This window comes from Ictalurus furcatus, chromosome 21 (assembly GCF_023375685.1).
Source record: "Ictalurus furcatus strain D&B chromosome 21, Billie_1.0, whole genome shotgun sequence".
Lineage (NCBI taxonomy): Eukaryota > Metazoa > Chordata > Actinopteri > Siluriformes > Ictaluridae > Ictalurus > Ictalurus furcatus.
In genome coordinates, this window is record NC_071275.1 from 19,271,195 (window position 1) to 19,343,283 (window position 72,089).

The 72,089-nt window shown below is 42.5% G+C and overlaps 3 protein-coding genes across 4 annotated transcripts in view; 1 reads left to right on the forward strand and 2 right to left on the reverse strand.

The window, feature by feature from the left end:
• The first annotated feature begins 894 nt into the window (after positions 1-894).
• On the forward strand, positions 895-9,757 carry rrp9 (ribosomal RNA processing 9, U3 small nucleolar RNA binding protein). Of its 2 annotated transcripts, none has more exons than XM_053652438.1 (15): positions 895-2,379; positions 2,626-2,711; positions 2,834-2,952; positions 3,376-3,443; positions 3,529-3,570; positions 4,057-4,183; positions 4,829-4,953; positions 5,464-5,556; positions 5,891-5,991; positions 6,186-6,320; positions 6,471-6,533; positions 6,757-6,911; positions 8,030-8,109; positions 8,800-8,873; positions 9,518-9,757. In XM_053652438.1, exons 1-15 carry the CDS (start codon positions 2,302-2,304, stop codon positions 9,612-9,614), a joined length of 1,443 nt encoding a protein of 480 aa, XP_053508413.1. In that variant the 5' UTR covers positions 895-2,301; the 3' UTR covers positions 9,615-9,757. The 2 variants fall into 2 exon arrangements, with proteins under 2 accessions (XP_053508413.1, XP_053508414.1); XM_053652439.1 differs by having other exon boundaries at positions 896-2,379; positions 6,757-6,902.
• A 4,462-nt stretch (positions 9,758-14,219) lies between these two features.
• grm2b (glutamate receptor, metabotropic 2b) lies at positions 14,220-34,069 on the reverse strand. The gene is made up of 5 exons (XM_053652432.1): positions 33,537-34,069; positions 21,469-22,306; positions 19,470-20,533; positions 14,870-15,050; positions 14,220-14,390 (listed from the first exon to the last, which is right to left on the reverse strand). The coding sequence occupies exons 1-5, from the start codon at positions 34,050-34,052 to the stop codon at positions 14,317-14,319; spliced, it is 2,673 nt and encodes an 890-aa protein (XP_053508407.1). The 5' UTR covers positions 34,053-34,069; the 3' UTR covers positions 14,220-14,316.
• Positions 34,070-52,479: 18,410 nt separating this feature from the next.
• The window catches only part of LOC128624752 (testis-expressed protein 264 homolog), a 37,381-nt gene continuing 17,771 nt past the window's right edge, over positions 52,480-72,089 (reverse strand). The window contains exons 3-4 of the mRNA XM_053652465.1: positions 57,068-57,239; positions 52,480-53,906 (exon numbers count right to left, since the gene is read on the reverse strand). Of these exons, the coding sequence (XP_053508440.1) occupies positions 53,623-53,906; positions 57,068-57,239 (456 nt within the window). The 3' untranslated portion in view covers positions 52,480-53,622. The remainder of the gene's footprint in view (positions 53,907-57,067; positions 57,240-72,089) is intronic.

Here is a 72,089-nt window from a genome sequence, read left to right on the forward strand (position 1 = left end):
ATCCTGTGAATGTCAACACGGATTAAATTATTGTATCGTTTTTCTTGGTAAAGTAGTGAATGCATGCTGAAATCATGACCAGATCATGAATAAATCTCAGAGTAAAAAAAGTTAATAACTCTCACCTGGTTGTCACTGATGGTCCTATGAAATCCCTTTCAAAACCGATCTTACGGCCAGATGTGCTCATGTATCCAGATGTTACAAAAAAGCACAGAAGATCTATCAGAAGCAGAGCTGCTATTTAGAGGATGAGGCATTTGAGAGAAACAGGAGGGATGTGCGCGTTGGTAGAGTAACTCCACTCTCTCTCTCTCTCTCTCTCTCTCTCTCACACACACGCACACACACACATGCAGCGTTTACTGCCTAGCAGTAAACACCAAGTGGGTTCGAGGCAGCAGGTGAACGATGGCACTGATGCTCCGTGACAGAGAGGGACAAACACACACAAACAAACACACAAACACACACACACACACACACACACACACACACACACACACTCAGAGAGACAGAACAGCTGGCCAGGGTGTGAGAGTGTATGTGGGGGTGTGAGTAGTAACCAGTAGCAACAGTTAATCACATATTCATGTGAAAGTGAGAACAAGAAAAGAGAAGGTGGCCTCTGGACCCCCTCCACTCTCACTATCTCCCACACACACACTCACGCACATACAGACAGTGTATGGCAGTGACAGGCACACATTGTCTGTTTGGGGTTCTCTCCTCAGTCCAGCTCTTGTTTAACCTCCTTTTAAGCACAAAGTTATTATTATTATTGTGTGCGTGTGTGTGTGTGTGTGTGTGTGTGTGTGTGTGTGTGTGTGTAATGGCATGTGGTGTGTCAAAATGTCAAAAGTGGTATGTAAAGTACTTATGTTTCAATTTGTGAATGAATTGTTGTTTAACAATTTTATACCTTTTTATTTGAATTGTCATTGTGTGCGTTCTCGCCGTCTCCCTGTGGGTTCCTGTGTCTCCAGTTTCCTCCCAAAAACATGACAGTAGGTGGGTTGGTGACTCTAAATTGCTGCTAAATGTTAATTTGTGTGAATGAGTGTGTGTGCATGTGTTTGTGCATTTGTGTGTGTGTGTGTGTGTGTGTGTGTGCATGATGTCCCATCCAGGGTGTACTCCCGCCTCACACCCAGAGTTCCTGGGATTGGCTCTGGATCCTCAACCCTGACCAGGATGAAGTGACTGAGTGAGTGAGTGAGTGAGTGAGTAGATTGGATTGTATGTAAATTAGTAATGTGTCAGTTTGGGAATGAATAGTTTCCTTTAAACAACTCCTTAATATGAGTTGGATGAATTGTTTGGAGTTTTAGCAAAAGAGGTCTATTTTATTTGAATTCTTTCAGTTTTTGGTTTAAATTCGGCCATATTTAAATCCAGATTGAAAACACTGCTCTTGTTGCATGCCTTTGACACTTTCTACCTGCACTTTGTACTGTTTACATCTAATTTATGACTTTTATTTCCTCTTTTTTTTTTTTTTTTTTGCTTTTAGTTTTGTAAAGTACTATAAATTATTTTTGCGTATGAAATGAATTTTCATGTAAATAAACTTGTCTTGCCTGTCTGTTATTATGAGCTAAACTGGAATGAATTATAAACGTAGCCTTAGCTAAGCTTCTGTAAGATCACTGGTTGTGAAATAAAAAATTTTATATTTATTCATCTCTCTGTGAAGCGAAGCAAATGAATCGAGAAGCGAATCTATTCCGTTTAGAGGACTCGGTTCATTACAGTGAGTGGCGGTACAGAGTGAATCGACTCTGTGTAAAGGAATTATAATTAAAGTGAGTCACTTAGAAAGTGAATCGGTTCACTTTAATTGACTCGTTTTAGTAGCATGAATCGCGGTGGAGAGTGAATCGATTCTGTAGAACGGATTTGTTTCATTACAGCGAGTCGCGGTCGAGCGGTGAATCGATTCTGTATAAAGGATTTGTTTCGTTACAGCGAGTCGCGGTCGAGCAGTGAATCGACTTTGTATAAAGGATTCATTTCGTTACAGTGAATCGCGGTCGAGCAGTGAATCGATTCCGTTTAAAACTCCCAATTCGGTAAAGTGATTCGCGAGTATTCCCGTGCCTCTCCGATCCGCTGGGGGGCGATAATGAGCAAACACCCGCTTACACACTCCTCAACCGAAGAAAACAAAAAAGATAGTAACATGTGGAAATGTTCCATGTGGGGCTTTAATGCATGAGCTAACTGAATATTTTTGATGAATTAAATCACTGTACTTTGTCATAGTGGAAAATCAATAGGATAGTTCAATATTTATTAATCATGTCTTTCTTTATAAAGAAGAAATCCGCCTCAATGGCTGCCGGGAAAGGCGAAAAGTCTGCTGCTGGCAAGCGGAAGGTAAGATTTTAGCTAGCTTGTGGCTAAACTATACAGTACTCTTCATGCCTGTAAACATAGAAAATATTTCAACATTGTTATTTCTGTCTCCAAGTCTAAGCACAGTTAAAGTAAAAACAATTGCAGATTAATATGCATCTAATTCCTTATTAAAGTTGTAGTGCTTTCAGTAATTTGTGTGTTATTTACAGTACTGGGTGCATACTCTACATTGACACTGTTGTTTTTTGTTTTTTTTGTCTTTAGGCTGATAATCAGGGTGGAAAAGGGCGTCCACAAAAGCTCAATAAACGCCAGAGTGAGGAAATCTCCAGCGAATCAGAAAATGAAAAGTCAGACTCCTAACTGAAGCTTTATCTTTTTAATACTGCGAACCTTTCAGATTGTACGTGTTCTAGACGATACAAGTTTTCCAACCGCCACCGAGTTTGTAATCCGTCTCTCTTTCGTACAGCGATGACGCGCAGGTTCGAAAGCAGAAGGAGGTGGAGGGGGACGAGGAGATCGAGGAGACGCCGCAGGAGAAGAAGCTGCGTCTGGCTAAGCTTTACCTGGAGCAGCTGAGAGAAGAAGGTCAGTGAAGGCGTACAGGCGTTTGTTCTGATCCGACGCCGTTAACGCTGATCCTGGATTAGAGTTTATTACACCTGATCTCGTTCGGTGAGATTTACTGACCGTGTATGATCAGGAGAGAAATAAAAAAAATCATCACAACGAATAAACCTTCTGCTGCATCTGACTGTGTTTCATTTCTCACACCGATCAGATACTGTTACCCGTTATTGCTTGAATTAGCAGCTAGAATCGAAACGGGCCACGTTCAGATACGGTTCTGATTATCTGGTCAGTAGACTCGTGTTTAGGCGCTTACATCCGATATTCTGATTAACGTCAACTCTGAAACGCAAAAATATCAGACTTTTGTGCCAAGGCTCGTGAAGTGAAGGCAGTCTTTGTAGATTGTATGTGTGTGTGTGTGTGTGTTTTGGCGTACAGAGGAGAAGAAGGCGGAAGACGAGGAGTTTGAATCAGACCTGATAGCCGGACGCCTGCAGGAGGACGTGGTACGCTCCCATTTTCGTTGGTTTAAATGTGAAACCGTTTATCGCGATTCCATGTTTGATTCTAACGTCTTTCGCCTCCCTACAGCTGGAGCAGAAAGGCAAACTGCAGAGACTCATCGCTGAAGAGGTGAGTCGAGTTCCTGTTTCCTGTTTACGGCCGTACCGAGCTCGGTGCTTCGCTGCGCCTCGATAGATCGTGAGATTTAAAACGCACGGCGTTGTCACGGTCACGCCCGGAAGTAGGCCGTAGAGACGACGACGATCAGGCTGTTATGATTTTTCTTTCTGTCTTGGCTTTTGTCCTCGTATTTTATAGCCATATAAAGTCATACGCGGTGTACTTTCAGCTCTGTTTGGAAAGACGATGAAGAGTAAATAAAAAAAAAAAAATGACAAACAAGAACGCTCCTTCAGAGCAGTGACGTTTTTTGTAACCATGGCGACGTAGATAATTATTGCAAATCTGTTTGATCTATAGAAGGGCTTCGTTGCTTCAGTGGGGAAATAGAACATGATCCGGTCTTAGATTCATCCGATTGAAGTTGAAGGTTAACCGATGCTTCACGGCATTCTGACGCATCGACGTGTCTCTGTTTGTCGTCCTCGTGTCCAGCTCATAGCGCCGGATCCTGCCGAAATCCGCTTGCTGAGAGGACACAAGCTCTCCGTCACGTGTCTGGTCATCACCCCGGACGAGAAACACATCTTCTCCGCGTCTAAAGACTGTTCCATCATCAAGTGTAACTATGACTTAAAACTTTATTTAAAAAAAAAAAGATCCCTGGTGTTTCAGGCGCTCACGCTGCTGATGTCCCGGGCTGCTTCGCTAGTTCCGGGTTTGGCCGAGCCACCTTTTTATTTATTTATTTTTTTTAAGGTTGATTTAAAAACTACTAGTTTCCAAAATCTTCAGCGTTATAACATTTACCATGAGTATATACACTGTATTATATGTTTAATTACATGTACTTAAGCAATTCTGTCGCAGTGACGCGTACGCAGTGGTTCTATTTTACACGATTGATTACTTTTGTCCGAATTGTAGCCTCACACCGCCGAAGGAAATAACTTGTTGATTTTGGTCGCGGGACGACCGCCGAGAGAACGTTCTGTACGTCTGTGGTGTTGTTCAGTGAAATATATCGTCCCTAAAAGCTCAATATCGTTTCCTGTCAGTCCTCCTGTGTTACTAACAGCGTCAGGACTTCAGGTTTCACACTTAATGCCGTTGTGTGTGTGTGTGTGTGTGTGTGTGTGTGTGTGTGTGTGTGTGTGTGTGGGAAGTGAGGAAACATTTCTTTCTCAGCCTCTGAAAGGCTTGTACACTCGAGGAATAAAGTAGTTGTTTGTGTGTGTGTGGTGGAAATGATGGTCTGTGTGTGTAGGGGAGGTGGAGAGCGGGAGGAAGGTGCAGAAGATCGCAGGAGGGAGGAAGGGGACGGAGGAACGGCACGTGGGTCACACGGGACACGTCCTCTGCATGGCTATTTCCTCTGATGGCAAATACCTGGTGAGGGAAAACACTAAAAGTGTGATGATTACCTCTGTGTGTGTGTGAGAGAGAGTTCAGCTCATGTATCAGGGGGTGTTTTTGTGTTATATAAATATGCAAAAATGATGATGATGATATTTATCATAAGAGTCAAAAAGCACAGGAAATAGAAAGCTTTGTTTAGAAGTGGAGAAGGGTTATAAAATCTCCTCCTTATATTGAAGACAAAAGAAAAATTTATATATATATATAAAATATAGTTTTTAGAAGAGGTAACTCTAGGATTAAGTTAACACGAGTAAGTCGTGTGTGGCACGAGCCAGCGACCCGAGTTCGACCGAGCGCTCGAAGGTATTTTATCAAATCATGTTTGAGTTACGAAAACAAACAGTGCTATTGTCGCTTAATTCATTCATGTGGAACTGATGTTTATTTTCTTTGCCCCTAGTGTACAGAACCACACAGAGCAGAAGAACTGTCGTTTATCACCAGAGCTTCGTGATTATTAAAGCCATTCTTCTTTCCCAGGCCACAGGAGACACGAACAAGCTGATCATGATCTGGGAAGCTGCTACGTGTAAGCACCTGTACAGGTTCACGGGACACAGAGACGCCGTATCGGTGAGGACGCGGCTCATCGTCGTTCCTGATGCGTAACCGACCGGTTCTTCTTTTCACGCGCATGCAGAGAAATCGTGTTGTTTTTTTGTTTGTTTTTGTTTTTGTTTTTGTTTTTGTTTTTTGGCGAATTTAAATAAAAGTAATGATCGGAAACGTTTCTGAACTCTTCAGAAAAATGTCAAATATATAGAAATAAACGCTACTTTAAAATAAAACTGTTTCTTATAAAGGTGTAAATGTGAGTTTAGTGCTTGTCTTATGTGCGATTTATTTATTTATTTATTTATTTGTTTGTTTATTTATAATTTAAATTATGATTTCATTAATTTATCAGGGGTTGGCGTTCAGGAGAGGAACACATGACCTGTACAGCGCCTCTCACGATCGCTCAGTCAAAGTGTGGAACGTGGATGAGAACGCTTATGTAGAAACTCTGTAAGTGCACACACACACACACACACACACACACACACACACACTGCAGGCTTTATTCCAGCTGTTGTAGAGACATTCTCCTGTCCAAAACATGAACTAGATGGAGTGGGGTTTTTTTTTTTTTTATATATATATATACACACACACACATACATACATACATTTTTTTTTTTTTAAACTGTTCTGCTCCTCAGATTTGGGCATCAGGACGCGATCACGGGCTTGGACTGCCTCGGACGGGAGAGGTGTGTGACCGCAGGGGGCCGCGATCGAACGCTCCGAGTGTGGAAGATCGCCGAGGAGACGCAGCTGGTCTTCAACGGGCACGAGTGAGCTTCACCACAAACACACAACCCTTCTCAAATCTCGTGTTTAATGCAGAAATGCAGCATCTGACTCAGATTTTTATGCCCCCCATCCCCCCCCCAACACTTTACATCCATAACGTTCTCTCTCTTTCTCTCTCTCTCTCTCTGAAGGAGCTCCATCGACTGCATCCAGCTCATAAACGAAGAGCACATGGTTTCAGGCGGCGATGACGGGTATGAATTTATAATTGCTTAATCATTTTAAGCAGTAAATTATTTTCAAAATAAAGTATTTGATGAATTTCTGGTAATGTTGTTTGGTTTGTTTGAAATTAGTTTAGTCAGCCCTGACATCTGATTTCTTTTCAAATGGAAATCTGATGCAGCAGTTCTTCTGTAAACCCTTTGACGGTTTTTAACAAAAAAAGTGCTGGTCCGTCTGTGTGTCCGTGTCCAGCTGCGTGTCCGTCTGGTCCGTGAACAGAAAGAAGCCGCTGACTACTGTGAAGCGGGCACACGGTCTCCATGGCGACGCCGGGCTGGAAGGGCCGTATTGGGTGTCCTCCGTTGCAGCGTTGCACAACTCCGACACCGTAGCCTCAGGTGCCTCAGGTGCACACACACACACACACACACACACGCATATTAATATATGTATCAGCACAAGTTCACACACCTAAAGCCCCTGTGAATTATTTTTGTGATTAGCTTCTTTCTGTTAGCTGTAGTTTGTTTTTGTTACCTGAGTGTAGCTTAGAAAAGAACGATTTCTGAAAATAAAAGACTTTTTATTATGACACGTTCTTTTTATTAACATTTTATACCAAGCTGAAAAACGATGCCGTACTCACAAGCTCTTTTGTATTGCCTCACTCAAACATTTTCTACACACACACACACACACACACACACACACACACACACACACATTCACTCAGAGACTCTCAAGCACACAAGAAAGTACACACCCACACACTCGTGTCTATTCTTCATGTCTTTCTCTGTTTTTCTCTCTCACACACCCACACACACACTCTTTCTCAAACTCAATATCGCCATCACACTGTAAACAGCTCCGCTTTTCAACTCGTGGTGATCTCCTGTCATGGAGAGAGACAGACAGACGGAGAGAGAGAGAGAGTGAGTGATGGATGGAGAGAGAGACAGAAGGACAGAGTGAGACAGACAGATGTAAAGAGAGAGGGAACGTGAGAGAGACAGAGGGAGAAATGGTCGGAGAGAGCGAAAAGGACAGAGGGAGAGAGCGAGAAAGGCAGCTAGAGAAATGATCGAACAGGAAAAGAGAGAGAGGGATGGACAGAGAGACACGGAAGGACAGAGGTAGAGAGGCGGGGGAGCAAGAGGGAGACGGAGAGGCAGAGAGACAGAATCACAGCAGGAGAGAGACAGACTGAAGGAAAGATGGGGAGAGAGAGATGGAGAGAGACAGAAGGACAAAGCGGGAGAAAGACCGGGAAAGCGAGACGGAGAGAGATAGAAAGACAGAGGGAGAAAGAGAGAGAGACAGCCAGATAAATGATAGAACAGGAAAAGAGATGGAAAGACAGACAGAGAGAGAGAAAAGGACAGGGATAGAGATGATGGAGCAAGAAGAGAGAAAGTGAGATGAACAGAGAGACAGAAGGATAGAGACAGACAGAGAGTGTGAAAGGTGCTCGCTCTTTGAACGTCTCATTCACACACCATCGTGCTCTTGTGCTGTTCCTCAGGCTCCCATAATGGCTCTGTGCAGCTGTGGAAGTGCGGGCCGGGATTCCGAGGCCTGGAGCCGCTCTTCAGCATCCCACTGGTGAGAAACGATACGGAGCGTTTCATATCTGAACCTTTATCCTGAGCACAGCGAGAGCACAGCGAGAGCACAGGCGTCACATTAGGCGCTGGACACCGTGATGTAATGTTGGTGTTCGGTACAGCACTCACAAGAAGAATGCTTTTTTTTTTCTTTTCTTTTCTTTTTTTTGGGCGTTATTGGACAAATTGAATTGATTTGATGAAAACGTGTGGTGATGTTATGTGCGACTCGAGGGCATAAGAGCGCTAGGTTCTGCATTCAGGAAGATAAATTTCAGCCATTTAAAGCAATCCGAACGCCTGCCTGCCAGAAAGGTTTAAGAAAAATGCATCAGATGCTGTGGTAGGAACAATATTTCAAAATCTCTACAAGCTGATCATTACCCCCCCTTTCTCTGGCTTGTTGGCAAAAGCTAGATGACCACAATTATGTATTTTGACCGATTGTCAATCAAATAAGCCACACCCATCTTTCATGAGGTGATGGGATAAAACAGGAACCTTGCTTTTGTTCAAATTCAGATGGAATTGAAATAATTGATCATTTCAGTTTCAGATCATATATTTGCTTCAGTTTTTAATCATTTCACTGGTGTTGCTTTGGTCACATTGCCATAATCATGAATCGTGTGTACAGTATCCTGGCAGTTAATCAAGAGGGACTTTCCTCTGTTTTTCTTTCTTTCAGAATGGTTTTGTGAATAGTTTGAAATTCTCCAACACGGGCAAGTTCCTGGTGGCCGGCGTTGGACAGGAGCACAGGTACACACCGGTCATCGACAACATTATTTAAAACTGTAAATACGCTGTAGTCCTGTTGATCAGCAGAGAGCACTTAGTGTAACAGCATTGTGCAGGCACATGGTGGCGCTGTTGCTCTGTGCAGATAAAGTGGGGGGGGGGGGGGGGGTGCTCTCTCCCTCGCAGCCTGAGTGCCCTATGATTTTGATCAAAAATGTGCAAAGAGGGTGTAATTTATTTAACAAGTGGGAACTGGAAAGTTTTTGATTTCAGAGTAGAAAAATAAATTCATTTGAATAGACCTCCAACTCGTAATTCCCACTTGGAAAGTCTGACCACCTCAAGTTCTCGGACTTCTCGGAGTGATGTTTTAAGCCTTTTAATCAGGCTTTTTTTTTTAGTTTTCACTAAATACAGGAGGATAGCACCATGATTTACTACTACATAGACTGATATGATGGACTACATCTACTGAAAAAAAACAAAGAACTTACCAATGTTTTTTTTTTTTTTTTTTTTTTTTTTTGGTGGCTTTTTTTTATATTGATATTGATTTGGTAATATAAACGTCCATTATTACCAAACTTAACCAGTTTAAGGTGGAGGAAAAAGTAAGTTTTTAGTTGTGACGCAGCGTCATACGTGTGTGTGTGTGTGTGTTTTAGACTTGGCCGATGGTGGAGGATGAAGGAGGCTAAGAACGGACTTTACATCATTCCTCTCAGAAGACAGAACAAAGAGACTATGACGACTGAGCAATAACACAATAATACACACTCTGAGGACTGGAGTTTTGTCTAGTTTTATTATGGATATTTTTTGTTGCCATCTGTATTAGTATTCCGTTATGTTCAATATGTAATATTGTGCAGAAATCTAAAAATAAATTTACATTTAAGTTCCCAGATTTGACTCATTATTACATACCTTTATACCTGTTGAATTCTGGATTCTGATTGGTCAGGTTTATATTAATGCACTTACTCTAATACCATTATTGTTTCTAAAGTAACAGCTCACTGGCAGGGATTTTTATTTATTTATTTATTTATTTATTTTTAATGACTGGTTAACGCTGGCTTAGTGGTTAGCACGATCGCCTCACACCTCCAGGGTTGGGGGGTTTGATTCCTGCCGTGGCCTTGTGTGTGCACGGAGTTTGCATGTTCTCCCTGGATTCCTCCAGGTACTCTGGTTTCCTCCCCCAGTCCAACGACATGCATGGTAGGCTGTAGTGTATGAATGGGTATGTGTATGTGAGTGTGCCCTGTGATGGATCGGCTCCCTGTCCAGGGTGTACCCCGCCTTGTGCCCCATGCACCTTGGTATAGGCTCCAGGTTTCCCGTGACCCTGAACGATAAGCGGTATAGAAAATGGATGGATGATGGATACACCACCCTGTCGATGATTGATTATATTCCTATTTTAACAGCTAAGGATTTTACCATTTAACCTGTCCCAGCCTACTATAACTACACTTTAGCTTCAAATACAATCATTAAAAAACTTTTATTTATTATTATTATTATTTTGCATGAATAATGTATGAATCCATTGCACATCTCAATCTAATGAAAAATGTACATTGTAGTTGATTTTCTCTCAGCCCTACTACCTGAACACCTTCACCCCTGTGAAAGATCTGGAATATTCCACAAGTCACGTGTTCAACAAGTCGCCGAATAGTCCGAATTTCCTGAAGATTATTAATAAGAAGAAAAGTAAGTTCTCTCATCCTTTATTCGTTATTTTCAGTGATTAGAGGCTGACTTTGAAATTATAACACCGTTACTCAAATTAGTGATCGAAAGTCAATTATATATATACAAAAAAACAATCATTTTAAGCAAATCACCAGAATGTCTTTAATGTCCTCCTGCCATTAGCATGGATGCTAGTCTGTTCTTAAAAAAAAAAAAAAAAAAAAAAGACTATACAAAATAAACTCAACCTTTGTTACTTACTTAAGAGCAAAATGCTGCCTATACTCAGCAAATAAATCTTAAAAAAAGAGAGAGATATTGTTCCCTGAGATGGGTTAACATGGTTAAATAAATGGTTGATTGCGCTTTTATTTATCAGCCTTTTTACTAAAAGTTTTTTCCGGAATGATTTATTTATAGTTTCAGAAACGCTGATTTTTCCGTTGGTTGTCCGCGCGTGCTGATGGAACGCCAATCACGCGTCAGTTAACAGGCGCGTGCCGGCCACAGCTGATTTGCATTCGGTGACGCCCACAAATCTACATAAAAGGCAAAGCTCACGGCGCTGAAATGGCGGAATAAACGGCAAAAAGAGACAAGACACTTCCTCAGAGGTAGAAGTCTTATTTTGTCTCGAGTCTGTGCCAATTAAAATGTATATTATTCAGCAGCGTAACAACCCCTGTGAAAATACCAGAAATCTGGAGTTGATACATCTCTCTCTCTCTCTCTCTCTCTCTCTCTATATATATTCATTCAGTAGGCTATATTGTACTGTCCTGATGGGAAAAAACCCCCAATAGAAACCGTCATATAGAATTTGTAATGGTTATAATGGGAATTGTACTGGTTTTAATGGAAACTTTGATGGTCCCTGTGGGTCTCTACTGGTAATTTGTTGCCTTCAATTGATGGCATATTCAGTCTAGTGGATACCATTTAGGACTGGTAATGGATTTAATGATTAGCTGATGGTTTGTAGTGGAAAACTTTAGAATTTCTGTGCTGGTTTCTATTGTTTTTGTTGCTGCCCCCTCCCCCCAGCTGTGTAGATTCACTGTATGTCAGGGGTGTTTTTTTTGTTTGTTTGTTTGTTTGTTTTTTCCTTCTTTTCATTTTTAATATTTCTTTACTTAAATCTGTTTATATAAAACAACCGGGTTTCACAGGCATTTCATTAAATTTGTTTGTAACTGAAATGCATAAGCTTTTTAAGCTTTAGTCTATTAATAAAAGTGCAGTAACCTAATCAGTCAAGGTTTACGTTAGTTAGCCTTGCGCGTAAACGTACACATACGAAAGTTTTTCAGAACTTACGATATTTTTACGAATGCTAAATTTCTTGTGTAAACGCTCCTATTCGATATGGAATTATTCCCATTCTCGGGAAAACGGTTCAAGAAATCTGGACTGAGTGGCATCCCAGTCATGACATCATCCAACGCTAACCGAACGCATGGATTACTCTGGTGTCTTCATTTCTTAAAGCTGCAAAGAAACCGACAAGTTTGTCGTTGAAAAAAGTTTATTTACATATATTACAAGAATAGCACTGACGGGTTCACCAAAGTTCACATTTAAACACATTCCTATAACGTGTATTGTTATAGCTACTCTCAAATACTTTATTCAAATCTGACACACTAAAGGTTTAGTCTTCAAGTTCAAAAGGAAATACCGACTATAGGGGTTTGTTCTTGCATCGCCACTAAACTAGTGCACGGAAATAAAAACGTGGGACATTTCATTAACGGCACGTAAAGAACAACGCAAATCTGCTAATGAGCTACGGAAGTAAAACATGGCGGAGCTCTGGCGCACGTCCTCCCAGAGCTCTGCTTCAAGTCAGGTTCACAAACGCGACCATTTTCTGAAAAACAGATCTAACAGCTACCACTGTTTCATATTTAAATCATAAACGGTGGTGTGAAAAAGTAAATACACCCCCTGAAAAGTTGTTTATTTACTTCATTATCATTGCACATTCAATATTTGAACCTCAGTGCTATTAATGAAAATAACACACTGAACTAATCTAACAGCAAACTATATATATATATATATATATATAATAGGTCTAAATAATTTCGCAATCATTTAAATACTAAATACTGTAGATCTAAAAACATTATACATTTTAAGAACAACTTTTCAGGGTTGTACCTACAGCAAAATGCTGGAAAGTGTGTGTCTTGGTGCCATCACTGACGAAGAATATTGTTACCTGATAAGCTTCATTCAGTGAAGTTCAGATTTTATAAATATGTAAAGTCAAATATCTACGGTTAATGTTCCTTAAACTCCAAAGTGCACTGTAAAGCATTCACTTCTATGACACACTTCATACAAATGAATTTTAAATACAGTTTCCTTTTCTTTTCTTTTTTAACACGCCCTTGTTGACTTTTTCCCCTCACCAATTCCCCTTGTTCCTCTTGAGGGCTGTTCAAATGCTTCATTATCTGAAGGAAAACCTTTTTAGATGACCCTTTTGGAGGACTGAGATTTCATATGTATTTACTCAGAAGTTACTGTGATCTGATATTTCCCTGTTTACAAAATCTTCATATAAATCTATGACCATTAGCCAGTTACTCCATATATACATGGACTGATGACGTGACGCGTTTGTTTTGGTCTCGTCACGGCTGGCCAGTTAAGCGCACCAGCAGGTTACAACTCTAGATCAGGAGTATTCAAGTAAAGTTTCTGGAGGTCCGGTTACATAAACGTTCTTGCTTACAAAGATCTGCATAAGAGACTAACGTGATCGATTGATTGGTGACTATGGTTATTTTTAAATTCTTAACGATTAAAGACTAGTTCATTTCAGTTTCGTTTTGTGGTGGTGCTTTATGTTTGATCAACACATCTGATCAACGCCACCGAATGATGCAGGGAGAATAAAGACAAACTTCTTTGTCCAGCCATCTTTAAAGGTTATGTTTTCATCGCCAACTTTTCTTTAAACGGGCGTCATCAGCGCACTGATCAGACCACAGAGCAGGTAAATATAGTGAAAAATCTGTGAACATTACAGCTTGATTCTGGTCCAGTGAGCTGCCTTCAGCTAAGTCATTTACATAAATGCATGTGATTTGACTAAACCACAATAATTTTTTGAAGAAATTGGTTCCCTCTGCTGAAACCCTTTGCTGGGTCCACATCCGATCCTTGTTCTAGATAGATATCTAACATAACTGTAATATATATATGTATGTATGTATATATGTATGTATATTTACAGAACTCAACTCATAACTTTTTGTCAAAAGTTAAATAGTAAGAATATCCAGGAAATTCGCCCAACTGCTTATTGGTGAGGGCGTGTCGTCAAAGTCGTGTTAAAGACCCTTCCGAACTGGAGTTCTAGCATTTTACACTTCACTTCCATACTACAGCAAGTCCCAACTTTCCAACATTCAAACGTTAGTTGCCAGCGAAGCTTTGTAACTTAAAAACATAAATTCATGTGGCAACAAACCTACTTACTAGTTCATACTGGCACGTTGTTTCCACATAGTCACATTTACAGGATTTTTATTTATTTATTTATTTATTTATTTATTTATTTATTTATTTATTTATTTAAAATGATTGAACTCTTGGATAGCCAAGTATTTTGTTTAATAGAATTTCCACGTAAGTGCCTGAAATGGATGACAGAAGCACCCTTGGTGGAAAGAGGCATTGATAAAAGATTTATCCATGACATCACTGGAGATGGTGTAGTCGTGTGCAGTCGTGCTCGGTTCCTCCCTCACAACGATGAAGTCGTAGAGTCCACTACCTCTCGTCCATTACACACGGTAGGAACTACGGTCGCGGCTGAAGCTGCGGATGGAATATCAAACGTTTCCTTGTCAGTTCGAGTGAAAGAACATTTCAAGTATTAAACTTTTTTTTGCGCACAGAAACATGATGCAATCTCAGTGTAACCGTGCTGATCACTCAAGCATGTAAAGGACTTTGACATACGTCTGTATGACGAAGGATATTTTTTTTTTCTAACCTTAAAGGAATACGCCAGCAATTTCAAACCTCATCTATAACGAGATACTATCAATAGAGTATATGTTTTTAACCACAGACACTTTTTTCCCCCCCTGTACTGTGAAAAATAACGGTTCAGTAAATCAACTAACTGGTTCAGAATGGAAGTTTATAAATGTTTAAAATACGCAAGAAATAAAAGACTCGGGAGAGTAATGTAATAGAAAAGTAATCAACAACGGTTAGTTATTAGACAGTAGGTTGAAATACGCCATAGAATTCCTTTACCCCTGATAAGGATGAAGCAGGTATTTGACTACCGTGTGAGTAGGTGGAGCTGGGGGCCGTAGTGGCCGAGGAGAACCGGTTGTCCTTGGCCCTCAGCGTCGTCACGTTCTTCTGCGGCTGGAACAGTATGATGTGGATCTTGGGGGCGAAGAGGCAGCCGAGAACCACCGAGCCGCTCAGACTCACCGAGATGCACATGGTGGTTGTCTGAACCTGTGGAGTACACCGAGAGACACGGGTGTTAAGACATTTCTAAGCAGATAGCGATACAGTACAGATGACTACCTTATAGCACCATGTTATAATTCAAAAGAATTTACTAATTTATTTATTCATTTACATTTCACCTAAACGCCTCTCGTCACATTTTGATATTTGGATCATTTTTACTCTGCTTCGATCAGCAATTATGTGCTGCACAAGAAGCCCATGTATCTGTACCGACCTCTACGTTTTTTTTTTTTTTGTGGCGTGCATCATTAAGCTCCCAGATCACTTCTGGAACGCTCACCTCTTTTCTCCTGTTGCCTAAAACTCTTTATTGTAAATGATATTATTAGCATATTAAAAAGCAGACTCGATATTTAAAAACCCAATTAATGATAGAAAATGCAAAGAATTGTACATTTGAACGTCATTTTTATTCATCAGTGCCTCATTAATAGAGTAAAGTGTCATATTTATTTATTTATTTTTTAAATGACATCATTACTATTTGTGATTAATCGGTTCTCTGCACGTACTTCCCGACTCGGTTATCGCTATCGCTATGTAAAATCCAATATCGGTCGACCTCTAAGCGAGTCCGCATCAATCCTCTAGACACCAGGAGCACGACGACCTCACCACCGGGCCTTTGTTGTTTTCTTTCAATGATGCCATCAATGACGAGTGTCTCGTTTTAAGGGAGCAGACCTCCATTCGTGCACACGCTGCAGGGCTCCTGAATTCAGAGAACCTTCTTAGCTCTGCAGATTGCGCCTAATATTCTTCAATTTTAGCAAGCAGAAGCTTCTGAAACCTTGGAGGATGCTTTCATGCTGTCAGGGACAGGTTAGCATTTCATTCAGCAGACCTGCGGCGTGACTACAAAAAAATCTTCTGCTTTTTTTTTTTTTTTTTCCTCGAACATCATCAATCTGCACAATGCAGAAAACACGGACGTTCTTCAAAGTGAGCTTGAGGTTACTTGAGGACATTTTTTCCTGTTCATTAGGATCATTATCGCCGCCACAGTGTTTGTAGCTGTTCTTTTCAGTTTCATGTCATCCTACGGCATTCTCCCATTGCTGGCTTTTACACGAAATGCCATAACTTTTTTTTTTTTTGTGGCTGTCTTCAGTCGCAGTGGCACTAAATCATCTGCTGGTGAACGCATGCTAAATGATGCACTTTAAGACCGCCAGTCTCGACTCACGAGAAAAGAATTCTTTTTACGGTGTGCAGTTTTTGTCTACGAAAATCGTACAACGTAAACGCGGATGTACCATCCCAGCAGAGGTCTGGGGGAAAAACTTCGAGTCGTCTCCCGCAGTAACGTCTGCGTTTACATTTCTGTTTAAATTCTCACTGATTTAAGACGTGTCTCAGAGCGCAGGCAAAGAATTACATTTGTGTTCCATCACTTTTTTTTTTTTTTGTCTCCGTTTGAAAACTTCTGTTCCATCCACGTTGTTACTGCAAACTCGACAGACACCAGCGTGTGACGAGCAGAGCTCATTTGGGATCGCCCCCTGCACTACTCTGCGGCACGCCGTAAAATGCTGGACGAAATACCAAAGCGAGGCTTGACAGGAGCCAAACCGCTGTGGGAAAGAAAAAGGAGAGTGAGGAAAATACGAATCTCTTTGTTGCGCTGACAATCGCTGCACTTTGCTCCCGTCTGCGAGGCCGAGGGTGGCGTGCTGAATCCCATCGCCGCAAGCCTCCCTTTTATGCCAGAATACATTAAAATGTATTATTTTCCAAACTGTTTCCATACTCAGACGGAGCTCCTCATTAGTTATGATTCTACATTTTAAACATGGCCAAAGGCTCCATGAATACATTTTTAGACCGTTGTAAACGTCTGCTATATCTTGATACCGCGGATCGCTAGGTCTAGGTCTAAAATCTGACGCAGAAATGACGAAACTTTTGGGGGGAAAACAGGTTTTTAGACCTATTAAACAAAGGCCATGTTCACCACAAAAGCTTTAAGTAACGTTTCCTACTAATACGCACGTCTCCGCAACAAACAGAGAGCAGCTGGTACGATAAGGCTGCCTGCGTAATGCCGACCGAACCCTAGAAAACGTTACTGACTATGAGCATCGTTCGCACATTTATCGGAAAGTAGCCCTTGTACAAGGAGACTCTGCACACAACCTGTAACACTGGATGCTCATGTGAACTCCTCGTTAGGGGGAAAAAAAAATGGTTGACGCCATCACAAGTCGACAGGACATTTTTGCAGAATCAACTTTTCATAAGTGTTGAAAGTTTGATTGCATACGTCTTGGTATTGCGCAACACTACCGTCTCGAATCATTTTTTCGGATCGTAGCCGAGCTACCTTAAAAATAACGTAGGTTTTTCCTGGAATAATCTGCTTTCTAAAACTATCCAGCTGGACCCAGAGTATTGGAGCGAGCCCTCTTTTGTATCTGTTGTTTTTTTTTTAACGATTTGATGTCTTACAATTCTAATTACTGAAGTATTATTAACTGCTCTGTTTTGGCGTGCTCTGTACAAAGCATGCCAATTTTTTTTTTTTGTTTGTTTGTTTTTAAATATTTGTGCATTTAATTAGCTTCACAATAAAATGAAAACGTCACAGTTGATTTTCCTCAGTTTGACAAAGTCGCTTCGGTGTAGTTCGCTGCTTTTTCTTAAGTAGCTCACCGTGTAGCTTTAACAGAAGGTTTGGTTGCAGCGGAGCTACTTTAAACCAAGAGTTTCTGTAGCGTGACCAGTTGCAAATGCAAAGTAACTCCCCCAGCGCTGTTTTCAGAATATACATGCAGTGTATTTTTGATCTACGAAGTTAGGTAGCAGCTTCCCATCATGCTGATGAAACTTTGTTCAATTAGCTATTGTTTTTCAGAAAATATAACCTCAATCATGAATCGAGCTACTTTTGTCATAACGCTTTTAGGAAAGTTATGAAACTACGTTTTTCGTTGCGTAACGCTGCCTGTTACGTTCCGTTTCCGTGCATTCTCCGAACGTATACCTAACGCGTCGACTTTCGACGTGTTCACAGCCTTTTCTTTTAAAGACGCGCCTCTTGCCGTCTTTCTCGCTACGTGACACGTTATTCTGTTCTCCTGTTGTCATCGGATCAACCGGATCTAGGGATACATTGCAATTCTTTCCTCAATCCGGTCTCCACTTTGCACTGATGAGGAAACGCTGGCTTTCTTCCCGGCACTGTGATCTTTTCTGACAGCCTGGCGTTGCCGCTCACACAGCCTTGGGCCGTTCTTGATGACTGTGTTTACCGTGGAGCTAACTCGGTTCTGACATCTCGCACCACACGGCAAAACGAGTCCGCTGATAAAGTGCGACAGGCCGCCCACGGTCTGCCGGAGGGACTCGTAACGCACTCGAGTGTTACGTGCTCACGCCTCGGCGAGTTGTGTGTTTGCGTTGGTTGATTATTTATTTATTTATTTATTTATTTATTTATTTTTGCTGAATTTATCTGGTTAAAAAGCCCTGTCCGTTGTGGCATGTCCGAACTGCATGTATAATAAATTGCCGTTTTTATGGGTAGTGTTTTAAAAAATCAAAGAAGCCTCAGCATATCAAAGCAGCATTTACCCATCCTTTAGAAGATGTGCATTTTGTTACTTGAACATACAATTGTTGTTTTGCGGTTTTATGGGAAAATGTAGTGGGGTGTCGTTAATGGTGGAGTAAATGATTTGTGCCTGACAGCTCCAGGGTCCCTGGTTTGATTATGAGCTCGGGTTACTGTCTGCACGTTCTCCCTGGGAGTTTCCTCCAGGTTCTCTGGTTTCCTCACACATCCCAAAAATATGCCAGTTGGTGGGTTGTCTATGATAATTTGCTCCTAGGTGTGAGTGAGTGTGTGTACTCCCGCCTCAAGCCTACTGTTCCCGGGATAGGCTCCGGATCCGCTGTGACGCTGACTACGATGAAATTACCGAAGATGAACGAATATGAGGTTCAGAAGCTTCAGTCCATTACCGAAACCTGTTTTCATTTCTTCGGCGCTAAAAATCAAGTGCGTTTCTCAAGGACTCGCTCAGCAACGAAAGATGGTCGAGCCTTCCGCTTCACTCCCAACTGACCCTTCTTCCACTTTTAAAGCTGGTTAAAAAATGGTTTTGTTGCAGAATATTACCAAGAGCTCTGAAGCTCATTGAAATGACCTGATTGTTTTAGTTTTAGAAACCTCTAAGGGATGACGATAAATAGTCTGTCTTAGAGCGAAAGTATGCAATCTCCTGTGTAAACATGAGTTTTTCACATCAGTTTAAAATACAGTAAATTGGGTTAATAATAATAATAATAATAATAATAATGTATTACATTTTGAAATGGTTGCATATGATAAATGTTTAAATAAGGACTGTTCATGGTAGTGCACTCATGGTACATGGTAGAGGTATGATCTTAACTCACCCTGTAGTCACTTGCGGTGACGTAGAAGATGGGCTGAAAGGCCAGCCAGATGATGCAGGTGGTGTACATGGTGAACCCGATGAACTTGGCCTCGTTGAAGTTCTCGGGGCACTTCCTGGTCTTGAAGGCGTAGAACGTGCACAGGACGATGAGGATGCAGTTGTAGGTGAGTGACACCAGCATGCTGGAATCCAGACTGTTGCACTTCAGAGTCACCACGTCACGCCTCTCGGGACTCATTTCCTTCCTGACACCTGGTGCCTCCACCAGGAGCCATACCAATGCCACCAACAGCTGGGCAGAGATCAGCACACCACAGATGGCCACTTGTGATGCGGGGCTGATGAAACGAGGCCGCTGGGCACCGTCTCGTACTCCACCGAAGATCCGCGCAATACGATTGGTCTTGGTGAGCAGGGCGGAGTAGCACACAGCGAACGAGGTGCCGAGGCCGAGACGTCGCAGGACACAGACAACTGCCGACGGCTTAGCAATGTAGATGAAGGTCATGGCGTAGCACAAGAGAACCCCCAACAGGAGGATGTAGGACAGCTCACGGCCACTAGCCTTCACCACTGGAGTGTCGTTGTGCCGTAGAAAAACTCCAGCCACGGCCAGGGTACACATCATACCCAGACAGGCGATGGTCACAGGTCCTACAGCCCAGGCATCTGACCAGTGGATGTATTCTTCTGGAAGCTCGTAACAGCCAGTCAGGTTGGCCAAAGGCCATTCTCCAAAGCCGCAGTCCTCACAGGTGAACTCGTCTAGAAGGTACTGATGGGCTTGGCAGGGGATGCAGATCCAGCAGCAAACGTCCCCGGGTTGCATGCTCTTGGCCTCGTTGGGATGGCAAGGGTCGCTGCACTGGGAGGTCGGCGCTGGTCCTCCGGCCCAATGTAAAGTGCTGGTATTAAGAACCAGACTTTGGGCCCAGTAACCTACCTTCCTGTAGGCATACCTTCCGTTCTCTTGCTGATAATGGAAGATGTTGTAGCGGCCCAAGCAGTCACCCGAAGAGGTGAAGCGCACCACGTTCTCTGTATCAGCAGGTCTAAATGGAGCTATTTAGTAATGGTAGAAAGGGGGGGGGGGGAAGGGCAGTGAAATTTAGTAAAAAGATAATAATGAATAAAAATGGTTTCATTTAGAGAACACATCCTTCATTAGCACATTTACTAGCCGGAAAATGATCTCATCCTGCCTTCAGCAAAGCTTTTGAAAAATGTTAAGGCTTTGAGCTATGGTTGCTAATTATCACCACCTGCTGGCCAAAACACTTTAATGTGCATTTATTTAATGCTGTGAAAAATAGCTCTTTATTATGGGTCATCAAAAGGCCATGATTAACACCCAGATCAATAATAAATAAAAAAAACAGCTGGAGACTGGAACGAGCATAGCGTCTCCACTGATCTTCGAGAGATGAAACACCGTCGGTGGGCTTATTTGCTGAAATCCCATGGGCTTTACTGTTGAAACTGTCTACACCACCTCTGATGTATTGCATGTATAAAGTGCGGCTTTTAATGATTACAAAAATGACGTATTTAACCGCTAATTGTGGCTGAATCGACATTTTCTTCTTTCAGGCTCTACCAGATTTAAAATCCTCTCTCTGCTCATCTTTTCTTCTCATAGTTTCTCTCTGTGCAGCTACGCTGACTGGAGCTGTGTGGTAACCTAATAATTACAGTTTTCAAATCTGAAATTCAGCAACACATCCTTTTAATCAGCAGTAAAAACAACGTGCATCACAGGCCATTCATCTGAAGTATGCCTGAACATTCGTAGAAATAGCTCTCCTCTCTTTATACAGGGAATACTTGATGGATAAACATTGTTGATAATGAATGAAAGACGGTAGGTGGCAATTAGCATTATGCAAAGCAAATTGTGCTAATTGGTCCCACTAGCTTTCAGCAATTGCTATTCATTTTGAAGCATCCTTTTTATGAAGCTGTGGTAAACATTTGTAATCGTCAGTCACGCCACTCACCATCAAACTTGGTCTTGAGGATGAACTCTCGGTAGAACCTTTTGCCGTTGCCAGGCTTCATGGCGTCGCACACTCGTGTGGTGTTGGGGCACACGGCCTGCCGCATGTTATGCAGAGCGTGCGCCATCGCGTAGACGGCGTTCACGACGAACATGATCTTTGACTCCTGCTTGAACGAGCCATCCCTCAGACTGTGTCTGGCGCAGCCCGGCTCGTGCAGCCGACACCCGAACTTGTGCTCCCAGAATTCTCTGAACCAGGGGTTGCGTGTGTTGAGCTCTGGAGTGAGTTTGGTGAAGTAGTCCTCGAACTCTCGGATGGAGTAGGAGGCGAGCTCGATGGTGAAGGCCCCGTTGGCCGCTTTCTCACTGCCGTGCACCACACTCTCCTGCGCCCCCCAGCCATCGCTCGCCACCCAGATAAAGGTGACATTCATGCGTGCTGCTGCGACCAGAAGCTCCCTGGCGTCCTCGCTGCGTGTGAACAGGATCACCACTTTGGCGTTGGTCTTCTGCTGCAGTGAGCGGATCACGGTCTCGTAATTGCCCCGATTCATGGACCGGCTGACTTTAACCGAAGTGGCGATACAGATCTGGCGCACACGTGCTTCCTGCTGGAAAGCGTCGATACCCGTCTCACCATAGTCACCCTCTGAGGCCACTGTTGAGACGTAGGTCCAGTTAAAGTAGCGCAGGATGTCAGCAATAGCTTTTGCCTGGTAGAAGTCTGGCGGCACGGTTCGCGCAAAGTAGTCATAGCGTGATTTGTCGCTCAGCTTGGCACTGGTGGAGGCATAGCTGATCTGAGGGATCTGGAAGAGCCGCAGCAGGTTGGCCACCTGGAGACATTTGGGAGGGGGGGGTGGAGAGAAGACAGTCCTGATGTCCTATACCAAACCCTATCAAAACATTTTTTGTGTCTGGTGCTATGAGGCTGGTGCAGATAACCAATAAGGGAAGCTTATAGCTACATTATGAGCAAAGGGAAGAGCTTTTCTTTAATATCCCAATGATATATAATATGTGGAAAATGATCCTAGGCCTTAAGGCTACTCCAAGAATCTATCCATTGCATATACCGTGCACAGGTGTAATCCAGTGCAGTTAAACGGCTCGTACTCTTCAATTTGCAATTACTGTTTTTATGCCTTGAGATGACAATTGTCAGGAAGCAAGAGAGAATGTGGCCATCAGGAGGTACCTGGGCAATTCAGTAGGTTTACAGACCTAGTGATAGACTCCTCCCAACATAAAAATTCATATAGATTGCCAGGGATTCTCTGCAAAGCTTGCTGACAAGCAATCAGCCAGACACTCCAACCTCCAAGCCTGCCGATGTCACCACTCTATGAAAATATTGCCTCTGGCTATGTATCTGCTCAGCATGGAGAGGGATTTGGATCCTACAAAGCCTCTATCTTCATTCGTTATCTAGCTCATCTGGGAAAGTCGTTTCTGCTTGTTTAACCATGGGACTTGGGCAGGTTTCATTCTGATGGATCGAGATAACAGCTGCAACCAAAAACAACAGATAAGGAATATTGTTATATTTATCCCAGGGCACAATCAGGTTAAATCTAGGTGTCGACATCTTGCTTTTATGGTTCACTATAATGGTTGCCAGTGGGCACAGAGGGAGGGGAAAGTATTGAGTTTGTCCAAACGTTTTTGCTTACTCTCAACATGAAACATTCATATGGATATTTTAAAGGGCATGGAGACCAAATGATTCATTTAGATCCAGCTGTGGCATTTCTTCCTTAACTGTGTTATACATGCAGTTCGCGAATTGAACTTTCAGGCAGACATTCAGGTGGATATTACATCTACATACTTATTTCCCAAAGCTTTCAGAGCAATCATTGGAGGAACTCGGGGAAGCCATTCACTCTGCAAATTGGAGTGACAATTAGGCCCGCCGGGAGAGCCAGCTAATGACGGAAAGTCAGTGTCCACGCGGATTCACATATAGCACGAGGCTGCTCCACATTAAAATACCATTAGTCTGATGCTTCTCAGGACAATTGTTCTGCTTTAGGATCAATTTTTGCCTTTTTGTATTTTAATGACTTAAATTACACGGACATCATGATCTGACCTTAGGTCAGACTTCCCTCTGAGACACTCCATACGTTCAGTTCATGAGCTCGAGATGTGGCAATGCTCAGTAGACTAAATCCGATAACAATACTCCTAAGGGGTTGCATGCAATTTTCTCCCTCCCAACTTTAAATTCCAATTTCGAGTACTACCTAAGGCAAATCCATTTAAATTCAGCCCCCAGACACGCACTGTATGGCTGTTGTTATTGTATCCGTCTCTGCATGCATGTGGCTACGGGATTCTTCTTCAAGCTGAAAATAATCGTATCCTCTGAATATATGCAACAGTTTGCACTATAATGCTACTAGCTTAGGAAAAATAAAAGTTCCTCAAGGGATCTTCGAATAGTCAGAGCTTCTTAACTTTTCTAGAAGTTGTACATGGAACTTTCTTATTGTATAGGTATAGGCTTATTGTAAATGGTAAATGGACTGCACTTAGATTTTTTTTTAAACTTAGCAGTTCTACAAAGCGCTTTACACTGTGTCATTCACCCGTTCACATACACACTCACACACCAATGGTAGTAGAGCTGCCATGCAAGGTGCTAACTTGCCATCGGAAGCAACTTGGGGTTCAGTGTCTCGCCCAAGGACACTTCGGCACGTGGAGGCACGTGGGCCGGGAATCGAACCGCCGACCCTACGATTAGTGGACAACCCACTCTACCGCCTGAACCACACCATACATTTGAAATGTATGTTTATTCCATTCCAAAATGGTTAAAGACCATTAATTTGTTTAAACATTTGTTTCTTTCCCTTAAAAAATATTTAAGAAACCAACATTTTTACTCATTTATTTTATACAGAAGAGTGTAGATGGATTGTGACATTCGGTGGCTGTAAATCTTGTGGAAACCATTAAAGTGTCTATGTAGAACTATACAGCAGAGGGTTTCCCTGTGAGAAAAGGATCCATGGAGGTACAGCTTCGATCCTGAGCTCGGCTTACTGTCGGTGTGGAGTTTCACATGTTCTCAACGCTGTGCAAAAACATGCCAGTCGGTGGATTGCCGCTAGGTGCGAATGAGTGTGTGACCCGCGACGGACTGGTGTACCATCCAGGGTGTATTCCTGCCTCGTTCTCAGTGTTCATGGGAGAAACTCCAGATCCACTGTGACCCTGCCCAGGATAAAGCACTTGCTAGAGATGAATAAATGAATGAATACCACCGGCTCGCTCAATAAATAAATTCACACACTTAAAATCTGCATCTTGTGTTTTTATATGTTTCTGTAAAGCTGCTTTGAGACAATCTCCGTTGTTAAAAGCGCTGTACAAATAAAATCGAATTGAATGAAAAAGCTCAAATCCTCAACACCCTGCGAGTAACACCTTACTCTTATGGTATAGCTGTATTTTTAATTCTGTAGCCCTGGAAGAACACCACATCATGTGAAATGCTACCAGCACGGCCCCGTCCACCTGCTGACGGACATTAGATGTGATGTGTTGCGGGGTTCACATGCTTAACACTGCATGACAGCCATGTTTTAGGAGCCCGGTAAGTTCAAGGGCCACCGGAGACCAGATGAATCACTGACCTAAGGAGGAGAAACTGAGGGAATGTAATTCGTTTAGACAAGCGCGAATCTGGTCGGGACCAAGACACCCGTTCGCTATCAGTACTCCCTACCGAGGGAGACTCGTCCTGTTCGTACCGTCTAAGATGCAAACCTAGCCCTTTTTGCGCATTAAGATTTCATTTACGTGTCACTGCATTTGTTTCTTTCCCTTTCCCTTTGGCATCTCAAGTGGAGTGTATCAGAGTGCATCAGAACGGCACTGAAGCGTTTGACAGAGAGCAGCTCAGCTGTTGTTAGCAGTCAATCACCCTGCACACATTCGAGACACACACCAGCAAGGGAGAGACGTCACTAATCTCACTCTGTTTCTCCTTTTCTCTTTTTTTTTTTTCTTTTCTTTTCTCGCAGCCTGCCTTGGATATTCAGTCCCCACACACCTAAATGAATATTTATCATCTCGCCATCCTGTACGTATGCATGCAGGTGTTCTATTGGAGCGTTCAATGACATCTGTCGGAGTTCAGTAAGGCAAATAAAGTACAACTGTCCCTCTACCAGAGAGAGAGAGAGAGAGAGAGAGAGAGCATTTCGGGGAATTTGTTCAAATCCAATTCGAAAGGAAGCAACTCACTGAGCTCCTTATTTTGAAGAATTTAAGGGTCACATTTCAGGTGTCCTGTTCAGTTTAGGCAATCCGATTTTTAGGCAGTTCTGCTCACCTTGCTGTCGAATTTAGATCCACATGGATGACCATTCTGTTGCTCTGACTATGGAGTGTGAGCAAGTGGAAATAAAGCTTTTATTCCAGCTAACAGTTGTACATGGCTAACCTGCTAATTCGCTAGCGGCGCTATTCAGCGAATAGTATTCTAGCTGTCTGGTTAAAATTAAAAAACGCTAACACAGCACAGCCTTACAGCTTATATAGCTAGATAACCCTGCTAACGTTCTGTTTCCAAGCTAATCTTGCAGTTTATGGCAATATTAATATGCAGCTAACTTTGTTTCGTTTCTGACTTTTTATAGTTAGCCAGCTACACTACTCAGAAAATGGAAGTAAAGCTGTATATTTAAGTTATTTTATTTCATGAGCATAGCTAACTTAGACCGCTACCTTGCTAGTCACCAAGGCTTGCTAGTTTTGGGCTAGCTAGCTAGCTATGTTATTCATATTCATCGAAGAGTAGTTCTTCAACAAAAACGGAGCTACTGCTAGTTCTGGATCGAGCCTCACGTTTTGTAAGCTGAAAAACTAGCAAACGGTGTAAATGTGCACGCTAAAAGTTGCAACGTTTTGATGAGGCCGAAGCGTTTCTCAAATGTCTTGAGCAGATCGTTGAAGTCCTGAATGAGCGAGGGACCTTCGACAGATGCAACTACTGAATGGAAAACAGCTTCAGGCAGGGACAGAGAGATGAGAGAGTAAAAGACAGGAAGTGGTTGAGAGATGAGGAAGATAAAAATAGTAATCATGTGAGCCAGAGCGAGAGAAAGTGGGGATAAAACGAGCAGAAAAGCACGAGCGCTACGGACCGAGCCGGAGACCGAAAGGCTTCTTATGGGTGAAGCGGTGTGGCGCTTTGACCCCACATGCGAGTGGATCGAAAGCGGAGTGTCTCGTGACGCAGTTCGGCCGCTTTTTACCGTCCCGCTTTCAACATGAAAGCCCCATCTGTTTCATCAGCTCCTGCGCCAGGCGTGTGGGCATCCCACACACAGCTACAGCACTACAGCTTCAGCCAGAGAAGTTAAAAAGAGCCTCCCTTCACAAGCAGTCGCTTAGATGAAAGAAATAAATCACGGAAAATTAAATTTCATCCTTCAGATTCGGAGGACTCGAGCCGAATGGAAATTTGCTGCCATTTAATTTCCTGAATATCGTCTGTAAACTCCCATAATGGGATTTATATACTGTAGATGATGTGCAGGTTCTCGGTGAGAGTTCCCATGCAGCATATTATTAGCATTATTAGCATTCTCTAAAACACGAAGAACAGGTGAGGTCTCTGTGTGAGTGACCTTGTGCAACTCGGAGAGGCTAGATGACTCTTATTAATACTCCTCATCCTGTGAGCCTCTGTCTCGTCCTGTTTGGTTTGGAGCTGCTCTAACTCCATGGCTCTCAAAGTGAGGGCCAGAGCCTAACCTTCTTTCTTTCTTTTTTTTTTCTTTTCTTTTTTCGCTGATCTAATGAGCGTGGAGGTCACCGTTATACCACAGCGCTGTTGAATTCTCGATTCCGGTTGGTCAGAGGTTCGGCTCCGACGGCGTTCATTCTAACACGTTAACGTTTCTACGTACACCGTGACTTCTAATGCGCACGCGCTATGTAAATGGATTAAAAAAAAAAAAAACGTGTGCAGTCGTTGATACGGATATGTTTTTCTCTGGGCAGAAATGTATTTAATGTTTTTGGAAGGAGTCTCCAGTGTCAGTGCTCTTGTAACGTTTTCCTGCCACGGGGACGCATCGGTTTACGTTTTGCGGTCTCTCCGTAACGTGGCAAGCTGCGTTTTATGTTGTCTTTTATTTTAAGAGATAATAAGGTAAATATGAATCTACCCCCAGCGTTATTGGTTTTGGTTCTGTGGACGGAAAGCTCAGTAATAAAAAGCCTCTTCTAAATAACCATTTCAAAATATATTTACATAACGGACTGGACGGGTAAATAGTTGGATTATATCAGAAGTCCAGTCGTTTTCACAGGAAAAAAAAAAAAGGTCCTTGTATTCAAAACCTTTTGCGAAGCCTTCAAGGACAACTTCGCTGTGCGTGTTACTGCATGGCAATTATTATTCCCAATACTCTGCATGCACAAGGTCGGTTTTGTGCAAAATCTGTATTGTAATTTATTCTTTCACCTGCTGGAGGAAGCGATGAGAGCAGGAAGGATGAAAGAAGCCACATGACTAGCAATTGGTTTGCGTTATGAGAGCCGGTGTGAACTATGACGCGCCTGGAGAACCTGCCACACAGACACGCAGTATCCCAGGCAATATTCTGCTACTTTAATTAGAGCGCAGGAAGACTTTCAGTGAAAGAGTGACAGATCCAGCCTGAAATTTCGCAGCCAGAGTGAAAACTCCGGAGTGCCTCAGGCTTTGTGCATGAAATGAATTAATTGTAATGCGCGATTACTGAAGAATTGACGTTGTGTAATATTAAGATTCTGTATTCATATTTAATTCACTGTTTATTGCAACAGTGTTTACAAAAAAAAAAAAAACAACAAAAAAAATCTTATTGTTTGTTTCTCTAGGGAGGGGAGACGTTTAGTTCTCAAGACAACCGCACAACCAGTCTGCCATTCTCACCCACACACAAACTCAAATATAGATCTTTATATTACACACACACACACACACATGCACACCCCAAAGATAGCACAGTCTTCCGGTATCAGTCACACACCCACGCACCCAAACTTAACCTCAAAACAGTTGAAGCTGAAGCCGGTATTCATAACTCCCAGAAATACAATCATTCAGCTTGTAGGGACACGTTAGGTTACGTTCAATTTACCTGACCTGAGACAGTTTTATATCTGGAATTTATATTATACGTCATTACGGCCATCGTCGTCATCCAGTAGCACAGCAAAACAACCAATGAGGACAGCGACAGCAGTGACGTTATTTAGTGGAGGGATAGGGAAATTTGGGATTCACTTTATATTTTACATTTACACTTACACTTACGGCACTTGGCAGACGGCCTTATCCAGAGTGAGTGCATTTATACAACCGAGCAGTTGAGGAGTTAAGGGCCTTGCTGAAGGGCCCAGCAGTGGTAGCTTGGTGGTGCTGGGATTTGAACTCATGACCTTCCGGTCAGTGAGCTACCACTGCCCCAGTTGATATTTTAGGCATCAATTTAAGCAAAACTGGAAGCGATATCAAAAGTTACTGAGTAGCATCCAAAACTATTGCACAAGAAATGGGTGTGTGCATGCGGGATGTTTCACAGCACAGACTACGTCCACCTTAATCCGGATAGATCTGAAACCTGCCTTTTTCGTTTTTAAATCGCTCTCCATCCACGCTGGCGTTTTCAAACGTTTTCCACAAATCGCTTGCATCCCTTACATCCCTATACCGCACGTGCATGTGTAAAAACATAAGCAGCTTTGGTCTGCGCCATTTCCGTAAGGCGTTTATTTAAGAATGCAATCTGAAGGTTGTACAAAGTGACACTAATCTTTAAAGAGTAAACAAACTGGGTAGCAGGCACAACAACTACAGTACAACATCGTCCACCATCTTGTTTGTTTTATGTTGAATGGGTCACGTGACTAAAAATACGCCATCTCATTTATGAATGTCTCCGCTTTCTCAGTCCACACAGTGTGAAAACGCTGTCTTCGAGTTCTCCACTTGGGGAAGCGCTTTCGCCGGACTAAAACGCCGTCTCGGTGTGGACAGAAGGAACCAGGGACTTCAATTCCCAGCAGCCACTGCACCTCTGCGTCACGGTCACATGACCACCCGCACCTGAGTCTCATCCCGGTACAGCGCTCTATGTCTGGCTTCGTTGCGTCTCAGGTTGTCACGTTATGCTCTGCCGTGTCCTAAAGTGTTGGTTTAGGTGTGTTTTCCTTGTTTACGTTTGCTTAGTGTCTTTTTTTTTGTGTGTGTTTTGCTTGAACACTTATTAAACTTTGAATCTGCACGTACATCCGCCTCCATCTCCGCATTCGTGACAGGAAGGCCAAACCGTAGAGGGAAATGATGCGTTTTCAGATTAATCCGGATTAATATGGACGTAGCCTTTAGTCAATAAAGTGAGAGAAGGTCACTTTACGAATGTGAACCCTCAAGATAGACAGATCTGATCTGAGACCAAAATTGGAATTGTGCAATGAAGCTTGTTATATAAACATACACTCATTATGTTAGACTTCTTCACATCATTTAGTGACTCCTAATACTTCCTTCTCCAATCTACCTCACAATCCAGATGGCTTGCAGCAAGAAAAAAAAAAATACTTGTGTGGGGAGGGGAAAAAAACAAACAAAAAGAAAAACGCTCCCGGCTCCTAAAATGGCCGGGACGTCTGTTGCCATGTGCTGTCTGTTTTATATGCGTGTTCATCCACATCATGTTTGCTCAAGGCGCGTGCCAAGCGCCGTCTCCCTCATGCCAGCAGGCTGATTGAGCTCCAGACAGCCTGAAGGCTCCTCTTAGCTCATTCTACTCAGAGGAGGACAGGTGGCTCGGGTTCTGCCAAAGGAGCGTCTCCGGGGCTGTGATAGTCCTGCCACAGACGGAGGAAACTGCTCGAGAAGCCGCTCTAATTCCACCTGCTGTGATCTACGATGTGATCTAGAGTGAGGAGACTTTGGTGCTGTTTTGGATTATGACATGTGCGTGACTTGTATGTTCGGTATATTTATATAACGATAAAAGCGCGGTAAAAATTTCACTATTCATCCATTGTAGTCCGTTAAAAACAAACAACTGATAGTACCTTGGTCGAGTTCCTGCGTACGTTTCCTATTGCATGACGGTTCCTGTAAAAGTAAACGCTGTTCTGTTGACAGAAAACACTAACAAGAACAACAATGGAGGAGCTTAAAGATCTGCTTTACCAGATACTTGCCATTAGGTAGTGCTGGCCAAACATTCAGTGGTCTCCATGATTTCTGGTGCCACCCATATGTCCCTGTTTGGTACACCCGTTACCCTAAGAAGGCAGGGAACTACATTCGACCCGAGTACAGGTCGCGTAGCAATGGAAACAATGCCAAAATGTCTGGTAGAAAGGCTAGCCTCTCGCTAGCTAGCTCTCTCCTATCGCACGTCACGGCTACACCACAGTGCGACCGAACGCTTCAAGATAAGCTCTTCTTTTTTTCCTGTTGTGCCATTCGCCAGCCGTTCCATCCCCATCATATACCACTCTTTGTACCTTCCTGACCTGTTCGTCCCTTTTGACCTTCCACTTTCCTTATATGGTTTATGCTTCCTGTTCCTGTTGTTTTGGTGTTTAATTAATCATGCTTATTCCTTGTTTGTCCTGAACTAATTTGCCTGTTTAAACGCTGTGTTTGCGACTTATTTTTGAGTCCTGGTGTGCTAGAGTCTAGTTCTTGGGTTTTGACCCTGCTTCGCCCCCCCCCCCCCCCCCTTTTGTATTTTAACCTCAGCGTTCGACGATCCATGACAGTGGTGATAGAATTCCTCTGAGTAAACATACTGAAAAACGACTGCTGCCAAATTGCCAAAAGTCACACCTTACACGTATCAATAAACGTCCACTTCTGAAGTTGTGAAGGTCACAAAAATGTGCCGTTCACATGGAATATTCTCATATAAACATGGTGAACACATGACCACATTTAAGTCATACCTCACCTGATTTAACTGATTTATTCGGGCCCACACCCGCGCTCGTTCTGTGAATGCGACAAGGAAATTAGATTGAGGGTGTGCACCACAAATAGCAAAATGTGACTGAGCTCCAATCACAGTCTGGCGCTTTGCTTCATTTATTTTTGAGGCCATTACAAATATGTAAATAAGTAAATAAGACCACTCCAAGAATAGGACTTAGAAACACCAATTAGCTATCTTCGGGGCAGTGATTACATCTTTAGTAATGAAGGTTGGCATGTGGTTTGTTTTTTTTTTTGTTGTTGTTCTTTTTCTGGATATTTCGAGATAAAAATCGAACCACTGGACAGTTCACTAGCTGTTTTCTCATCTCTTACCCCACCAAAGCTTCTTGCATAAAAGGAAACGCTACAAATCCCTCAGGTGGTCGAGTTTGTGCAGACAAAACTCCAGAACCAAACCTAATTATACAACGGGAACATAATTAGAGCTCGGCCCTCTCTCTGGCAGTGACAGCCGAAAGGAAGGAGCCGGTAATTAACCACGCTTACACTCGCAGCTCACGGCTTTTCTGCAGCGAAGCGAAGACACTTCAGTGCCGACAGACCTGTCGGGGGTTCAGGAAAGCTGAAAGCCCCTGATCAGGAAACTCCCAAAGTGGCAAGAGAATTTATATCGCCACGACATTGGCTTCCGGCCAACAAGAAAGCTGTGACGTTGTCCGTGGACATGTCAGCTATTAATACGTGGGGCTGACATCTCAGAGGTGTTGGCACAGTCTTGGTCATTTCATGTTATCTGATTACACAGTGCTTTCCCGTGCTTTAAAATACGGTAATTAGCGGTAATTACCAAGATCATGATCATACTATTATAGTGCCTGCAAAACAGCAGTGACATTTTAAAAAGCTGTGAAAACTAGAAGTAATGTCCAAAACAACCATTTTGGTATTGGTCAGTGGAGCTAGCAGTAGCTAGCAGTAGCTCTATTTTGTTGATGAACTACTCTTTAATGAATATGAATAACATAGCTAGCTAACTAGCCCAAAACTAGCAAGCCTTGGCGACTAGCAAGGTAGCTGTCTAAGCTAGTTACGCCATCAGTATAATAATATAAGAGTCAATCGTTGTTGTTAGAGTACGGATGATGACACTTGTGGTACTCTAAAGTTTAACATGATGCATTTTATCGGAAAATCATTTTCATATCTTCATATTACCCAGTGCTGACCTTCAGAAGGCACTGGAATTCATACTTTTAATATCTAAGACGAAAGCTTTTCTCGCTTAATCTAAGACTACCGTCTTATCTCTAAACTGATGAAACTGGATCCAAATAACCTTGAGGGAAGGTTATATTTATATTGTGGTGTTTTCTTTTTTAAATTTATTTATTCATTTTTTAATTGTACAAGGTTACACTTTGATTAGACTCCATCCATGTGAAGACGTCACCATATAAACCTCAAATATGTTATATAAGTCCCAGGGCACAGGACTGAAAATACAGCTGGTTTTGCTGCTCAAGAGCAATCTGAGATCAGACTCCGTGGCCTAACGGTTCCTGATATGCAGGCCTCGATGTACATGAGTCTCCCAGACTACCCCTCGAGCAGTATTGACCCCTATGGCGAAAGGGTGAAAATCAGTATTGTTTAAAACATACCCCAACCCATTACACAACTGGGTTAACCGGAGACTACATTTGCAGTTTTATTTCACGTGCTAGTTTGCTTTTGCTCACTAGGTCCCTCTGATGGCTCTAAGTATTGGCTTTTACACCCTTCATACTGCACTGTACACTATATGGCTAAACATTTGTGGACAGTGATATTGTATCATTTATACGAGGAGCCATTTTGTATTAACCAAAAAAAAGTTTAAAAAGCAAATGAACGTTTGGATAAGATTTGTGTGAGATTGGACATTGTAAACAAAAACAAGACTAGCTAATTTACACTGAAAAGAAAAGATACACTGAAACTTTGGCAGTTAGTCATACTTTCTTTTTTTTTTATTGCATGTTACAACCACTAGAACTAATGTTTAATCATGAACCCTAGGAAGCTTGATTCCTTGTTAGACTTATTCAAGCCATATCTACCTGTATGGAGACGTCGCTATACGATCCCCCGATCACTCCAGATATAGCCAGCGGCGCCTCGTCCGGCACGGGGTTGGACCCGTCGGGGCAGATGAACCCGGGTTGGTGCACTTTGGTGAGCGACGTGCGGACAAACTCGAGCGACTGCTCCAGCGCGTACGTGTCCTTGGAGCACGTGTCTAGGATGTGGGCACCCAGCTTAAGGCCTGGTAGGATGCGGTTGTCCTGGTTGATCTCATCGAGCGCCAAGAGCATGGCCTCCAGACGCTGGATTCCACGCTGCTCGTTGATCTTACCACAGTCCTGCGTGCCCTCGCCTTTCTCGTGTACGGGGAACAAGCCACCGATCACCAGGTCGCCGTCCATGATGATCTCACGTTTGGCGCCGGGTAGTGCAGGGACGTACCTCGGGCTGGCCTGGACAGGGATGGGAGGGACAAGCAGGAGGACGGCCATCATGGTTAGAACTAGAGGAGCCATGATGGGGGAGTCGATCTTTACTAGAAGCACAGCCATGTTTAGTCGTATGGAAGGTGCTCTTGGTTTAGATGTTTAGATGTTGGATTTTATAGACTGTCAATGCTTCCGGTGAATGTTCTTGCATTTTTCCTGGCTCGTTGAGGAACCTGCAAGAGGAACAAAGAAAGAAATAATAAGGGTTTCAAGAAGATCTGCATCTCTCAAGTGTGATCGTTTAATCTGGCCATTTAACACTGCCTAATGTTTGCCTACCAGTTGAACATCTCTGATTAAAACCAGACATTGTGCTAATCATTAGACATCACATTAGGCAGAGAAAAAATACAGAGCCGTCTAGCCGTTTAATTGGATTGACCTCCGTGTCGTGGAGGCTGGGCTGCTTTTATTGACTCGTTAATTTTATTTAATTATTTTATTTGAAACATCAGAGCCTGTCCAATTCTGGCAAAGAGCCAAAAGCCGTGACGACAGCTCATGGCTTAGGGAAGGGAGATTTCAACTCTTTTACGGCGGGGGGGGGAGGGGGGGGGAGATTTCTATCTATTTTCACACAAATAAATCATCATCAAATTTTAGTTCTGTAAATTCCGGGGCTGACGTTCATCACTAGCAATCCTCATTTAACTTCAATTAAGGACTGCTGTTAAAACGCAAGTTTAGACTAACTTTAAACCCTGGAGGTTGGCTAAATGTTACATAGATATTATTTGTAGTCTGAGACTAAATCCACAGGCACCAAAACTTTTTTTTTTAAACAGAGGTCATCCTCGCTTTATTGTTATGCAGATTTAGTATTTCTGTTCCACGGATCCATCTTTCTCCGCACCAAACTCTTGCCGTTCGTCTAATGAAGCAACATCCTCATATTTATTAAAGTGTTCTTCCTCGACCTCCGTTACCATGGAAACTGGAGACCGTGGGTATGTTAAGGGGGGGGGAACAAGGTGCCATGATAAAGGTAAGCAGCATATAGCAATTAATTTGAGATCTTTCATCGTGCAAGAACAAACAAGGCATGCTTAGGAAAAAGACGTTTTGTTTTTTTGAATCAACTGAATACATTAAGGTGCTTTTTTTTTTCTTTTCTTTTTTTTTTTTTAAAGAAATGTGAAGGAAGGGGGGAAAAAATTGTTTAACTGACTTGGTTAAAGTGACCTTATGAAAGAAATAAAAGACAAGCGCACAGCAAATAATGGCTCGAACTAAAACTGAAAAAAGAGAAAAGAATGAAATATTAATGAAATACTCTGAAACTGTGAAATATTAATGATGCTGTTCCACTGGAGTTTTCTGAGCGAACACAGATGCCAATTACAAATCTGTATAGTTTAATTTCTTCAGGGCATGAAGGTAATCATGAGATATTAACATCCAAAATCAAACACACAACACGCTGACCTGAAGCCGATGATTAACGTGAAATCTTTTTAATCTAACAAATATTATATGGATAATATTAAATCCCTCCACAAACATCTGGAAAACATCTGGAAAACAGTTTAAGTGCAGATTCTTCATTTAGTATTATTTCCTAATTCAGTTGTTCCATACAAGTCCGTATTAGTATTTTATGACCGTTTCAGGAGAACACGATGAAGCACGGCGCGCAGATCTGTCTGGGTTCTCCGGTGTCGTCCTATCTTTCCCGTGAAAAAGTGAATCGGTGCATGATGCCCTGAGATGGACTAGTGTCCCAATCCGGGTGTAGTTCCGCCACGCACCCAGTGTCCCCGGGATACAGTGTTCTCCGATTCCACCGTGACCAGGTTAAAGCGCTAACCGAATATAAATAATCGAACGCTGCTAAATGTCGATGACATCTGTAACATGTGCATGAACACCAGTGAGTACTGGTCCGAGTTCTACCTGAACGATCACTCGACAGGAAACGCAAACTTGTGCACGTGATAAGACGCTTTGCAAATTGATACCAAGGTCAAATGTGAACTCGATTGCACCAGAATTGCCTGATACAGTTTCTTCAGATGTTTCCATATCTCCGAAAGTAAACCTCTAAAGTTTCTTCGATTTAAGCTTGCGCACAGCTTCATCCGGATAAGTCGGAGATATTTTCTGAGCTCTGACGTTCTCGTGGCAGCTATCCCTGACATCTGTCTCGCCCTCGTGACTGCTAACGCTTCGGCTCACGACCGTGCAGACGACGCCCAGCAGGGTCCGGCGACTGCGGCCACGCAAAATATTTAATTGGCATTAAAATCAAATCTTTCCTTGGCTTTTCGTGCAGCAGATGGGAGCAGCTGGGAGCTCTGTGCCATCACCAAGGTTGAGGCCTGGAGTTAATGGGACACTCCATGCCAAGGTAATGTAGCGTGATCAGGCCAGAGAGGAGATGATTAGGAGCGAGGAAAAAACTCTCTTTCCTCGTGCCGATCCGAAAATAATGAGTAATACACTATATGCGTGTTTCAGGGCTCGGTGTTCTGATAATGAAAAGCAAACTCATGGAAAGTGATATTAAATCGTTTTTATCCTCGTAACAGTCTGTGGTGTTTCTGAGTGTTAGGTCACGTCGCTTGTGCAACATGATGCAAAGAGAAGAGCATCGCCGGAAAGCACACCGTGTCCAAAACAACGGGGAATAATTGACAGAAGGATGTTAGCAGTCTGTACATCTCGTCGGGTACTTGTCCTGGCTCGGTTTCCTGAAGTTTTCACTTGTTCGTGCTCTTTCTGTTACTGAGTATCAAAGCATGATCTTGTATTAACATTTGCCATGGGAGTCTAATTCCACCACCAGTAATAGAAAGTTCTAATATACTGTCACTTCTAGAGTAACCACTTACACAGGGATTTGTATGGCGGATGCTCCAAAACTTTTTAACAACGCATACTGAACATCTGCATATTATAGCGTATACACTCTTTTGGGTGGATGAGATTTCCTTCTAGTACTTATAAAGAAAACACGAAACGTGTTTTTTTTCCCACAGCATGATATATTTTCAAGCGAAACGACCTATTTGGGTGGGCGAGGCTTTAGTTCTATCCTTCGAGTTTTGATTGGCTTGTGAAAAGTAGGTGTTCCAAAACAAACATGAAGATGCTCAAACATGAAGAAGGCACTTGTGGAGGACTACTTGTCCTCCTACGACACCAGCGGCACTCAAGGAAGCGGAGGCAGACAAATTCCTGCTAGTGTTGGTGGAAAAAGACTTTTTTTTCGTCCCTAGTGTGAGCCCATATTAATTTGAACCAGGGTTAATACTGTATAAAAGAGAACCTTACAACAAATGTCCGTTTTTAATTTCGGCTTGTCTTCAGGTTTCCCTGTCAGAGAGTGTTGCATGGAGACGAACTCTACCATCCATAGACGCTTTAAAGAAATGACCCGAACTTAAAAGTATATGGTTCCACGATGCTTCTTCGAGGAGTGCACCAAACTCCGTGGCATGTTCCGACCCGATTGAGCCGTCATATTGATGGTGGTGATGGTGATGCTCCAAATGATTTAGTCTTGCATTACTATAGAATCTTGTCTAGGAAATACGCTTTGCCAAAGTAGTATTATCTTATCTTTCCACAAGTGATGAATTAGAAACTTCTTGGTAGTGAAGTCAGACTTTTGGAGCCTACTGTAGGTTTCAGTGTTTGATTAACAGGATACTCCTGAATCTCCCGAAGCGAAATTAAACACACAAGCATTTATGTTAATGCACTGCTTAAATGATTAGCATCCCCACCATAAGATTGATAGCACGCCTCCAAATCAAGCATTTCGACCCTCTCATTTTTGTCAGGTTTCCAACCGATAATTAGGATTAATGGCTTTGTTTGTGGAGCATTTCTTTCGTTCTGGCGTAATTTGATTGTCGGAAGGATCCACGCTGGCTTCATCTACATGTTAGACCTCCAGCAGCGCCGGACAGAGAATTCAACACTCAAACGTGGGATGTTTCTAGGTAACCACGGGGAAGCTGGATAATGGCATACATGATGGAGTCGTGGGAAAAAAAACAAACGGCTTGATCTCAGCAGGATCTTTTTCTTGGCTATGAGCGGCGGAGCTCCTCCACCAGAAGCGTGTAAACATTCTCCCTGTTTGGGGGGTGGGGGGGGGGGAAGGGGGTTTTTCAATTTTCAAGTGTTTTATGAATTCGTTGGATGATCGGGGATCTAAGGGGTCTACTTTTAAAACCTTTCTGATAGGGAATCACAAAGTAGGGGACCTTTTGTAAAGGTTCCCCTAGGGATACAACTGAAGTGGGAAAACTGGGCGAGAGGTGCGAATACACCGTGAAAGGACACCAGTCCATCACAACACACGTTCACACCAATGGGCAATGTATCCTAGCCAAGCTACCTATACGCACGTGTCTTTTGGAGGTGGGGGGAAAGTGCGAAAACTCCGAAACTCACACGCAGACAGTAACCCGAGCTCGGGTTCGAACTGGGGACGCCGGAGCTGTTCCTCAGGATCCAGTTAGACAAACAGATCTTGATACTGCATCCTGTTTAAACGTGCCAAACGGTTACGTCTCATCGACGGTGGAATGGTACCGAAGATTGTGATTTGTATCATGTACGTGTCAAAATGTCTTCAGTACTATAAATATAGTCTATTTATAGTTTTTATAATCGTTTTCACTTTTTAAAAAAAAAAAAAAAATGCAGAATTGCTTCTTGCTCCTGACTGCCCACAATTATTTGGACTAGGGCCAAACCGAATTTTGCAACGTCGGATGAATCGATGCATTTATACACACCAAAATTAAACCATATGGTGTTGCCCTTAGCATGCCTCTTCTTCATTCCTCTGCAAGTAACCATGGCTTCCTAAGAATGGCGTCACTACAGAATCAAGGCTTCTCATGACCTCCTATAGGACTGCTGAAGTGGGCTTGATTTTGTAGAGGTGTCTAAAGAAAACCCTGCTCTTTGCTTCACTTGTGTGGGAAGAGGTCTGCTCGGGATGAATAGTGTTATTCAAAGCACCATGTCATTGACGCTTTATTATCCAGAACTTTAAAAAAAAAAAGAAGAAGATTCAGTCCTTGCCAGACTGTCATGTTAAGCGTGTTTATGTAATGAATAGCTATATATAATATAATACGATATGAATGGAGCACAGCCCTTGTCACCACAACACACTGCATCTCTTTAGCAAGAACACTAAAGACGCGTTAAGCCTCCTCTATTAGAACAGTGACAGCCGTGAAAAGCAAACCGAGCAGCTTGAATAGCATCACAGAGACTCGTAGGTAGGAGGGCAGATATACATGCGTACAGGCTACTGTTACAGAAATTGAGCGACAGCCAGTGTGTCTTGGCCAAGCTATGTCTTTCTGCCGCTTGGCTTCTTACGGAAGTAGTGGTGCTTCCTGTTCGAAACTGTTAGCTGATTTAAAGTCGATGTATTTTTTTAAAAAAAACAAACAAACAAAAAAAAGATAAATAGTACAATGTCATATATGAGAGATGATTCATTCACTGGTCATTTAAGCAATTCACAGCAAAGTCCCCAGTGCTTAATTACCACCAACAGCACCGGTTCAACACCCACAGTGACGTTATATAATGGAGTTAATTCGATATTCTAAGAGTTAACCTGATCTCATGAGACATTTATATCAAACAAAGGCATTATGGTGGTTAAAATTGTTTGTACAATTTTTTTTTTATTTTATTTCGATGAGTAGGGTCAAGGCACAAGACTGAACCCGATATCCGAGCTTAACTATTGGGTCTTTTCATGCAGGTTAAGTAAATTTTGATTAGTATTCAAGACATTCTCAGACATAAATGTCGCCTACTTTTTCCTTTGTGCTGGCGTGGTACCATCAAGGGTACTTGTTTTGTAACTTGGTGCATGTGGTGTACCTTTTTTTTTTTTAATTTTGAGTTTTTAGTACAGTATGAGTAAATAAAAGTGGTCCTTAAAATCCAATTATGTGCCTTTTAATGTTTTCAAAGCTACACTATATTCAGTTTCCAGGTGCAAAACTGTAGAAGGAAAAGTACAGGGTGGTATATTTGTTTTATTTTTTTGTTCTGAGAGTGATATTAAGCTGTCTGAGTAGCCTAAAGAAGGTGGTTTAGGTTTAACATATTAGAGAAGTTTTCAGGGAAAATTCCTGGAGAAAATACCCCTTATCCACAGACTCTATCAGTTTGGAAGAAGAAACAATTCCGAAGTAATCACTTCCTTTGATGTACAGGAGGCTTTTAATAAAGCTGGAGCTTCCTGTGATGTGTGAATGAACCTGAATCTGTGTGCTGATGTTATCTGTACATCTAGAAGATCTGGAAACCTTACATGCACGGAATTAACGCACGGATTTAACGCACGGAATTAACGCAAGGATCGGATTGTCTGTTCTGATCACTGACCGCGCGCACGCGTTTTTCTTTTCCCAGATAGATAAAAAAAAAATTTTTATTTTATTTTATAGCCTATCGAATGCTTCGTGCAGTGCGACGCATGGGGATCAGTGTGTGTGAATGAGGTTATAAATAAAGGTGCTGTTGAATGCGCGCCCCGCTAATCAGCATGCACGGGAAAGCTTTCTTACCTGTGAAGAAGGAAAGTTTTGTTGTTGTTGTTGTTGTTGTTGTTGTTGTTTTTCTATCTTCAGGTCATGAGAAGGTTTCTCTTCTTCAAGTCGGTTTAAAGCTGAAACTCCAACAAAGGACCGAGTTGAGAGTGTAAAAGTCTAAATATGCGTTTTGCCTGAACGCACCACTTCTCCGTTGCGCATCATGATTCCACCGCGCGCCGCGGTCAGGTCCGGTTCGGTTCGGCTCGGCTGTGGTCCTCTCACACACACACACACACACACACACACTCCCACACTCCCTCTCTCTCTCACACACACACACTCACTCACTCACTCACACACACACGCGCGCGCGCGCGTAAAGTCACTCATCCAGTCACTGCTGAGCTGGTGCCGAAAGGAAAGTTTGGTGGAAAAATGAAATATTCATATTATAATAGAGCTGGAAACACATCGCTGTAGTGTGTGTGTGTGTGTGTGTGTGTGTGTGTATGACTTGATGTGATGGTAGGAGTGTGACCCTGAGTCTGATCATTCTGCTCATCATCGGCGAAAGGTGGAGCCTGAACAACACGCGCGCAAACACACACACACACACACACACACACACACACTCCAGCTCCAGCCACTCACTCCACACACTAAGGAATTGCAGAAATATGAGCAACAGCCTGCTCCATCTGATAGAACTGCTAAATGAACACCTAGAGTTGTAAAGATAGCATTTAATAGTGTGATATTTAATTTGTACACAGGTTTATCATCCCGTAGGCTGCAGTGAAGGAACACCTACAGTGCTGAATTAATCTGCAAGCTGTCAAGGTAACATTGTGGTGTGTTTTCAGTTACAGAAGGAATTAACATCTGCATCAGTGGGGTGGTGTGATGAAGCGGAGGAGCTGTTAGTACCCTGAGGTTGATGATTTCCCCAAATCCAAAATATCTATTTTGCTGTTACTTTATTGACTGTTAGAGCGCGCTGACACTGGAGACTCCTTCCGTAAATGTTCATTTTATTTCCGTCTCCGTAGAGAAAAAAAACGTCACTATATGATCAATAAGCTTAAAAAATAATAACCATGGAAACGTTCAGATATTAGAACGAGCCGTGATTGAAAGACATCCAGGACTACTGTCGGAGCTGCTGTTTTAGAAAATTCATCAACACCTTCTGATCAGTCAAAATCAAGAATTCAAGTGTGACTTGATACAGTTGTTCGGTGCTAAATGAGCTCTTGCTTCACTGAATGTACACCTGGAGAGTTGGGTTAAAGGTCCGCTGTAGTCAGTGATTTTGGTGGAAGTTAGTTAAATCTAGTTGTCATTAAAGCCATGGCCCTAAAAACACGTACGCGCCTGCTGCCACGGCTAGAAGACCTGAACGAGTAGTTCTGCTTATCGCGTTTATCACCGTAGATCACAATATATCACCGTATTCGGCCATAAACCGAAACAAGCAACATGCAAATGGCAAATGATGTTCCTCCGTATACCAAAAACTGTTTTAAGGAGACACATCCCTGAGCCTCAGAACACTGTCAGAGGTTGTGAGTAACTGGTGTAGTAGAATCTGTGGGTGGGAATTGGCTACGAGTAAATTGGAAGGAAAAGGCAATTACGGTGGTGTGAATATTTAATATCGACACATGCCTGGTCAAGTGTGCGCAGAGCAGGGAAATATAAACGGGTAGCGAGCGAGACGGGCAAACCAGCGTAACAAAACAGCGTAACAAACCCCGCAAACCGCCAGGAGCTAGTTCAGCCAACCGAGATGAACTCCAACTCGCAGCCAGAGAGGCCTGCGGTGATCCAGGTATGTCCAGCGCCCAGCACAGTTTACTGATTTTTCTGCTCGAACACACCGACTATGAACTGATGAAGTGAATCAGGTGCGCCAGAGCAGGAAAATCACACAAATCGAAAGACTAAAGATACAGGAACACAGTTTGGGAACAATGTGCCGTAATTACAGCGTGTCCACGTTTAAAAGTACATTTTAGCCCCAAAAAAGACAAACAACATCATTTTTTTTTTCTTCAAATATATTCAGTCATCTATGACAACGTTTGCTTCTTTAGTTTGTGGGTTCTGACAATACGCCACATTGTTTATCTAGAAAAATAGACCAACACTGAACAGCTGAAAGACGAAATGCTAAAAATAGACCAGCGCTTTAGCTGATATTGTGTTTTCATAATTGATCCCATTCCCAATTGAGATCGATGTGACGATCAACCTGGACAAGATTCAGCACAGCTCGTGGGAAATGATCTTTAATACAGTTGCACTGTAATAACACTTCCAGCGCTAACTGAACTCCTATAGATTCTGCTGTTTTATATTTGTTATGTAACGCCGACACCGCGTGAGAACTTGCGAACTCATGAATATCACAAGATACAAGGCGAAAGAGTTTGAAGACTGACTTGACTGTTGGAAATGTTTGGACTGTTTTATTCTTTTCATATATATATATATTTTTTTCCCCATTGAATTTAATCAGAAATATTCACGGTTACATTATATTTCATTTTATGTTTGTCCAAGTTGTTCCTTTATATTGATGATGTAGGCTCTGCTGTCAGATATAAAGCATTTTATTCCGGATCAGGATCAGCTTTCATGTGTAACGCAGTCGTGTGAGGATTAAAAGCACTCAATACGAGTTACGCGTCTCACTGCGTTTAAAATAATTTGACCTTCGACCTCTGGAGAGCAGACACCTGTAATCTCGCAGACACCTCGGAGCCGAGCCCGTGTCCAGCGACTGTCGAAGCATCCTGACCTCTGGTGCACTTGTCCAATCGGAACATTGTTCTTCAGAGTCTGTGAGTGGAGTGCGATAATGGGAGGAAATCAGGCGTGGGAAGGTGTGTGAGAGACAGAGAGAGAGAGAGAGAGAGAGATGGCCACAGAAAGAAAACCAGGGACATGAGCCTGGGCACAATGCTCAGTCTGTTTGTCACACAAACAGACCCCCCCCATCCCCCATCCCCCTTCTCCCTTCTCCCTTCTCCAAACAGCTCTCTCGCATATTTCAGGAGACGAAGCCAGAACCTCACGGGTAATTAGAGCGACTCAGAATCAGCCTCAGAAACAGTCCGTACAGGATTTTGCAGAGTTTTTTTTTGTTGTTGTGATTGTTGTGGGCAAAAACGCTTGATTTTGCCGCGGCTTTTTCCCAAAAATTGCGATGCAGTTTGCGGAACGAAAATTTTTTTTTGTTTGTTTTTTTTTTCCGCGTAAAAACTACTGAAATGGTGAAATTTGCAATGGCACGAAATTGTTCTGCACGCTGTTTCACAGTGGTGTTTGTCGGTAAACGAGAGCTTTTAGCTGTACTCATGTTCGACGCACGTGAATGGAAGAGCGCTTGGGCTGAATGCGCGTTGTGATGACGTCACGTCACGTCACGTCACGCGACGCGTCTCGGCCCAGACCTGCGGAAGATCTGTGATCGTTTTGAAAAATCGCAAGCTCCTCCGAATATCGCGGAGTTTCCCCTGATTTTGCGCTCATTCCTGCGATCGCAAAATCCTGGAGGGACTGGTTTAAGGTAGCCTTATATTCGCTGAATAATTCGGGTTGAACAAAATGAGCTTTATAAGAAGATAAGCAGGTTGTTTTAGTTTTTACATCTATAATAACATCTATCTATTTATCTATCCATCCATCCATCCAAAAAGTGGTGCAACAATACTAAAACTGTTCCATTATTCCATCCAGCTTGGTTTCGTTTATCTAATGATCATAAAACACCATCTTTAGAATAATTGTTTATCTTACACATGTAAACAGTAAAAAAAAAAAAAAAAAAAAAGGTTTTCATTCCAACCAATCAGGAGCCACACCTGATTCCACCTGTTTAATCAGTTGATCTTGGGTTTCAATAGACTCAGGTGTGGCTTCTGATTGGTTGGAATGAAACCCTGCACCCACACCGGCCCTTTCCGGATAAGATCGGACACCCCTGATCTAGCATCTATACTCTTTCTTTGTTTTGTCCCTCTGGGAGAACCCATAAAGTAGAATCCTAAAACAGACCTACCTAACAAACCTATCAAACTCAGGCGGAGGCGTGGCCTAAAAGTTGATTGAATTGATTGATTTTTCTTTTCTTATTTTTGTTCATCTATTTTATATCAAATAAAGTCATGTGTAACTTTTTAACCACCTTAAGAACCCTTAAGGAACCCTATTTTCTAAGCGTGTATTGATAATAACTTTTATGATCAGAGCGTTTTGACACGAGCGCATCAAATAAACGGTCCAGCTGTATTATAATTAGATTTCAGGAGGCCATCTTCACCGCACGGTCTCTCCTTCCCTGCTGTGCGTGCCTTGCTTCCCCCTCCGCTAGCCATTCAACCCAAATACAATATTAGCTCCATTTTTTATTTACACTCCTGCGCACACACAAGCTGAGAGCTCTTTGGGTTTCGTTTCCATCTGTGGATTTTCAAATAGATTTTACAGTTGTATTAACTATAAATCTAAAGAGAAGGAAACAGAACTCAAGAGTCTAGAGTGTGCCATTATGCTACCAGGCAACGTAGGAAGTCTACATCTGAAGGATTAATAAAACAGTTGGTGGGTGTGTTTATGGCTGATGAGATGCAGAACACACGGACGAATACATCGTTCACGTCTGAGTTAAGTGCTCGTCTGGTATCTCTGTGTTTCAGTGAAGGCACCATTAACAGCACCGGCACATTCACACCTAATATCATTAGGTTCGAAGCCTGGGGCTTTGCCTTCTTGGATATTGGCATCAGGATTAGAATAGTTAGGATCACTTTCTTTGCTAAATTGTGCAAAGTGCAAGGACATACAGTGAGGGAAAAAAGTATTTGATCCCCTGCTGATTTTGTATGTTTACCCACTGACAAAGAAATGATCAGTCTATAACTTTAATGGTAGATTTATTTGAACAGTGAGAGACAGAATAACAACAAAAAAATCCAGAAAAACGCACATCAAAAATGTTATAAATTGATTTGCATTTTAATGAGGGAAATAAGTATTTGACCCCTCTGCAAAACATGACTTAGTACTTGGTTTAAAAACCCTTGTTGGCAATCACAGAGGTCAGATGTTTCTTGTAGTTGGCCACCAGGTTTGCACACATCTCAGGAGGGATTTTGTCCCACTCCTCTTTGCAGATCTTCTCCAAATCATTAAGGTTTCGAGGCTGACGTTTGGCAACTCGAACCTTCAGCTCTCTCCACAGATTTTCTATGGGATTAAGGTCTGGAGACTGGCTAGGTCACTCCAGGACCTTAATGTGCTTCTTCTTGAGCCACTCCTTTGTTGCCTTGGCCATGTGTTTTGGGTCATTGTCATGCTGGAATATCCATCCACGACCCATTTTCAATGCCCTGTCTGAGGGAAGGAGGTTTTCACCCAAGATTTGACGGTACATGGCCCCGTCCATCGTCCCTTTGATGCGGTGAAGTTGTCCTGTCCCCTTAGCAGAAAAAAAACCCCAAAGCATAATGTTTCCACCTCCATGTTTGACGGTGGGGATGGTGTTCCAGGGGTCATAGGCAGCATTCCTCCTCCTCCAAACACGGCGAGTGGAGTTGATGCCAAAGAGCTCAATTTTGGTCTCATCTGACCTCAACGCTTTCACCCAGTTGTCCTCAGAATCATTCAGATGTTCATTGGCAAACTTCAGACGGGCATGTGTATGTGTTTTCTTGAGCAGCGGACCTTGCGCGCGCTGCAGGATTTCAGTCCTTCACGGTGTAGTGTGTTACCAATTGTTTTCTTGGTGACTATGGTCCCAGCTGCCTTGAGATCATTGACAAGATCCTCCTGTGTAGTTCTGGGCTGATTCCTCACTGTTCTCATGATCAATGCAACTCCACGAGGTGAGATCTTGCATGGAGCCCCAGGCCGAGGGAGATTGACAGTTCTTTTGTGCTTCTTCCATTTGCGAATAATCGCACCAACTGTTGTCCCCTTCTCACCAAGCTGCTTGGCAATGGTCTTGTAGCCCATTCCAGACTTGTGTAGGTCTACAGTCTTGTCCCTGACATCCTTGGAGAGCTCTTTGGTCTTGGCCATGGTGGAGAGTTTGGAATATGACTGATTGATTGCTTCTGTGGACAGGTGTCTTTTATACAGGTAACAAACTGATATTAGGAGCACTCCCTTTAAGAGTGTGCTCCTAATCTCAGCTCGTTACCTGTATAAAAGACACCTGGGAGCCAGAAATCTTTCTGATTGAGAGGGGGTCAAATACTTTTTTCCCTCATTAAAATGCAAATTAATTTATAAAATTTTTGACATGCGTTTTTCTGGATTTTTTTGTTGTTATTCTGTCTCTCACTGTTCAAATACAACTACCATTAAAATTATAGACTGATCATTTCTTTGTCAGTGGGCAAACGTACAAAATCAGCAGGGGATCAAATACTTTTTTCCCTCACTGTATAATGTGTAAACATAAACATACTGATGTACAGATCTACAAAATGACAGACTTTAAATACAATACAGTAAAGAAATATACAGTCCATACAGGATCTTGTGGATTTATTTATTTATTTCTTGCGATTGTTGTGGAAAACTGCTTGAATTGGTGAAATTGCAATTCGCAGTGATGTTCGTTGGTGAACGAGACCTTTTAGCTGTACTCATGTTCGACACACGTGAATCGAAAAGGGCTTTGGCTGAATGCACGTTGTGATGACGTCACATGATGACGTCACATGATGAGTCTTGGGTCAAATCTGTGGTCGTTTTAAAAATTGCAAGCTCCTCAGAATATTGCGGCATTCGCTTGATTTTGCGTTCATTTCCGCGATCGCAAAATAGCAAGGGTAATAAGTCCACACGCAACAACCCAGACTGTTGCCACAAAGTTAGAAGAGCACGGTTGTATAGAATGTTTTTGTGTTCTGTTGCATTACAAATTTCCCTTCAGTGGAACTAAGCGGTACAAACCTGTTCCGGCATGACGACGCCCCTGCGAACGAAGCGAGCTCCGTGAAGACCTGGTGTGTGAAGGTTGGACTGGAAGATCTCGAGTGTCCTGCACAGAACCTTGACCTCAACCCCACCGAACACCTTTGGGAGGAACTGGAAGCGGAACCTCCTCACCTGATATAAATACCTGACCTCACTAATGCACTAATGCTCACTCATGCTGTAGCTGAACGAACACAAATCCCCACAGCCACGCCCCAAAATCTACTGGAAAGCCTTCCCAGAAAAGTGGAGCTTATTATAACAGCAAAAGGGGGGATGTTCAACAAGCAAATATGAGCGTGATGACCACAAACCGTGATGAAACATTAGTATATATGGTAATTGGAAGGTCAGCCCTGTTTATTCGTTATAGATGGCTTGTTGAAAGAACCAGTGGGGGAAAACGTTCTGATGGTTCTGATGGATCCATGTTTCCCTGAGCAGAGTTCTGAAACAGATGGTTCCCCAGGTGTGTGGAGTCCACAGTGAATTTTTCTCACAGCTGCTGTTGACCAGTCAGCCTTTCTGCTGCTGTACGTCTCTGCAATTCGAGTGGAAGGAGGCTGAGCTGAACCACACCGGTTAAGGCTTAGACATATTTCCATTACTTGAACTAACAGAGTGGAGTATTTGTGTGAATTTCTTTTAACAAAAGATCAAAATGTTGAACAAATAAAGACAATTTTTCACAGCCTTATTTGCTCATATTTACCAAGGGTGCCAATATTACTGGAGGGAACTGTATGTATGTATATATATATATATATATTGTATGGAAGGAAGCTCATATACCCTACTTAGGGCACTGTAATGTCTAATAAAGCAGGATTTAGGATTCTTCAGCTCTATTGACAGATGGGTGCATAGTGCTGGAACAGCTGTGACTTCCTGTCAGTACGGGGAATGGCGTGAAGGTGTTTTTTGGAGGGTTTTTTTGTTTTTTTTTGGAAGATTTTCTTGTGCAGAACTTTAATGTGTTGCTGTGAAAACACATCTGTCTTTATAAATAACTTGACGTCAGCGCAGTAGTTTTCGCACAGGCTTACTTCCACTATAGAGACTGTTATTGGTGTAATTATAGTCCACCAACAGATGCAGGAGGCAAAGAAATAAATGAATAAAAAAACTAGTACGGACATCGTCCGGGGGTTCGTTCTCAGATTTGTGGAGTTGCGTGAACAAACTGTCCTAATTCTAACAATTCCGAAGTTTAAACTCGTATTTAAACTCGGTGTCTCATTGCCTGTCCAAGCTTAGCGTCCGTGAGACGATTCGCACGGTCACATGACCTTTCGGAGCAAAGACGGACCAATCTAAAATCCGACTCCAAGATATTCACTTCTAATAGAGTAAGCAGGTTTTTACACAGAATAAATATCTAGAATAATGTTATCGACAAGGTTACATTTGAAAGGAGTTTGAGCCGGAGTTAGAATCCTGTATTAATATGAATCTTCTTCAAGTGTTTTTAAAATTATTACGATTATTATTATTATTATTATTATTATTATTATTTATAGAGAGAAAGTGAGAAAAGATATGAAAAATGAAACTCTCAGACATGATGCATTCACAGCCATCAGACTTCATTGTCAGTCAATGTGTGTTAAAGTTCTGCAAACTCTGAGTCAGTGTGTGTGTGTGTGTGTGTGTGTGTGTGTGTGTGTTGAGTATTCTCTGCTCTAGTATGGATTATTACCCCCCTGCACACTACCGAAAGAAGCTAATGCTGACAGTAAAGGTGATACGGTAACGTTTGTGTATTGATTTAACAGAACGTGTTCTGTTGTACATAAAAAAACAAAAGCGAGTATTACTTTTTTTTTATTTTTATAAATTACACAACACTTAGTGGGGAAACATCATTTCTGAAGGGTTTTCAATACTGTCAGTAGATATCAGGGAAATTATCTAGTTATAAGTGCAATATTTTAGACCATGGGGTCTGTGAAGCATTGGGGGGGGGGGGGGTTGTATAAATGCTTAGTTAATGAGTTGTTAGCTTATTTGACTGGCCGCTTGAATTAGTTTAATCCCAAGTCCAGTAACTCAAAAACTAGTCGACTTATAAATAACCCTAGATTTAAGTATGAATTCAGTAAAAATGTGGTGTGTGTGTGTGTGTGTGTGTGTGTGTGTTTGTAAAACGTTCAAGAATAAAGCTCCAACAAATCATTTAAATAGCTGTATGATGTTGGTGGGTGGTCATGGTGGCTTAGTGGTTAGTATGTTTGCCTCGAACCTCCAGGGTTGGGGGCTCGATTCACTCCTCCGCCCTGAGTGCACGGAGCTTGTTCTCCCTATGCTTCTGGGGGTTTCCTCTGGGAAGTCTGGTTTCCTCCGCAGTCCAAAGACATGCTTGTCGGCTGATCGGCGTCTCTGAATTGTCTGTAGTGTGTGAATATGTGCGCAGTGTGAACGTGTGTGTGATGTTGCCCTGCGATGGATTGGCCACCCCGTCCAGGGTGTCGCCCGCCTCGTGCCCCCAGTTCCCTGGGATAGGCTCCAGGCTCCCTGTGACCCTGTGCAGATCAGCGGTATGGAAAATGGATGGACGGACGGATTATGTTGTTGATTGCTGTGGTAGAGTTGTTTCACGGCGGTTCAACAGTAGTTCGATCCTGAGCTCGGGTGACCGTCCGGCTGGAGTTCTGCATGTTCTCGCCGAGTTTCCACCTGGTTCTTCTGTTTTCCTCCCCAAATCAGGCCAGGTGATCTGGTTATTCTAAATTGCCCCTAAGTGTGAATGTGAACTGGTGCTCAGTCCAGGGTGTATTCCCACTTGGTGTCCAGTGTTCCTTGGATAGTCTCTAGATCCACCATGACCCTGGCTAAGATGAAGCTCACTGAAGACTGAAAAAAACTTGCTGAATGAAGTCGTTTCTGACAGCTTTTAAGAAAAAGACAGTGAGATGACTTAACCGGTGATATGACGGTCTTAACTAGAGGCACTGAACACTGCATGAATCTTTCACTACAAAGTTTTGGCTGATCTAAATTAAGCGTTCCTGACATTTTTTGTTAGCCGACGCCCTTTAAGTACCACTGGAGATTTTAGGTTAGCTAATGCAAAGTGAAACTTAATATGGAATAAATGGCTCTTTTTAGCATTTGTTATTGTTGTTGTTGTTGTTACTCTTCTTATGTCGTATTAATATAGTTTTGGTGATAGATTACATTTTTAAATATCATTTTTACTTATTTTAATGTAATATGACATTGACATTTCCTTCAGTCTCTTGAACCCCCTGTTGGGGGAAACTCTTACCTCAGTGCTCAGTGATGATGCTTTAACCCTGGTGGGAGATTGTCAATTCCACCTTCAAGTGATCTTGTCTATGTCTTTAAAGCCCCAGGCGGAGAAACGCAAAGCCGCATCCTGAAAACAAGCTCACGGTTGCACAACTTAGCTAATTTTTCATCAAGTATTTAAAGCATTAAGGCTTGTTTTTCACCCCGGACGAGGCATGTAACCCGATTTCCGCTGCGAGGAAGTAAACACACTCGTGTGCCACTGGGAAAACGGTACTTTTCTGACACTGCAGGAGTACGCACGATTTTCTTTTCTCCGAGCGTAATGGAAAAAAAAAAAAAAAAAGCAGGCTTTTAAGATCGAGAAAGAGAAGAGAAGCTGCGAGCTGTCAGGCAGAACAAATGTGGAGCTGCTTACACGTGTGACTGACGGAGAAATGCACGCTGTTAACAACATGGTGAGTTCACACACCTGCAGAGAGGGAGGAGAAGAAGGTACGAGAACTAACAAAAAGGTAAAGAAAAGAAAAGAAAATGAAAGTAAAGGAAGCTTTGTTGAATGTTTTCAAACTCTCAGACAGCATTCCAGGCATCACGATCAATATTTCAGCACGTACCGGGTTTACAATCCTGCCGTCTGGTGTCACCCGGAAGAGGATGGGTTCTAGGCGTGGATCATGTACCATATCATGACGATAAATGACATCACAATACACTTTTCTGAGATATTGCAGGTCTCGGATACATTTTTCTAGCATTGTTTTATAGCAATGACGAAGCAGTTGATTGGATGTTAAAATGTTGCACTGAACATTTTTATTTATTTATTTATTATCACAATGTATTACAATTATTAGACTTAATTATTGATTATCCTTTCCGCGTTAAAGTAATTTAATTTTTCCATACAATTGAGACAAAACATTTTTTTAAGGCAACATTGCTGGTAGTTGGTTAACAAACCTTTTATATTATATTATTATATTGAAAAAACCTCTTTTTATTGGATAGACCCCAATGTGGTTGGGAATGAATTTGGTTGGCAGAGGGACTATAAGAGTCAAGGGTACCTGTAGCTGGTCCGAACGGCACGTCAATCATCGGTCAGTTACTCTGATCGGTGAATTTTTGACTAACAAAGTTTTGTGTTGTCATTCCGCACAGATCTTTTTTTTGTTCCTGCATGGGAGAATCAGCAGCAGCTTCGAGGGAACAGTGATTGTAATTTGTATAGTCTTGTGTATCGTATAAACATCTGCACGTATGGTGATGATGTTTACGAAACATCGCCTACTCACTTATGGCTTCGCTTTTGAGTCCTCTCGGAGTATTTTTTGCCACTGTTGCCTCATATGTGTTCAAAATGACTCTAAAATCACAGTCATATAAAACACCAGCACAACAATATTGAGAAATGAACAGCAAAATGAACACAATTCAGTTTTCAGTACAATAAAAAAAAAAAGGCCAGAGAAATACCGCTTGTACGATTCAGATTTGATCCACGCTCCGAGGAAATCATCTTTACTGCCTTTACTGTATTCACAGTTGATGTATAGTCAAGTAAATTCCTATAAAAATATAAGGCTTTGATAACCGCATGTCAAGCCTACAATACAGAAGAAATCCATCCATCACCAGGGTGTACCCCGCCTTGTGCCCCATGCTCCCTGTGATAGGCTCCAGGTTCCCCCGTGACCCTGAAGAACAGGATAAGCGGTCTAGAAGATGGCTGGATGGATGGAGAAGCAATCTCGTCAGCTGAAGTGTTGTTCACGTGAACGTTAAAATGATGGTTTAAATGTCAGTCATTAAGAGATCAAAATCAGTACCTTGCGCAACACAGAAATCGTCCTTTAAATAAGAACTAATCAAACGTTTGTTCATAAATATCAGAGAAGATGCTACAGTGAAATGAAGTTCAAGAAATCCAGGTTACCTGGTTTAAATTGTTGGGTTTTTTTTTTCTCAAGTGGTGTTTTCAAGTCTTACAGGTGAAACTCCTGAACTAAGAAGTTCATAAACGCCCCCCTTCATTTGATCCGAATGATAAACGGCCCCTTCGAGACAACACTTTAACTTGTAACCGAACATTTTAGACTGATTCCATTCCTGAATTTTCACTAGATTATGAATATTGACATCGATCCAAAAAGAACACGTTGAATCCGGTCTTATGCCAGTTCAGCGTGTCTTTCATCTTCTTCAAACCGTACCAAACGTAAGGAGTGAAACATGACGGCGTGTGCGGTTTTAAGGAAAATAATCCAAGGCGGGGGAGAACGATACCATGCTGAAGTTCATCATTCGACCTTAATAGCACGTCTCCACGTTTTATTCTACTTATACCACAGCAAGCTGGGCATTTGAAATTTACTAATGAAGAATATTTCACACGTTTTAACCGTTTAATGTTGTATCGCTTGTAACAAAGCTTCTCTTTGTTTCTCTCTCGAAGTAAAGCGTGACAGGAAAGTGGAAGACGTTCCCCATGGGAAACTTACTGACACTGTAGATTTTTTATTTTTTTTTCCCCGTAAATGTTAGTTAAACATCTCCTTACGGAAGATACTTCACCGTATAAATCAGTGATTTATCCGTTTGTCTTTTTTAAACACCACGTTCATTTGATCCATTTATTATTAGCCTAAGAGTGTCCCTGTGTGAGAGCACCTGTCAGAGCTACTGTTATAGAGAACTAAATCAACACCTTCTGACCGGTCAGAATGGAAAACGACAGTGCTGTGGTAGAATAGACCTGCTAATACAATTCTCTTTACAGTTAGAACATCCACGTCGTTGTAAAAGCCAACACACAAACGGGTCTCTTCGTCTTCGAGAGATTTGCTTTCCATTTACAAACATCACTCCTCTCCTTCCACCACCAGGCCTCGATGCCGAGAGCTGATTTTAGCGTCCTCCAGGCCATCGGATGTTACGCCTTTCTCCGCTTCCAGCTGGAGCTCCTCGAAGGATGAAAAGCTGGAGCTCCTTCTACTCCTCCGGCTGCCCGAGTCAGAGTCGGAGCCCGAGCCCCTGCGCTGGTGGTACAGGTCGGACGGAGAGAGCGACAGAGCTGGAGATGTGTCTCTGCTGTGGGACTGGAGCAGGCAGCTCACCGAGCTGCAATCGCTGTGAGAGTCTGCACCTACACACACACACACACACACACACACGTAAATGAACACACAAGTGAGTTCCAGTTAGTTAACTAGGAGTCAGGTGTGTTTGTGTGTTATGGACGTGAGACCTATACTGTATGCATATGCAGTGTGATTGTGTGTAGGTGTGTAAGCGGTACTGTCCACGGTCCTCTTTTGGCCTTCTCGCTGCCGGGGTTTAGAACGGTTCGAATCCTAATCACCTTTCTCTGCTGTTGGCCTTGCGTTCTTTCTTTTTCTTCAAGACAATCCAAATTGTAATACTCGCTATCCCCAACGTTTGTGCAATGCCTCCGATTGATTTCCCCGCTTTTCTCCCATCGACAGCTCTCTGATCTTCATGTTGGTGTATCCTTCAGCCTGTTGGCTTATCCCTTAGCCTAGACGTTCAGACCTATTTACCATTTTTAAACAACCGATCGAACAGGTCACACCTGGGTAACAAGAAACACCTGTCAGTCACATTGTTCCAATATTTCTGCTCGCCTACAAACTGGGTAGTCTGACGCAAAATTGAACGCCTCTTAATATAAATACCAGGAAATAAAAGCTTTCGGAACATTCTAAACTCTCTTCTCATGTTCACCTTTTGGTCTCAAACGCAAACGCCTTCAGTCTACAGCAAAATTAAACGAACTGGCCTTGGCGTTCGTTTCGTTTCAGAGGGGGATCGTGTAATCTTGGCGTTCACGTCTATGCCGATGACGCACAATTACACGTTCGTTTGCATCGGTTAACAAAAAACGTAAGACACTAAAAGACATCGAGTCTCGGATGAACAGTAACGTCGTCCTAAAATATATCTGTCCCTTCGAGCGTCTAACGGCGAGTAGTGGACTTTGTACGGGTTTGAACGTTATGCCGAATTCATTTAGCGTTTCACAGCTCTGCCCCGAGCGTCACAGCGACGGTTTTGAAGCGGTCTGCATCATCTTAGACTCGACAGGCTTCCACTAATAACAGGAAAGTCCAACTGAACAGCTCGTGATAAGCAGAAACCCGTCTGCACGTCTGTCCCGGCCTGGCCGCGCGCTGGAACGTATAAACACGTCTGACTGACTCAATTCAGGACGTAGGTGTCTGCGCTCGTGTGGCGAGGAGACATGTTAATGTAATCACGCCCGCTGAAAACATCCTCTGTCTGCGAGCTCGCATTAAACTGCTGATTTGATGAGGTCGCTAAAGAAAACCTGAAGGGATGCAAGACTAGCACTTTTTTTCCCCTTCTCTTTATCCCGCTTTTTGAGGCGTCGGAGAATCGCCTTTTCTCGGGCACCTTATTTGAGCCCTTGTGTCACCGTAAAAGGTGCGCTGAAAACGTCTTCTCAGCATCAGGTACATCTTGTGGTGATGAAATATACAGCAACATGGTGGGGGGGCTGGGGGGGGGGGGTCGGGGTCAGGTGGAGTTAGATTCTCAGGATCACAACTTCAGTGAAATATTTGCTTTTCTGTGATCATCTGGACGGCTAGGAACGAACACGTGCGAGTTTGTTTTCCTGTGAAACTGGTCATATCGTTACATTCGCTTCGTTAATTCATCGTACAGTAACGAATGTACGATTTAGACGGTACGTAGCATGATACCGTGGCGTACGTGAACATAAAGGGGAGGATTCCCATATCTGTCGTTTAAATAAAAAACTGAATTAACGTGCAACATCGAGCTATTTCGACCGCCGTGATCTTCTAACGGACTTGCTGTGAAGTTAGTGGACATTGTGGTCGTAGGCCGCGATTTCCTGCCGATTCAAAAGGACCTAATGGACTTCAGTGACATAAGCTGTAATCTATAATTTCAGGCCATCTGCTAGGAAACAGGAAGGCACTGATGTATAGGATTTATGGTTATCTAGATACAACCGGCAAACACGAGATGGAACAATTCAATTATTCTGCATCTGTAACTGAATCAAGACTGGGTGAGCTTTGGGAAAGCATTTAAACCGTTAACTCCTGATGCTAAAACGCTTCATTGAAATAAAAAGGCCGATTTTCTATTTTTGTTTTCCGTTGTAAAAATCAATGAGATTCCTGCCGAGACACGCGTGAAACGATCCGTCTGTCCTTGGACTTATATACGGAATATGATTACGTTTGTTAATTAAAAATAGATGTATTGAATGGATATTGAAGATATAATGACCCAAAGGTCACAGTTAACATCAGCAGTTTTCTTTCAGTAAAAACGACCGACATGTTTAAGTGAGACGAACCCGTTTAACCCGAATCTGAATATCAGGGTCTTGTACAGAACGATGGCACGACTTGTACCGCGGTTTTGCTTTGAGGGATTCGGCGCCTAAGGGTTCTCATAATATCCGCACGGTGTCGGAGTGACCAGCGGGGGTCGATATGAGGGAAACGGAGTGTAAACAAATCGCACAAACAATGTGCACAACCTGGACCGCGCGACCAAAGTAATTACAACACCTCTGTGATCCCTCATGTGCAGTTATATTAGTTAATATCAAACCTACCATAGATTTCACAGAGTGACAGACTGACTGGTGTGGGTAGCACACATAGGGGTGCGCACACACACACTCACACACACACAGCGGGCCAGGTGGTGTGTACAACACCTTTAGCTCATGCTGGGGGATCCATCAAACCTCTCGCTCTCCATGACACAAACTGAGCAGCCATGTTTTATCCCAGCACACAGCACCCCTGAGATTCATACACACACACACACACACACACACACACTCTAACATGTTGTGCACAAACATAATTACATGCACACACTCTTTCATTCTCCTTCTCACATACACCTGTCTCATTATTCAGAGCAGAGATAATGAAGTGTTGCATTATTCACCTCAGCACCATATGCCTGGTTGTTAAGGTTCAAGCTCTAAATATGAATTCATCTCTAAATATTAACATGGCCAAATAACAAACTTGGGGGTACGATGTAGCGCAACCAATACACCAGTTTCAATGTTTACAATATGGCTGCGCGGATCAATTGTGCGTCGTTTTTAATTACCGCTAAAAAACATCGTTAGATCTGTTTAACCTCAGTGTCACTAGAATAAGAGTTAATGAGAAGTAACACTACTAACGCTATGAATGTTGTTCAAAACGTTATAACCATGTAAAGAGTTTTATACACGTCTCCGTATTAAAGGGCGGAGTCTACCGGTGATGTCAGTCCTCCTGTCCTCCTCAGACTCCTCATGTTCCTGTTGTCTTTTCGGGGCTTTCTGGACTTCGGGCACGTAGAAATCTCCCTGCTTGGCCAGAGGACTCATGTAGTAGATTAACCGACTCCTGTAGATCTCGAGGAAGGGGTGAGCACACAGCTTCCTGTCCTGAGAGAGAGAGAGAGAGAGAGAGAGAGATGCATGTTAAAATTTTTATACTAATATTTTTTCCTCTATAAACATAACTCGATGCTCCACTTGAAACTGGTATTATAGTGAGTAAACTCACACAGCTGAGGTGATTGAATAATATTATAAATGAAAATATTAGAGATGTTTTAATCAACGTGATCGAATGTGACAAGTAAACGACAGTCCAATGTGTGAACAATCCTGCAAACAGCATGAGCGAGAGAGAGAGACAGAGATAGATGAAGACAGAAATGAAGTGAGAGGCTCTTCTCTATCAGAGACTTGGGATGTGAGCACGTCTGCTTTTCCATGGCTGACTAATCTCTAATAGGCGTGAATAGTGAGCTGATTTATTTATTCGGTGTGGGGAGGCTTCACAGAAGCAGCAGGTGTCAGAGGAGCTGCCAAGCTGGAATAACTCAATCTCCAATTAAATATATGCATATTCATATGTTAACTCATTATGTGCGTAGGCAGCCTACAGAGGGCATGTAGAGTAGTATACTGTAGTGTAGTATACTGTAGTGTAGTGTACTGTAGTGTAGTGTACTGTAGTATAGCGTAGTATAATATAGTGTAGTGTACTGTAGTATAGTGTATTGTAGTATAGTGTAGTGTACTGTAGTATAGCGTAGTATACTGTAGTATAGTGTAGTGTACTGTAGTATAGCGTAGTATACTGTAGTATAGTGTAGTGTACTGTAGTATAGCGTAGTATACTGTAGTATAGTGTACTGTAGTATACTGTAGTGTAGTGTACTGTAGTATAGCGTAGTATACTGTAGTATAGTGTACTGTAGTATACTGTAGTGTAGTGTACTGTAGTATAGCGTAGTGTACTATAGTATAGTGTACTGTAGTATACTGTAGTGTACTGTAGTATAGCGTAGTGTACTGTAGTATAGTGTACTGTAGTGTACTGTAGTATAGCGTAGTGTACTATAGTATAGTGTACTGTAGTATACTGTAGTGTACTGTAGTATAGCGTAGTGTACTGTAGTGTAGTGTAGTGTACTGTAGTATAGCGTAGTATACTGTAGTATAGTGTACTGTAGTATACTGTAGTGTAGTGTACTGTAGTATAGCGTAGTGTACTATAGTATAGTGTACTGTAGTATACTGTAGTGTACTGTAGTATAGCGTAGTGTACTGTAGTATAGTGTACTGTAGTATACTGTAGTGTAGTGTACTGTAGTATAGCGTAGTGTACTGTAGTATAGTGTACTGTAGTATACTGTAGTGTAGTGTACTGTAGTATAGCGTAGTGTACTGTAGTATAGTGTACTGTAGTATACTGTAGTATAGTGTACTGTAGTATACTGTAGTGTAGTGTACTGTAGTATAGCGTAGTGTACTGTAATATAGTGTACTGTAGTATACTGTAGTGTAGTGTACTGTAGTATACTGTAGTGTAGTATACTGTAGTGTAGTGTACTGTAGTATACTGTAGTGTAGTGTACTGTAGTATACTGTAGTGTAGTATACTGTAGTGTAGTATACTGTAGTGAAGTGTACTGTAGTATACTGTAGTGTAGTATACTGTAGTATACTGTAGTGTAGTGTACTGTAGTGTAGTATACTGTAGTGAAGTGTACTGTAGTATACTGTAGTGTAGTATACTGTAGTATACTGTAGTGTAGTGTACTGTAGTATACTGTAGTGTAGTATACTGTAGTGTAGTGTACTGTAGTATAGTGTAGTATACTGTAGTGTAGTGTACTGTAGTATACTGTAGTATACTGTAGTGTAGTATACTGTAGTGTAATATACTGTAGTATACTGTAGTGAAGTGTACTGTAGTATACTGTAGTGTAGTATACTGTAGTATACTGTAGTGTAGTATACTGTAGTGTAGTGTACTGTAGTATACTGTAGTGTAGTATACTGTAGTGTAGTGTACTGTAGTATACTGTAGTGTAGTGTACTGTAGAGTAGTGTACTGTAGTATACTGTAGTGTAGTGTACTGTAGTGTACTGTAGTGTAGTATACTGTAGTGTAGTGTACTGTAGTATACTGTAGTGTAGTGTACTGTTGTGTAGTGAACTGTAGTATAGTGTACTGTAGTATAGCGTAGTGTACTGTAGTATAGCGTAGTGTACTGTAGTGTGCTGTAGTATACTATAGTAAAGTGAGGTATACTTTAGTGCACTGTAGTATAGCGTAGTATGCTGTAGTGTACTATAGTAAAGTCAGGTATACTGTAGTGTAGTATAGTGAGGTGTAGTGCAGTGTAGTATACTTTAGTTTAGTGAGGTATAGTGTAGTGCAGTTTAGTATAGCATAGTATACTGTAGTGCTCTAATACAGTGCACCATAGTATACTGAGGTATAGTGTAGTATGGTCTGTTGCAGTGTAGTATTGTGTGTAAGGAATAATTGAAGACAGGCCATTGAATTATTAGAAAATAACACACACCCGAAGTGGTAACTGTAGCGTAGCGTAGTGTAATATATTGTGTAGTGTTGTGTAATGGAGTATGGTGGAGTATGGAGGCAGACGAGCTTGATAAGATCTTTCAGTACAAGCAGAAAAAGAACTACTCACTGATAAAAGTGTTAACGGCACAGTGCCTCCTCCTCCTCCGTACCTCAACACCGTCCTCTCTGTCTCTGTCTCTGTCTCTCTCTCTCTCGCCCTCGCTCGCTTTCTCTCCTTTGAGCTTTTTTTCTCGTCTCCACTTCTCTCTTATTCCCTGTGCTCCCTGACTCTGATCTCTAGTGGGTAATCATCTCTCTTGGCCGCCTCTCCAGGCTCTCACTCTCACACACACACAAAACACACAAACACACACCCTGAGGAGACCATTATGCTGCTCTTTACATGCTCATTTTACCACTTTTGCTTCTGCATGCTCAAACACTCAAACACGCGCACACACACACACACACACGTCCTCTTTTCCTCTCCTGTACAAAAATCTCCTTCATTCTACCCATGTCCATCATCGGATCTTTAAGCATCGCCGTGCTTCCGGAACCTTCTTCACATCTCACACCTTGGTTTTTCTGCAATAACGCTACCATAATTCCCGGATTTCCACACCTGTCACTGGTCTGAGAACAGCATCAACACACTGCGAGGATTTCCACACAGGATGTGTCTGCTCTAAGAGGACTGGCACGTACATCACATTCGCTCAGAACAATCCCTATAATAACGAGTACCGTACCGCTGATCTGAGGACAGAGTAATGACGAGTACCGTATCGCTGATCTGAGGACAGAGTGATGACGAGTACCATACCGCTGATCTGAGAACAGAGTAATGACGAGTACCGAGTAAAAAAAACAACACATTTTACAAGTATTGTGAGTGTAAAAAGTTACCATACCCTTAGGACAACGTAAAGAGGATGATCAGAAATCATGGGGGTGCAAACTTTTGTACATCTATGAGAAAGTAATGATTTTGCTTCCTTACTTTCCATCTTCTGTGCTACAACATAACAGGATAACTGATATTCGATGCAACTGCATTCAACTACTAAATATTCAAGCTAATTATAATCCGAATGAATTTGTTATTGAAAATGAAAGTAAAGCCGCAATACGTGTACTGTTCCGCCCGTACTGCCCTGCTAGCACGCTAGTATGTTCTTATACATCCTGTTATCAGTGTACACAAACAGAAAACACATTGCGACACGCTGCTATATTTAAAAATATAACCAGAAAATATTGCAATATATTCTCATTGTGTTGCAGTTTCTGTGGGGAAACTTGTGCAACAACACACACACACACACACACACACACACACACACACACACACACACACACGACAACACATGAACATCTGATTCATAAATATTCATAGAGTGTAAAGTATTCAGAGATTCAAACAGGCTGGAGGAGCGCCACCGTGTCCTCGGGACTAAACTCTGAGTTTATTAACACACAGCAGGAAAACAAATAAATAAATACGTTTAAAAAAAAAAGTAAAAACGCACATATGAGTAGATCGTAGCCTGAAAGTTGACTGCAGCAGCCCTTCACTACAGCAGCTCCGGTTTTAATTGAGTCTCTGGAGGAAGGACATATCGAACAGGGTGCTTTTAGCTGCTTGTCCGAAATACAGAGTAATCCACTGGTCTATAAACACTCTGAGCAGAAAACACTGACAGGAGACAGGAGAGCAGATGCGTAGACGATGCCGATCGCAGGCTTCAGATGCCGATCCATGGAGCTTTTACGACCTCAATTATGGGGCATGCTTTATTTAATAACATTTTAAAAAAATTCCCAGACAGAGAGATATTCATCCGCCCATTTTCTGTTCCGCGGGTCGCGGGGAGTCTCGAGCCTATCCCAGGGGACTTGGGGCACAACATGGGGGACACCTTGGACGGGGTACCAGCACATTGCAGGGCAATTTGGAAATGCCAATCAGCGTACAGTGAATGTCTTTGGATTGGGGAGGAAACCGGAGTACCCAGAGGAAACCCCCCCCCCGAAGCACACTCCACGCACACAGGAGATTCGAACCCCCAACCCCGAAGGTACGAGGCAGCAGTGCTAACCACTAAGCCACCGTGCGCCCACATTTATACATTTCCCTCGCTAAACCTTGTTCAGACCCAGGAGGATCTGCTATTACATCCTTCCACCCCCAATTCCCAAAGGACATCCAAGAAGACTTACAATCAGGGGACGAGGAGGAAAAGAGCACGGCCTATTGATTCATTGACGCCTGCTGTGTTGTGTTACCCCTGAAACCATTTATCATTATCAGTAACAACTGACAGTTTCGTTTTATTCCAAGAGATCGAAGCACAGAAAATCGAAACGGCACAAAAAGTCCATGCGCTACAAACGTTCTGCAAAACAAAAAAAGAAGGAAAATCAAGCCGTGGCCGGTAATATACTGTGACACGTACTATACAGTGACAAGAAATCATATGTAAATTTCACCAAAACGATATGGAAATGTTTACGTTTTGGTTATTTTCTAACCTTGCCTTGGTGTCTGCCTGCGCACATCAGCATTTCTGGAAGGAGTCTCCAGTGTCAGTGATTTGTAACGGTCTGTAACATCGGACATGCGAAGACTTTGTGTGAGGAGCCGGTTAGTCTGTCTAAAGATGTCTGAAACCTCAATAGCTACGTGCACTTTTCTCAATGTTCTAAATGACTGAATAAAAAGACAGAACCCCAGACGTCAGCGAAGTAAAGAGACGACAACGAGACGAGTGACTTTTACTTCAGGTGACGGGTCAGAGACTGACGTGGACGATGCTGATAATCAAAGTTTTAAACTCTACAGATTCTTTAAAACGCGTCAGGAATAATGTTTTTCCATCAGTAGCTTAGGTTATATAAATGTAGCGGTAGGCGTGGCGCCTTTCAGTGGATTTATAATGAAGTCTGTAAATACAATATTTTCCCTTTAAGACTTTTTTCTTTTTTAAATGGTGGAACTATACATCTGGTAGAGATAAAGAGAAACGGTTTTCAGTTCAGGAAAGTCTGAACTTTATATAGTAGGCACTTGTGCAACTCTGACCTCACTTGAAATGACTTGGGGAGGAAGGGGGGGGGAGGAATGACGTAAAGTTGCTCTCATTATTGACGCATGTGCTGTTTGTACTAGAGGACGTGGAACCCGATATCAGACGAATTCGGACAGGTTGTCGTGATGCAAGCTGAGGTCTAAAATAAATGAAAAGTGGGCATTTTAAAGCTTCACCGAGCTTATTTGGTTACTTATTGCTATGAAAATCTATTAATGACCCTCTGGGAACTTTACTAAATGTGTGTTCTGCACTCACTATCCGAGGTCATGGGTATTATTATTATTATTATTATTATTGTTGTTGTGTTTGGACCTTTACATTCTCTCAACCTTCTTAGAGCTGTTTTTCCTCCTCTACATCTTCCCACTCCTCATCAGTACCATCATTATTTTGTCGTCGTCCCCCCCCCCCCCCCATCCCCCATTCACACAGCTCTGTACGGTTTGATGCAGGAGTACAATGGAATTTTTGCCTGAAAATGGCCACCGCTGACATTTTCAAAAATAAATATGACAAAAGTATGAAAATAGGACGGCGTAAGTAATCATTTCAGCTATAATGAGGACAGAAATAGAGGCGGGAGTCAGGACTGTTATGCAAAACCTAAAGGAAAGACGTGTTAGCTCTTCTGCTCTGCACTTCCCTTTAATTACAACCTGCTGACACAAATACAGCTCCTGCTCCTGCTTCTCTGAGAGAAAAGGGTGGAGACGGGAACGGACAGACGGACGGAGGGAGAGAGAGAGAGCGAGAGAGAGCGCATTTTTGAGTTTGAAAGCATCTTATTTTGACAAATTCTCTACGGTCATACAAAAGCAGAATTAAGTATGAAAGACGAATAGCACAGATCAGTGGTGTAAAAGCAGAGCACACCGACGGTAAACACGTCACACTCGGGTCACACTCGCGTCATCTTCAGCAACCCTCAGCAGCCTTCCCAGAGACAGGGGTCATGGGAACTCTTAACAAACACTCTGGCAAGTTGTGCCATGTGAAGTCACTAAGGAAGTGAAGATTTAAGGAGGAAAACGTCAGCGTTCACACTCAGCAGGAGTCACGGAGAGAAGCGTCTTTGAAAAGGTTACGGAAAATAACGCAAACGAAAGCTGAGGGGTTTGTTAAAGCAATTACCCAGATCTCCAAGAGACTTTCTGAATGAAGACGTCATCTTTACTCTGTTATAAAACACATTAGTGGAGTGCTGAAGCACTTTGGTTACAGAGACGTGACTATGTGTGTGTGTGTGTGTGTGTGTGTTCAATGAGGTGTAAATGAAACAGCACCACTGACTAGTTGAGGCAAAAATGAAGTGTAAAAACTCATCAGCAGTTATTTGCTAGTAATTTCCATTCATTTTATTCTCTCTCTCTATCTCTCTCTCACACACACACACACTTCTCTTTACTTACTTTAAAGCCGTATAGATCGGTGTAGATCCTGAGACGCTGTTATGTTACACGGGGATTAAAGTGAAAATAATCCTCATGGCTGAAAGTTTCTCGTTCTCACTTCAGCAGGTTCTAATTTTCTGTCAGCTGAGTCCTGAACAAATACTGAATTATAAAATAATTTAAGACAGTGTAGGTCTGTGACCTCAAAATTTGTTTTCCATCGCATTTCGGTTTCTTCGTCTTAAACTCCGTATCGCACCAGAACACGACTGTTAACTGCAGCAAGTCCTTTAGTTCCAGCGCACACGAGACGAGTCTTCTGCTACTCCATTCTTCTTTTTCCATCATCTTATTATTATTCCTATTCTTCTCATTATATTATATATATATATATATATATATATATATATATATATATATATATATATATATATATATATATATATATATATATATATATATATATAAAAATCTTTTCCATTAAGTATATTTCCAACGAGGCTATTCACATGAAATTTTCACTAGACTTTGGTATTAACTCAAGAGATAAGCAAGTATAAAGAAATCCAGACGTTGAAGTCCATAAATGAAGTTATGTGTAATAAAGAGGAATGACACGGGAAAAAAGTATTGAACACACTAACTGAAATGTATTTAACACTCAGTGGAGAAGTCTTTGTTTGTAATGACAGCTTCAAGACGCTTCCTGTATGAAGAGATGAATGTTCCGCAGTATTCCGGTGTGATTTTGGTCCATTCTTCTAAACATATCGTCTTTAAATCTTGTTCAGTTGGATTCGAGTCAGGTGATTGGCTGGGCCGTTCTAACGCCTTGATTTTTTTTTTTAAAACCAGTTGAGAGTTTCCTTTGCTGTATGCTTTGGATCGTTGTCCTGCTGGAAGCTCCACCCACGTCTCATCTTCATCATCCTGGTGGATGGCAGCAGATTCTTCTCAGGAATCTCCCGGTAAAGGGCTCCATTCATCGTTCCTTCAATGATATGAAGTCTGCCAGTACCATGTGATGAAAAACAGCCCCACACCATGATGCTTCACCTCCAAACTTCACTGCTAGTGTAGTGTTTTTAGGGTGATGTGCAGTGCCATTTCTTCTCCAAACATGGTGTGTAGTAGGACAGCCGAAAAGTTCCATTTTGCTCTCGTCTGACCAGACTACACTCTCCCAGTATTTCATAGGCTTGTCCAGATGAGTCGTAGCAAACTTTAAACGAGCTTTAACATTCCCTTTTCTTTAGTAATGGAGTCTTGCGGGTGAGCGTGAGCAGTGGATTGCATTGCCTATTGTTTTCTCTGTGACGATGGCACCTGCTGCCTCCAAGTGTTTCTGGAGCTCTTTCCGAGTGGTCCTTGGGTCTTGGGCTACTCACCTGACTATCCTTCTGACTCCCTGGTCAGAAATATTGCGAGGAGCTCCTGTGCTTGGCCGGTTTATGACGGAGTGATGTTCCTTCCACTTGTGGATAACGGCCCCAATGGTGCTTACTGAAGGATTCAGGAGTTTTGAAATACGTCTGTATCCGATTCCATCAATATGTTTCGCAACAATAAGGTTGTGAAGGTCTTGGGAAGAGCTCTTTACTTTTGCCCATCATGAGATGTTTCTTGTGTGACGCCTTGGTAACAAAAAGCCTTTTTATAGACCATCGATTTACTAACCCAGCTGATATTCATTTGCACAGATAGGGGGTATAATTACTTTCTAACTACTTACAGATTTCAGCTGGTTCCTTGCCTTACCTTGCCTTGGAGAACGGCGGCTTCTTAGCGTGTTCAATACTTTTTTCCCCGTGTCATTCCACTTTATTACACATAACTTTCTTTATGGACCTTGATGCTGTGAATTCTTTATATTTCCAGATTTCTTGGGTTAGTCCTGATGTCTGGTGAAAACTTCATGTGAATAACCTCATTGGAAATATATTTACGGTCACGTTCAATGCTCATTTCCCCCGCTGTATGCTCATATATTTACTGCACAGTTGTGTACCACGGCGCGCACACACACACACACACACAAAAACTTGCACCACTAAATCACACTACATCTTCCCTAACGTGGTGTGAAACAAGAGGACCAATCAGTCCTGAAAGCCCACATTAGCCTCTCCATCCTGATTGCCTGCTCTCTAATTCCCGCTCGAAGCCTTTCTCACTTCCTCTCTCGTTAAAAGACTGTAATCCACAGGACTGCGGGGTTGATGACTGTCAAACGTCCGCGAAAAACACAGGGGACGAGCGTGTTCTCAGCTGCGTCTGACAGTCCTCTCCATTAACGGCCACTAAAACTCCAAAAATACACAGGACTCGAGTGAGGCGGCGTTTAGCTCGTGTCTGTCTCAGCTCCTGTAGGATTCATCAGTGTGAAGGGTGTAGTCACACTTACGAGGCTTTGTAGTGTCCTTCTACGGTACTTTTAGCTAACGGGGACGAGCACAGATTTTTAGTTGGATCCTACATGTCTGGGATCAAACTTTAGAGACTCAAAGCTGGGAAGAAACGAGACGTGGAAAGGTGTTTTTAAAGGAAATAATATAAGAACTCTAACACGACTCCATTCCAAACACACTATTTTAAAAGAGATTCACAGTGGAGTGAAGATTTAGGTTAGTTTATTTGGCTGTGTTCCAAATCAAAGTCAAAACAGCACATTTCTCGTACACGGTATCGGGTTTCTGGGTTACCTTTAATTATGTAGTGCATGGAGTTATATCTTTTCACACATATAAGTGTATCTAGTTGCCAGCTGTCGTCTTTACTGTGTGTGCGTAAGTGCATTTTTAAAAATCTTAAACACACAAGATACTACGTTGGCTATACTCGAACCACATGAGCTTTAGACGTTGACTTGGTCAATCACTGACTCATCAGTGAAATATTTCATGTATTCTCCTTCTCTTTTCATAAAATAAATAAATAAATAAATAAATGATCTGTAACACTTTAATTAAGATACTGAAACCGATGTTTATACGGTCCGTCCAGGACGTGGCGATTTTGCGAGGACGGAAATGAATGCCAAAATCAAGCAAACTCCGCAATATTCTTCGGAGATTTTCCACAGGTTTGGGCCGAGACGCGTCATGTGACGTCATCACGACTCGCGTTCGTTCAAAGCCTTACTCGATTCACGTGCGTCGAACCCGAGTACAGCTAAAAGGTCTCGTTTACCAACGAACACCACGGAGAACGACCGTGCAAGACAATTCAAGTAGCTTTCTGCAAACTGCATCACAATATTTGTCATGAACAAAGCATGAACGCACGTATTAACAAATGTTTTTAATAATAACGAACAACTTCAGCCAAAATTCAGAACTGAGGCTGAAGCAAGTTCCAATATATACCCCCGCCCCCAATTAATACACGTTTTAACTCACTATTTACTTTAACACTATAAACGTCTGCATATTAAAGCTGATCTTTATGGTTTGTTAGTGTTACTGTGAACTAATGCAGTAAATCATGAGAGCTAAGCGACCCTTAAACCTTGCGCTGAGCTATTAGAGGTGTGATTGCATCATGTTTTAATATATTTAACCTCTTCGGTCAACATAAATGACATAAAATACGTCACGTTCGATCCGATTCGGATCCAGCACCTCGGGGCGTGAGACAAGAAGGACAAATGAAACTGGGGATGATGGGATACCTAGTGTCAGCACGGCGAGTCCCTCGTTTCTCTTCTGGTGCCACAGCGTACCGGAGTTCCTTTGAATCAAAAGTGCATAACTGTGGTTTGTGGGGATTTATTCCTGACTTTGAATTGCACAAAAAGACTCACTCTGACAGGTCTCGTATTAAGACTCGCCGCCGAGCAGCTCTGTCTCGATCTTGTTTACTTCTCGGAAAGTTTGTTCAGGTTTTCTTCACCCCTGTTCTGCCCCTCTGCTCTAGAACGATTCTCTTTATGGCCAAAAAAAAACAAAAAACAAATCGTCACCACACAGCACCGGTCTCTGGGCTTCTTTTCATCTGGGAGCGTTTCTTTTTTAAACTAAATAGCCCTGGTGCTTCTCCAAGCCCCTGCTGCACTCCGGCCCCCATCCGGCTCTCATACTCCGCTGCCCACAAATTGCTTTCTGAATCGCTTCGGTGTGAAAATCCCTCATCAGGAGAGAGGGGACGGGAGAGAGGGGAAAAGGGGCAGCGGAAATCCTGGTCATTTGCATGTATATCTCAGAGAGGAGGTTCTCTGGGTCGCCGGGACATTTTAGCTCTTTTTTTTTTTTTGAAAAATAATCCCGAAGGGCCACATCTGCAAGAAATAACCGAATTTGTCTGGAAACGGGTTAAGTCACATGTCACTATCGGCATTAAATTGATCCGACAGAATAAAGAAATGTTCAGTGAATGCTCACGGAGGTCACCTGAAACAAACGACTAGACCTACTTCCTCCAAGAGCTTTCCACTTGTGATGATGGGCTCTCGAACAGATTCTCAACAACTCTTTCTCTCGCTCTCTCTCTCTCTCTCTCTCTCTCTCTCTCAGACAGGACGAGCTGCTAGAACATTAGTGATATCACTTTCAAAACCTTGACACACACACAATGAAATTCTGAATAGAGAAAATCAGACACACTTGAAGCAAGGCCTGTTGCCAAGGTAACGGGCAGGACGGATTTCCATGGAGATTAGATCCTCTGATATTCCAGAGACGGAAGAAGAGAGAGAGGGAGAGGAAGATAACAAGAGTCTTTCATTATTAAACCGGGGGAGTGTCGAGGCTTGAAGGGATTCCACACAAATGATCACACTCGGTGAGCCACAACCCATGAACACCACACACACACACACACACACAAATAACTGTTTTACAGTATGTGGCATCTTTTACTGTTTTCACTGCTATCTTTTGGTTTCCTGCCTCCCTCAAGGCTAATAACTAGGATCACAGATTCCATAAGTGAAATATTTCAACGTTTGTAGAACATGTCTTTTTAAGGCATCACGACGGCGCAGCAGGTATCGACACCTCACAGCTCCAGCATTCGGCAATCCTGACCTCGGTTTCCTCAGGGTTAGCTGGTTTCCTAAAAAACATGCAGTAGGTGGAATAGGTACACTAAATGGCCGCTAGTTGTGAAAGAGTGTGTGTGATGGACCGGTGTCCCATCCAGGGTGTATTCCCGGCGCACGCCCAACGTTCCTTGGATAGTCTCCGGAATCACCGCAATCCTGAACAGGATAAAGATGCCAGAAAATGTCTTTAGTCTAGACCCCCTAACGATCAAGCCTTAATAACGGCAAGAAAAACTGCCTATATTCGGAGACAAAAGGCGCTAAACTATAACTTTCCTTGTCACTTTTTTTTTTTTAAACCCCTGGAAAGGTTTATGTAGTGTACACTTTAAAGTATTACTCTAAAAGCTAATTAAAAGGTACAGAGGTAAAGTCTGTGCCTTAAATCATTTAAAAAATACTCTCCATTTACGTTAAAATGTATTAATACACGCAGTTTAGTGCCGTGAAGGTTGAGAAGAAGCACTGACAGGAAGCGAGGCTCTCCAAGAGAAATCCCTTTACATACTGCAGTCTACACGTTCTAGTTAAACCTTGGCAAGTGGAGTCATGTTGCAGTACAATTGGAGCAAATTGAGCGCATAACAGCATAATTAAGTGTGTAACAGCAGTGTTCAGCGTGTGGGGTCGTGACCTTATAGAGACACCAGACTCCGCCTCGTCAGCAACGACAGATGGAGCTTTGTCAAGCCGGAGAGAGTGTGTACGGCACCATACTACAATCTGAATGCCTGTCTGATCTTTTTTCATTTGCAAAATTGTGCGTCCTTAGAGACACAAGACGTCTTTTCAAAAGGGTCGGTCATGTCGCACCGTCATGGAGGACGTCGCCGACTGTCCTGTTCGGTCTACGTGAACAACCACTTACATTTAAAATAGCGCTGTTATAAAATAACGTCTGCACTTTAGACCCGTGTAAGCGTGTAAACAGTTTACAGCAGGGGAACGTTTCGAGTTCGCCTGACATTCGATCAAAACAGAAAGTTTCAGCTCTGATGCAGCAGGCATGAGTGCCTCTAATGGGAGTGCATTAAACGGCTTTCGCAATTAACGAACAGCCGATTAGCGGCGTGCATGGGCCAAAGTCACCGTAACGATTAATAATAGATTAATTGTGCAGCCTTAACGAGCAGCAGTGTTGTTATGGAGATAGAGGCGGTATTAGGGAGCCGTTATTTTGGTGCTGAAGGTGTGCAGAGACCAGACTCTGATTTATAAGCGTGTCCTGAGAGGCAGGGATGAGATGACAGGAGCTGGTTGGAGTTAAGTGGCTCTGCTCGAGGGCACAACTGCAGAAGTGCTCCATGGGCAGGGAGTTTAGAACGCTTTTCCATCGGATGCTTTACGGTAGCGCGAAAGTCTCAGCTTTGTACATCCCAAAGTGCTTGCACTTGCAGCAATGAGATCGAATTTTTACTGTTGCAATCAAAATGATTCAACCTCCATTGCAAATCAAAGTTTACAGACAAACAAACAGCTGTTTGCGACGAACAAATCAAACAAAAGCAATTGAAATAGTTCAACACAACGAACGCTTCAAGCGGTTTCCACAAATTCAGCTGACTCGAAATTACTCAACCCATTCATGGCAAGCGTCTTAAGTACTTACTAGAGCACCCTTTTGCCATTATGACCTGCTGCAAACGAGATGCACAGCCATACACCAGGTTCTGGCAGCGTTCCTGAAGAATCCGAGCACATTCCTCATGAGCATTGTCCTCCAGTTCAGTAATATTCTCGGGTTTGCTTGCCGCAACCGCATTCTTCACATCCCACCAGAGATTTTCTATGGGGTTCAAGTCAGGTGACTGTGATGGCCCTGTAGAATCTTCCAGGATTTCTTCTGCAACCAAGCCTTGGTGGAATTTGAGGTACGCTTGGGATCGGTGTCCTGTTGGAAGGTCCGATGGCGCCCCAAGCTTCAGCTTCCTCACAGACGGCACGACGTTTTCTCCTAGGATTTCCTGATACTCCAATGAATCCATCTCGCCTTCCACACGCTGCAGGTTTCCAGTGCCAGAGGATGCAAAGCAGCCCCAGAGCATCACCGAGCCTCCGCCATGCTCGACTGTGGACAGAATGTTCTTTCTTCATTCTTCTTCCTCCAGACGTACCGCTGATCCGTCGTGCTGAAAAGTTCCAGTTTTGTTTCATCGCTCCACAGAACAGAATCCCAAAACTTCTGTGGATTATTTATATGATTTTGAGCGACTTTTCTTGTGCTTTTGGGTCAGTAGCGGTGAACGTCTTGGAGTTCTGGCACGGAAACCTTCTGCGTTTAGTACACGCCTTACCCTGCTCACTGAAACCTCAGTGCTTGTTACACCAAGTCTTTCTGCAGGTCTTTTCAGTCACTCGAGGGTTTTTCACAACCTGCCTTCTCACAAATCTGCTTGCAGCCGTTTTTCCTTGTCCAGGTATTTCATACATTTTCCACCCCTGGCCAGTTCAGGTATTTCATGTGTTCCAGCTCAAGCACACCTGGTACAACTAATGAAGCCCTTGATTAGTCGCATCAGGTGTGCTTCAGACAACACCTGTTTTGAATATTTGTGCTGTTGTGAGGGAATCGATTCAGGAGGTTGAATCATTTTGAAACTGGAGAAATCATTACAAGTTGTATTCTCGGTTGAATTTGGGGAAAACACTTTTTCGCGTCCATCGTGTCGAACTATTTCAATTGCTTTTGTTTGATATGTTCATTGCAAACAGCTGAAAGTCTGTAAATTTTAAAACGGTAAACCTGATATGCAATGAGGGTTGAATAATTTAGATTTATTATTAATAATAACGATAATACAGAGCCAGTCTGGACACAACCTTTAGGTTTAGTTCTCCATCGACGTCAGAGACGAGGGTAACGGTCACACTGATGCTAGT

Bases quoted from the DNA above. Each gene is read 5' to 3' on its own strand.
- rrp9 (XM_053652438.1), top strand. From the start codon at position 2,302: ATGTCTTTCTTTATAAAGAAGAAATCCGCCTCAATGGCTGCCGGGAAA. The intron at 4,184-4,828 runs GTAACTATGACT...CTGTGTGTGTAG, and splicing joins AGACTGTTCCATCATCAAGT to GGGAGGTGGAGAGCGGGAGG. The intron at 8,110-8,799 runs GTGAGAAACGAT...TCTTTCTTTCAG, and splicing joins CGCTCTTCAGCATCCCACTG to AATGGTTTTGTGAATAGTTT.
- grm2b (XM_053652432.1), bottom strand. From the start codon at position 34,052: ATGGCTGTGCTTCTAGTAAAGATCGACTCCCCCATCATGGCTCCTCTA. The intron at 22,307-33,536 runs GTAGATATGGCT...AAATGTCTCCAG, and splicing joins ATAGCGACGTCTCCATACAG to GTGGCCAACCTGCTGCGGCT. The intron at 20,534-21,468 runs GTGAGTGGCGTG...ATTACTAAATAG, and splicing joins CCTCAAGACCAAGTTTGATG to CTCCATTTAGACCTGCTGAT.